The sequence below is a fragment of the Coffea arabica genome, chromosome 8e, assembly GCF_036785885.1.
Source record: "Coffea arabica cultivar ET-39 chromosome 8e, Coffea Arabica ET-39 HiFi, whole genome shotgun sequence".
Lineage (NCBI taxonomy): Eukaryota > Viridiplantae > Streptophyta > Magnoliopsida > Gentianales > Rubiaceae > Coffea > Coffea arabica.
Genome location: NC_092324.1, coordinates 24676754 through 24748842, shown reverse-complemented (window position 1 = coordinate 24748842; position 72089 = coordinate 24676754). Strand labels below are relative to the sequence as shown.

The window sequence follows — 72089 nt, the reverse complement described above, 5'->3', positions numbered from 1 at the left end:
GTTGGATTTGCCTTTTGATGGAAATGAAGGGCTTTTGGGTTGTTGACCCTAGGTCTTCATGTTATCTTTTTGTTTCCAAGAAAATCATGTTCTTGCACCCTTGCATTAGTATTTATTTGGCAAGGCATACGACGTGTAGTCGAGCCTCACTTGTGCATTCCGTTTGCTCGATTTGGATATGAAACCTTCAATTGGTTTATTTTGATTATTTTAGGGTTTCTTGGCGATTAAGGCCAATCTGAAGTAAAAACTTTTGAAGTTGAGCTGGTGAGTGTACCACTCCCCTCCATTGCTGTTTAACTTGATTTCTGCTCTGCAATCTGTTTATTTGTTCGAGACGAGGGTGTACTTTATCACACTCGTTCTCTAGTCTGTTCATATGCCAATTTACTATGCAAAATTTGAATCTGTTATCTGTGTCTGCATCTGTTCGGATTTCTATGACCTATGAGCTCAATCCTGTGGCTAAGTTATTCGAGTCGGGCCGGCAAGGGCCTGGACGATTAGATAACGAACCACGGTAGTCTGTTCGGGGATTTTGGGTATTGAGACCTTGATTCCGGTATGCTCGAGTATTACCATTTTGTTCGTTTGAGGTGAGCGGGCCCGGTAAAGGGGTGTTTGGTGGACGGAATTCGGTGATAAGAGGGGTCTACGGACGCATTGGTTCTATATACGTTGACGGAGAGTCAACCGGTTTGGATCAAGTATTGCGCTGGAAATGTGGCTCCTGAGAGCCACCCGTATCCTTCTGATTTGAATCATTGGTTCCTTTGCTTTACATCTGACATGTGTATCTGATTTGTTAAATGCGAAATGCCATGATTTTAATGCTATCTGTTTGGTACCTCATTGAGCGCAAGCTCACCCCTTTCCGTTCCTTTTATTTTCCTTACAGGAAAATAAACCCTTTTGGTCTGGATTTGACATATGGCTGCCAAATTGAGCTAGTTGAACATATCTTTTGTATAGCTCATGTATTAAAACCATAAGTGTACTTTTGGGGCGTTTTCTCTTTTGATTTGGCAAACCGTGTATATGTATTAACTTTTGAAAACTTTTGTATGTCCTTTTGGATTGTAATCGCTAAAGTTCAGATGTGAATGTTTGCGTGCTCTTTCGGTTGGGTTTTGACGGATCGGTTACTATTCATGACCGACTCCGGATTTCATTTTTTATTTTGGGTTATTTTACCATTTTGACCTGTTTACGCTCGTTTGTAAGTTCCGGATCGCAATAGATAGTTCTAATCTGATCCGTAGTCCTGGCGAGAGCTGGGCAGGCAGTCCGCTAACCCCTTTGGTTCGCCTTAGGGGAAAGTGGGGCTGTTACAATTGGTATCAGAGCCTACTTCGCGTGGTCTCTGCGCGGAGTGAGACTGGGCCAAGTGGTGTATGGTCCTGATTTCCTGAATATGTCTAAGTGCTCGTTTGAGCGTAAGTTATGAACCAGACATGCCATAAGTGTAAAGATCTTTATCATGGGATTCGAGGAAGATAGATATGTATGTCGGGTAGGAATCTGTAATATAGATGATTTACTCTTGGGACTGGCCAGCTCGAGAGGTGAATTGTCTTATTTCGGATTCTTGTGCCTGAGTACTCCAGAGTTGAAACGGTGTTAAGTACGTGAGATTTGCATAGTGGGAACATGACTAGGCTTTGTTTGGCTGGAATGAGTCCATGAGGTTATTGGATATCTAGTTTGCATGGTAAGTGACGTGAGGGATCGGACGGGGTTAGTTTAATTGGGTCTGGGACTGGAATGAAGAATCTCGTTTCTTCTGACTCTGAAGACGAAGAAGGTACAGGCCATTGGTTACTTTAAATTTTGAAGAGAAAATTTCGAGGGCGAAATTTCTTTAAGGGGGAGAGAGTGTGAGAACCCGTATTGCCCTAATATTTTCCTAGGGTTTTTCCCCTTTAATTGCATGTTTTCTGCATTTTCTGGCCTAGGAATATTTTCTTGGTGGATTTTATGAGCAATTATAGTTTTAAGATGATTTTTCTCGTATTGGTGAATTTTTAGAAAAATTAAGCATATATATTGGACGTGGGACCCACGAGTGCGATAAGTTCGGAAAAATTCGGCCAATAAGGTTAAGTTTCGGATACTGTGTAAAATTGATCGGGTGTTAAGAGATAAGTAGAGTGGGTGAATGATTGATGTGAGAGGTAAAAGAAAAGATAGGATTGCATTTAAGGAGGTGACATGTGTCGTCGTCTCATTCGTTGGACTTTAAGAATTACTATTCACTTTCTTGACTTTTTTTGACCAAAGGAATAAATATCAAAAAAATGCACAAAATTCACCATTTTTCTTCTCCTTGTGGCCGGTTCTCTTTGAGCAAAGAAGAAAGGAAATTTTCCCAACTTTCAAGCTTCCATATCACTCAATCTTCCACAAACAAGAGTTGAGGTTTGATTTCATTCCATAAAATCCTTTCTTTTGGTGATAGTGAGTGCTCTAGTGAAGTTTGTTTGAAGCTCTAAGGTGGCCATCATCCCTCTCTCTCTTGTTACTTGGTAAGTGATGCTTGAACCCCCCTATTACACCTAATGATGGTTATTTTATGCTTAGAAGTGGCTAAAGTGTTGGATTATATGATTTATTTCTTGGTTTGGCTTGATTTGGTGGAGTTTTTAATTTTATGATGAATTTTCTGGTTTAATATGAAATGGATGTTGTAGCCATCTTTGATGATGGGCAATGGACTCTAATGACTCTAGTAGGTGTGAATTGTTGGTAAATGCAATCAATTTTGGCTTTGGAATGAAATGTGAAAAGTTAGGGTTCTTGAACCCCTATTCTGTCCGAAATTTTAGGTCATAGCTAGCGGCCGAATTGGACTTTGCTCAAAACATGAAAGTTGTAGGTATTGGTGAGTATGAAGTGCCTGCAAAATTTCAGGGCATTTGGAGTAGTATAGAGAGAGTTATGCCGTTTTTACTGTTGCTGTTTTTGGTGAACAGAATGTGCGGAACTGCGATAGTAATTGCCTATTTTGACTGGATTTGGTTTGGATTTTGAAGTTGGTGTCTTCTGATGAAATGTTACTGGATGTCTTACCTATCATATACCTTTGGAATTTCGGAATTTGGACTTGTATAGACTGAGTTATAGTAATTACAGTTTTGTGTGATTCGCAAACCTGTTTTGGGAATTCTGGTATAGTATTTTGCATATTTGACCTAGTTGTGTTAGGAACTGGATTGAGTGACCTTCTACATTGTTGTAGCTCTGTTTCTTGGCTTCGAAACGGTGGGTCTTATACCCCCATCCGATAATCGTAGTGAATTTGACGCCATTACCGCAAAATAAGGGCAAAACAGTTTTTCTATTTGGGGCCAAGACTAATGCTATTTCTAATTTCTGGTTTGCTATCATGCTTATTTATGCACATGAGACCCTATTGGGGTTGTGTTCAGCATTGTTTTATGACTCGTCGTCGAGTCTCTCTTAGGGCTTGCTTTCATTTTGGTTGTTTCCTAGCTAACTTTTGTACTTGTACCACTTTGAGCCCTGTACGGCTTTTGGGAAATGAGATGACCTTTGGTGTGAAATGTTGGGGCTGATTTGAGGAAATAATGAAGCCTTAATGGCTGGAAAAGTAAGAAATTTAGGGGAAGTGCTGCCCGATTTTCTAGGCCGTTTGGTTCTTTAAGTTGGATTTGCCTTTTGATGGAAATGAAGGGCTTTTGGGTTGTTGACCCTAGGTCTTCATGTTATCTTTTTGTTTCCAAGAAAATCATGTTCTTGCACCCTTGCATTAGTATTTATTTGGCAAGGCATACGACGTGTAGTCGAGCCTCACTTGTGCATTCCGTTTGCTCGATTTGGATATGAAACCTTCAATTGGTTTATTTTGATTATTTTAGGGTTTCTTGGCGATTAAGGCCAATCTGAAGTAAAAACTTTTGAAGTTGAGCGGGTGAGTGTACCACTCCCCTCCATTGCTGTTTAACTTGATTTCTGCTCTGCAATCTGTTTATTTGTTCGAGACGAGGGTGTACTTTATCACACTCGTTCTCTAGTCTGTTCATATGCCAATTTACTATGCAAAATTTGAATCTGTTATCTGTGTCTGCATCTGTTCGGATTTCTATGACCTATGAGCTCAATCCTGTGGCTAAGTTATTCGAGTCGGGCCGGCAAGGGCCTGGACGATTAGATAACGAACCACGGTAGTCTGTTCGGGGATTTTGGGTATTGAGACCCTTGATTCCGGTATACTCGAGTATTACCATTTTGTTCGTTTGAGGTGAGCGGGCCCGGTAAAGGGGTGTTTGGTGGACGGAATTCGGTGATAAGAGGGGTCTACGGACGCATTGGTTCTATATACGTTGACGGAGAGTCAACCGGTTTGGATCAAGTATTGCGCTGGAAATGTGGCTCCTGAGAGCCACCCGTATCCTTCTGATTTGAATCATTGGTTCCTTTGCTTTACATCTGACATGTGTATCTGATTTGTTAAATGCGAAATGCCATGATTTTAATGCTATCTGTTTGGTACCTCATTGAGCGCAAGCTCACCCCTTTCCGTTCCTTTTGTTTTCCTTACAGGAAAATAAACCCTTTTGGTCTGGATTTGACATATGGCTGCCAAATTGAGCTAGTTGAACATATCTTTTGTATAGCTCATGTATTAAAACCCTAAGTGTACTTTTGGGGCGTTTTCTCTTTTGATTTGGCAAACCGTGTATATGTATTAACTTTTGAAAACTTTTGTATGTCCTTTTGGATTGTAATCGCTAAAGTTCAGATGTGAATGTTTCCGTGCTCTTTCGGTTGGGTTTTGACGGATCGGTTACTATTCATGACCGACTCCGGATTTCATTTTTTATTTTGGGTTATTTTACCATTTTGACCTGTTTACGCTCGTTTGTAAGTTCCAGATCGCAATAGATAGTTCTAATCTGATCCGTAGTCCTGGCGAGAGCTGGGCAGGCAGTCCGCTAACCCCTTTGGTTCGCCTTAGGGGAAAGTGGGGCTGTTACAATACTGACTTTCGAGGACTATTTGGATCTAGTTAGCACAAGTTGGAATGTCGAGGATGACATTCTTTCAAGGGGGGGAGTTTGTGAAGCCTCGAAAGACAAAGAAAAGAAAAAATATCTGGTGAATAGTGTTTTGGGGGAATCCGGCCAGTTCTTGGCCGGATTGGAAGGGCCATTTGAAAAAAAAAAATTGGAAAACCCACTGCCTTGAATCAGGCCAGCAATGCGGCCGGAAATCCGACCAGATCTTGGCCGGATAATGACGTGGCACCTTCGGTAGCGAAGTTTGACCAGCTGTTTTCCTTCATTCTTATCTTGTTTCTTAGCTGATATTTCTCTCATTTCTTCACCTTCTTGGCCGGCACTTTGAGGAGCAAAATAAGAGAGAAAGTTCTTCAATTTCTTGCTCAATCTTGAGTTTTAACCGTTAGTTTTGTAATCTACTCCATACAAGTGCCCACTAAGGAGGTTTAAAGCTATTGGTGGAGTTGTTTTGGAGGAGCAAGCACTAAGCTACCAATTTTCTTGAGGTTTGAAGGTATTTTGCCAAGAACTTCCTATCTACTTCAATTGATTGTTAATTGGGGGATTAGAGATGTTATATATGCTATTTTGTGGATGATGTCATAATTTTAAGTAGAGTTTGACAAATTTCTGATTTATTAGTGAATTTTCTGATTTTATAAGGTGAATTATGGTTGGTTATGGAATGATAGCTTGATATGGTGTCAAATGGAGTCTTTGTGTGTTAGTTGTGGTTGTTTGTGGAAAATTTCAGATTTGTCCGAAAAATTTCAGTTTTAGGGTTTCAAATTTGGGGTTTTCTTATGGTTGGTTATTGAGCTCTTAATTAGTTAAGATTTAAGGGGTATTGTGACCTAATTAGGTGTGTTGTATGGCCTATGAATTGTACATGTAATTATGATTGAATTGAGATGTTATTGGTGATGTATTGTAGGATAGGAAAATAAGGAAATTAAGGGGAAATGCTGTTCAATCTTTGAGGGCATTTGATTGCTTTGAGTTTGAGTTAACTCTTGATATTTGTGATCTAGGACTTGGACTTGATCAAGGAAATTGTCTATGATGGATGAGGCTCATGAGCTGTGGTTGGTGAGTGATCCCCAAACTATTTCCAAAGTTACTTATGAACTGTTTCTTGCACCGTTTACTCGATTGCATAGCATGAGTGCTTGCATGTGTACCATGAAATGTTTTGGCTCAAATGAGTACTTGGGAATTCGTGTGCTTAGAACCAACGTCTCCACCACTGGTTACTTGGAGCATTGATGGCTCCCTATTACTATTTGACTATTCATTGATCTGTTTGAGCGTTGGAGTTCTAAGTACGAGGATTTCACTGGCTCACAAGAGCAATAAACTTTCATTTGATCACTGAGTCATGCCATCATCTAAATGCATTACTGTGAAATGTACTTGATTCTTGATTTTACTGGTCACTCGCTAAGCTTGTAGCTTGCCCCAAAATATTTTTTTCCCCTCCACAGGGCTCGAGGCAAAGGAAGTGCTTGTAATACTTATTCATGTGACTGGATGAAATATCTCCTGTACAGTTTGAATTTAGTTTTATCATGTGTAATATTTGGGGATTGATATTGTAAGTGTAATTTGTTTGGAACTGAGAACTTTTGTTTTATTCGGGGAATTGTACCACTGTTTGAGATTTGAATGTATGTAAGTATACGTTCTAAGCTTGGGAAATGTTATTTTGTTTATTATTGAGGATTTCACTGGCTCACAAGAGCAATAAACTTTCATTTGATCACTGAGTCATGCCATCATCTAAATGCTTTACTGTGAAATGTACTTGATTCTTGATTTTACTGGTCACTCGCTGAGCTTGTAGCTTGCCCCAAAATATTTTTTTCCCCTCCACAGGGCTCGAGGCAAAGGAAGTGCTTGTAATACTTATTCATGTGACTTGTGAAACTGATGTAGATATGTTGTATATGATGTGTAGAAAGTTTCTACCAAAAATCATTTGAATTGGTTTGATAAAAATTGAATTTTGGCAAGAACAAATCTGGAAAATTCGTGTAGCAGTGGTCCACTGGCAGTGTTCTTTGAACGAACATATCTCTCTGTCTGGATGTCGGAATTGAGTGCTGTTAGTGGAATTCAGAACTAGACATCCATAGTTTTCTAACGGTGTATAATCTACCTTCTAATTCGAACTGAGTCATCTGTAGTGATTGATCAAAGTCGGCTGTCCTGTATGACTGTTCAACCGAGAGAAGAGTAGAAGCTGCAACTGGTGGCTCTATTTTCTCTCATTTACAAACTGAATTTCAAAATGACTTATTCTGATAAAATATAGATTTTTTAATCTAGTTTCAAACACCACCAACCATTCTCAATTTTGAGTTGTATTGAGTGAGATATAGTCCAATTTCCAAACTGCGACAAAACTGAAAAACCCTCTTTTTGGCTGGCCGACTGGTTTGGTTGTTAGTGAGGTGTTTTATTTTGAAGTTTTGATGTCAACCAACTACCAATTGTTTATGAAATATTTCTTGGACCTTGGTTTCACAAATGAACCAAAATGGGACTGAATTTATAGGGTAAAGTGTTTGAAAAGGAAAAGAAAGCAAGAAGGCAGATTTGCTTTGGGAAATTTCTTGAACTTTGGTAGTTTGTTAACTACCTTCCCGTACGAGTTTTTATGTGAAATTTGATAGAGGATTAACCCTCATATGAAAGTTAAATTTTACCAAATTTGGTATTATTCTAAGATCATTTCGATACCCAAATGATGTCCCAAAGTTTACTTTCAAATCTGGAAAATTCACTGTTTCATAGTGGAAATTTACCAACTTTGAGCTGCTATATTTTGGCACTCAAAACTCCGAATTTAGTTTCGTTTGTTGCGTTTGAAACTTTGTTTAGAAATCTTATTGTAGTACAAATTTCAGAGGCTAGTTCACTTTCTGTGAATTTTGCCAAATTTCCAAAATTTGCCGAAAACATGACTGAAACTGCCTTGTTTACTAGATCAGCCACTTTGAGCTGAAAAATGATTGCCTTCCGTTTAGTATCTTTGAAAGGTGTCTTCTGGGAACTTTTAGTACTTTGAACCAAGATTCCAATGATATAAATTTTTTCAATTTTAGACCTACTGAGTGCAAATTCTGATTTTTCTAAATTTGACGTGCAAAGCTCAAATTTTTCGACACGATGGGAAATGAGTTGTAGAAACTCTTCACTACCCTTCGATATTGATTGACTGTTTTACACTTGATTTCAAAGAGAAAAAATTAGTTTTTCTTGTGTTATTAAACCCTACTTTTGAGGCTCAATTTACGAGTAATTAAGGCTCTCTTTCATGATATTTTCTTAGTATTGTACAAGTGTACAATCCTCCTTGTTAAAGAGGGGTTTATAAGTAAAATTGTGTGATAGTAAATTATTATTTGCTCAGGCGCTCAAGGGGACCTTCAAGAGGATCTCGAAGCGGACGCCTAACGACTTACTTGCTCACAAAACACTATAAGACTTTACTCTTCAAGTTAGGTTGGAGGTGGGTCAAGATTAGAAAATCTAAATAGCCATCTAATGAGTTTAAGGGTTAGAAACCTAGCTTTCCCTACTCTTTTGCTTGTCGAACATTTCAAAAGAAAAGTTGAACCATTTGAACAATTTTGGGCTCCACTTTGAACTTGAAAATTAGACATCTTTGTATTCCGTCTGGTTTGACTTATTACCCTAGCTTGTACAAGAACTTTCACCTTGAATCTAGCGAGGAGGCTGAGAATTTAGGAAGTAGCTCAGGCTTTTGGATGCAATTTGGAGTTTATAATCATTTGAATGATGTGGCTTGGTATAATGGATTCTTCTAGTTTTGCCCCTAACTAGGCTTATGGTTTTTCTTTTGATCCTGCCTAGTATAGTAGGGGTGGTGCTCGCCGAGAGGCCTTTTGTATTTTGCCTGCAAGTACTATATTTGTGGCACTTAGTTGCCTATGACCTGTATTTGATACTATTAACTCGTTGTATGCACATTGACATGTGACATGACTTCTAGCTTATGCAACTAACTATGCTTTGATTTAAAGTGTTCTTGTAATGTGCACTTGTTTTTCGATTCACATGCTTATACTTTCTACTTCTGTTATGCGTTTAGAAGCTTGTTAAATGAATCGGCGAGGACGTGGACGGGGGTGTGGGCGTGGGCTTCGGCAACCCCGTACTCCCGAGAGAGGTGAGGGGTCCGCGACTAGACCAAACCAAAACTTTAGAAACGAAGAGGGTGACCAAGTGGCAACGGCTATTAACCGCATGACCGATATTCTCGAGCGCTTTGCTGAGCGCCAGGGACCTGAACCAGCCAACCAACCTAGGAACCAAGAGAGAGATGGGGATAGAGCTCTCGAGCGATTCTTGAAGTTCGCTCCCCCTAAGTTCCATAGAGGGTCTGATCCCGAGGTAGCGGAAAATTGGTTTGAAAGGATGGTTGATATTTTTGCTGCTTTAGATTATACCGAGGAAAGGCAAATGAATTTTGCCGTTTTCCAATTTGAGGGGGCGGCACGCTCGTGGTGGAATGTTGTTAGTGCAAAATGGAAAAGAGAACAAACCCCTTGGACTTGGGTAAACTTTGGGAGGGAGTTTAATGTCAAGTTCCTCCCGCCAATTATACAAGAAAAGAGGGAGGATGACTTTATTAAGTTGAAACAAGGATTATTAAGTGTGGCCGAATATGAGGACCGGTTCACCCCTGAGCTTGTAGTTACCGAACGGAAAAGGATAAGGAGGTTTATTCAGGGGTTAAATGTAGAAATCCAAGAATCCCTAGCAGCAGCCCAGATTACCACTTTTACCTGATGCCTTGGATAAGGCACAGAGGGTAGAAAATGATAAATCTCAATATAAGGCTTTTCATGCTAGAAAGAGGGGTGTGAGAACCCGTATTTTTCCCATTTTCTAGGTTTTATTATTTTCTGTGGCTTGTTTTCTGCATTTTCGTGATTAGAAAAATTGCTAGATGAATTTAAGGAGCAGATATAATTTTTGGATGATTTTTCTAGTATCGGATAGTTTTTGAGAAATTAAGAGCATATACCGGACGTGGGACCCACTAGTGCAAAAAGTTTGGAAAAATTCGGCCAACTAGGTTAAGTTTTGGATACTGGATTTAATTTACCGGGTGTTAAGAGATAATTAGAGGAAGCTATTTGGATTGATGTGAGAGGGAACAAAGTGATAGACTTGCATTAAATAAGTGACAAGTGTCACTTGGCTATTGGTTGGACCATTTGACTACTATTGCATGTCTTACCAATTGACTTAAATATCTTAAAAATTCACCAAAAATCCCTCATTCTTCTCTTCCTCTTGGCCGAATCTCTTAAGCAAGGAAAGAAAGAAAACCTCTTCAATTTCTTGATTCCATCTTGCTCCAAATCACTAAACCAACCATTTAAACTTGTCTTTGTTCCATAAAACATCTTCAAGTAGTGTTTGTGAGTTGTTGTGTGAAGTTATTTGGAAAGTTAAGGTGACCAATTGCTCTCTCTCTCTTGTTTTTAAGGTGAGTTGTGAAGAACCACCCTCCTTCCTTAATTGATGCTTAAATCATGATTGGTGGTGGTATAAGATGCACTTTTATGGATTATTTCTTGATTTGTGGTTGAAGTGATGAAGTTTTATTATTTTTGGGGATTTTTCTGTTTTAATATAAGCATGATTGTGTGGCTATATATGATGATTGGAAATGGTATATAATGATTCTGGAAGGTGGAAAAAGTGGACAATTGCAATCAATTTCTGTTTTGGAAGAAATTTCAGAAAATTAGGTTTTGTGAAGGAACATTCTGCCCGAATTTTTAGCTCCTAGTTAGAGGCCGAATTGGCCTTGGATTAAAACATGAAAGTTGTAGGAAATAGCATTTTAGAAGTGCCAACAAAATTTCAGGTCAATCAGAATAGTGTAGAATGAGAAAAGTCGAAATTACTATTGTTGTTCTGGTTTTACCCGAATGTAAGAACTGCGCCTGTAATTGGTTGTTTTGGCTGGAATTTCTTCCGAATTGGTTGTTAAGGTCTTCTGATGAAATTTATCCCTGTTTCTTATCTTTCAGCTGGTTTTGGAATTTCTGGATTTGGACTTGGAGAGCCTGAGTTATGATGTTTCCACTACAATGCATTTTGGTGAATCTGTTTTACGTTTTTGATGTAGTATCTTGCATTGTTGACCTGTTTGCACTCAAAACTGGGTTGAGTGACCTTCTGTGATGTTGTAGCCCTATCTTTTAACTTCGAGTCGGTGGGTGGTACACCTTTATCCGATAGTCGTAGTGAAATTGGTGCCATTACCGCAAAACGAGGACAAAAACTGTTTTTTTCAGGGCCAAAGCTAATTGCATTTCCGAATTTCTGGTTTCCTTTAATGTTTGTATATGCTTATGGAATCCTATTGGGGTCATGTTTGGCCTTGGTTTATAACTCGTTATCGAGTCTCATTGTATTTGTTTGCATGTTTTAGGGTGTGACCGTGGTGCACAACGTTCTTTTGACAGAAGTGCATGAAACCACATTTGCGAGCTTGGTGAGTGTACTACTCTCTTGTGTGTTACTATATGGCTTTGAATGTAAATTGTTTGAAGTGAATTGAATGTGACTTGATTGAAGTGAAAGTGTACTTTATCACTCTCACTTATATGCCTTATATCATTGTTGTCATGTTATTGGAATGTTACATGAAATGTTACATGAAATGAAAGTACTTGACTTGGTGTTGATTGGACGAGTATCCAACGACTACAAATGTTATCATTGAGCTCAACCCCATTGGTAATTGATTGAATCGAGCCGGCGAGGGTTTGGTCGTGCCAATTAATGAACCTTGGGTAAAGTTATATGGAATCTTGTAGTATGCGAGACTCTCGATTCCGGTATACTCGAGTAATACCAAAATGCAAGTGTTTGGATTTCGGGCCCGGTAGGGGGATGTTAGGTGGAAGGAGTGGAAGTAAAGTGGAGTCTACGGTTGGTTACTTTTGAACATTGACGGAGAGTCAATGACGTCCGATCAAGAAATGCAAACGAGGAAAGGGCTCTTGAGAGCCATCCGTATCCTTTTATCACCATATTTGACGTGTACCTTTGCTTATTTTTACTATATTGAATGAAAACTTGATGCTAATATGCACTTGGTTGCGTAAGTGATAGTATCTCACTGGGCAATTAGCTCACACCGTTCCTTTTGTTTTCCTTACAGGAATATGACTCTTTTTGGAATGAATCTTGATAGATGGTTGCCGAATGAACTAGATGTATATTTTTTTTTGTATTGTATATGAAGTGAAACCCTAAATGTATCTTTAGGGCCGTTTTCACTTTCAATTTGGCAACCCGTGTATATATTCACTTTTGAAAACTTTTGTATGTCACTTTGAATTGTATTTGCTAAAGTTCAAGATGTGAATGTTTGTTCGATTTTTGGTTGCGTTCTGACGGGTCGGTTACTATTCATGGCCGACTCCGAATTTCATTTTTTTTATTTTGGGTTATTTTGCCCTTTCGCCTTGTTTACGCGCGTTATAAGTTCCGGAACGCAATAGATTGCTCTAAACTGCACCGTTAGTCCTGGCGAGAGCTGGGCAGGCAGTCCGCTAACCCCTTTGGTTCGCCCTAGAGGAAGGTGGGGCTGTCACAAGAGGTAACCCAAGCGATACCCCTAAACAGTCCGAGAGGTCTACCCAACTCCTTAAAATGGGGAAAGGGGCTGGAAGAGTGAAGATGCCTGAAAAACCCGGAGAAACTCCATCAAGCGAAGCCCCACCAGAAAGAAATCAGAGTATGCAAAATCAACAAAAGGGGAAATCTCAAACTAGTCAAGTCGTAACTCCTCACGTAACTTGTGGATACTGTGGCAAGATTAACCACACCGAAGCCGAGTGTTGGAGAAAGCAAGGAAAATGTCTGAGGTGCGGTAGTACCATGCATAAGTTTTTGAATTGCCCTAGAGCTTCTAAGGGAGAAGGAAATTCTCAACAACCTGCTAAGTCCACTGCAAATCATTCGAGTGCCAGAAGGAGTGATTAATGCTGATGGTTGTAAGAGGAATCCAAGTAGTGGAAACTCTACGAGTACGGGTGAATCTGACTCCACTCGACAAATAGGGATCGTAGTTTTACCCTAGCATGTACTGGCACTTTTAGAGGTTATAATCTTTTGTATAGGGGATGATATCCTTTTGTTGTATATTGCGACTTAGCACATTTTGATCTTGTTGTTTCCCCTTTTCTTTTGAAATGGTTTTGAGGAACTTATTATAATTTAGTGTAACCATTATGATCTTTTTGGCATATGAAATTCTACCTTGCTTCTAATTGATTTTACGGTTTATATGTATATGTAATCTATTGCTCCACGCCTCTAGACCTGTAATAAGATCATGAATGGCACCTGAGAATAGTTAAGTTCTATAAGTGTGAGTTTTGAAAGAGAGAATTAAAAGTGATAAAAATTGGTCGCGGGAGGAGAAAGTATTTGGGGTTATTCATAAATCAGAGTATGAATTTCGAGAATAAAATTCTTTTTAAGGAGGAAAGGATGTGAGGACACGAATTTTTACTTATTTTAATAGCTTAATTAATTATTTAATTGGCCGTTTGCTCCGAATATTTTATTCCAACCTTTTTAGACCCAATTGCATGGAACTATGACTTGCTTATATTTTTAAAATGACTTGTTACAAAATTTAAATGTTTGAAAGCTCGTTTAGAGTGAATAGTGGATGCATGTTTGGAGACAATAATCGATTCGAGGATACAATAAGTTTGAAAAAATTGGAGACTTGTACATTAGTCTTGAAAAAGGTATTTTTATGTTTAAGTGTTCAATTATTAGTTACTGATACTATCGTTATAAGAATTTCTTGAAAATTCCACTTTATCGCGCACAAATTGGAAGTACGCGTTTTCGCGCGCGTGATTAATTGAGAAACTTTAGACCCTTATTTTTAGACCATTAAGAATGAATAATAATAGTATGAATAGAAGTGCATTAAAGGTTTAGTGCACAAGTGAAATAAACTTTAAAGGAATCGAGGACGAAACGCGTGCGTGTGCGTGCGGGGAGAGAGTTGACTTTTCAAGTATTCTTAGCCACACATTTTAGCTTCTCAAAGAAGCTTCATTTTTCATCAAACACTCTCTCTCTTGCTCTAAGCTGGCTGGCCATCCAAGGGAGAAAAGAACCAGATTTCTTCATCAAGTTCTTCTTCATTTCATCACTAAATTTTCACCAAATCACCTCAAAATTTACATACACTTTGCTAACCACTTGGAGATCACCTCAAGCTAGGAAAAGAGCTTCATCTCACAGTTTTTGTTTAGCTCCAAGGGACCAAAATTTTCTGCCTTGCTTATCCAAAGAGGTAATGAATGATCAACCTCTAAAATCTTAGTTTATGGAAGTTATCTTGCACTTGTGAGCTTATAAATTCATATGGGCAGCTTTATATTGTTGGAATTTTGTATGTGGGCTCTATGAAATCCCACTACAGCTTGATGGACTGATTTGATGAGATTTGATGTTGTTTATGTTGGATTAGTGTTTAATCTAGTGGAAATGAGTGGTATTGTTAAAGAAAGTGAAGAGGAAAATTTTACCAGTTCTGCCCTTGCCATTGCCGTGACTCTTAGTGCATTTTTTTTTGTGGTTCAAATGACTGGATTTTGATGTAAATATGTAATATAGGTTGTGTAGAAAGTTTCATCAAAAAATTACTTGATTTGGTTCGGCAAATGTTGAGATTTCGAAATTCTACCAAAACTGGAATTTTGTCCCGTATTGCTGTGGCAGTGATTTTGTTTCGGCCATAACTTTTTACTCCGACATCAACATTGAGTACCGTTTGTGGCACTAGAAACTAGCAATTCCCAGTTTTCCAATGGTATAAAATACATTCCCTGATTCTACCTAAGTGATCCGTACCAACCTTGTAAAGTTGCCTGTTCTGTTTCACGTCTGTACTGGAAGCCCTATTTTGAACTGCGACTTGATGCTCAAATATGAGCTAGTTGTGGACAGAATTTTAAAATGATTCCTTCAAAGAAATTGTAGCCTTATGAATCTAGTTTTCAATGCCACTAACCACACTCAATTCTGAGTTGAATTGAGTGAGATGTTGTGACGCCCCGAAAAAAAATGAGTTTGAGAACCCGGAAATTTTCTAATTTTCTAGGGTTTATTTTTTTTAACCGCCCGCATTTTCTACATTTTCTTGATTAGAAAAATTCCCCAGATAAAGTTTATGAGCAAATAAGTTTTCAAATTATTTTTCTAGTATCGGTTAGTTTTTGAGAAATTAAAAGCGTATTTTGGACGTGGGACCCGCTAGTGCGGTAAATGCAATATATTTTTGACAACTTGTTGGAATTTTGTATTAAGTGATATTATTTTACAAGGTGTTAAGATATTTGTAATTGGAGAGACAAAAAGATAAGTTTTAAACCTAAGGGTGACAAGTGTCACCATAAGATTAAGTCTTGGACTTTGACTTACTATTCAACCTTTTACCATTTACCATAATAACTTCAAAAATTGACCAAAATATCTTCATTTCTAAGCTTCATATGGCCGGCCACCTTCAAGCAATAAGGGAAGAAAATCTCTCCAATTTCTTTGCTCCAAGCTTGCTTAATCTTCACTTTTAACCGTTTAATTTTAGTTTTACTCCATAAAAACTCTTCTCTTGGTAGGATTAAGGTTCTTGGTGAAGTGATTTGGAAGATTTAAGTGCAAGGTTGCTCCATCTCTTTGGTTACTAAGGTGAGTTGAGAAGAATCACTCTCCTCCCTCTAATGATGTGTAATTCATGATTGGTGGTTGTATAAGATGCAAATTTATGGATTAAATCTTGATTTTGGTTGAATTGGTGAAGTTTTATAATTATTGGGGATTTTTCTGTTTTAATATGAGTATGATTATGTGGTTATGTATGATGATTGGAAATGATGTTTAATGATTCTAGAAGGTGGAAAAAGTGGAAGATTGCAATCAATTTCTGTTTTGGAAGAAATCTGGAAAATTAGGGTTCTTGGTTCTTCATTCTGTCCGAAATTTTTGGTCCTAGATAGAGGCCGAATTGGCCTTGACTTAAAACATGAAAGTTGTAGGGAATGACATTTTAAAGGTACCTACAAAATTTTAGGTCAATCGGAGTAGCGTAGCTTGAGATAAGCCGAAATTACTATTGCTGTTCTGGGTTCATCAGAATGTTAGAACTGCGTCTGAAATGGGTTGTTTTGACTGGAATTGTTTTGGATTTGGATGTTGGTGTCTTCTGATGAAATGTAGCTTGATGTCCTATATATCATATTCCTTTGGAATTTCTTCATTCGGACTTGTGTAGACTGAGTTGGACTAATTACAGCATAGTGTGATTTGTGAACCTGCAATTACGGTTCTGGTTTGTTATTTGGCATATTTGACTTAGTTGTGCTGGGATTTGGACTGAGTGACCTTATACATTGTTGTAGCCCTATCTCTTAGCTTCGAAATGGTGGGTCTTACACCCTAATCCGATAATCGTAGTGCAAGTTGTACCATTACCGCAAAATGACGTCAAAACTGTTTTTCTGGTTTTGAGCTTAACTTTCAATTCCGGACTTTTCCCTAGTTTGACTTGTACTAGTACTACTTGGAGCTTGCTGAATGGCTATTGGATGAACTTGTTGTTGTGTGTACCTTTGGGTTTGAATGAGAAAAATAATGAAGCCATGATGGCTGGAAAAGTTAACAAATTCAGGGGAAGTGCTGTCCGAACTTTGAAGGAACTCGTTTGCATTGAGTTTGTGATTTAAGACTTGGATTTGAGCAAGGCAATGATATTTGATGGATGATTTCTGAGCCATGGAGGTGAGTGACCCTAAACTATTTCCAAAGTACTTGTGAAATGTTTCTTACATTATTTACTTTTGAACTGTTTCCAAAGCTACTTTTGAACTGTTTTCTTGCATATCATGCGTGTTTATATGAAAGTGTTCCTTGTTTGATATATTTCCTTGACTTCATGACTTGTATTATTGATTGATACCGTGTTACGTGCATTGAATGATTTCCAAAACGAGCTTTCTAGGCGAGTGTGTATTTTATCGCACTCGACCTAAATCAATGTGAAATTTTCATGATAAATGATTAAATGCTACTTGCGCATGAATGTAAGCCTTTTGGGCTGAACTGGCCATTGCCCCTTGTTACCGGTCGTCTCGAGCCAGAAACGGACTCGGTCGGGCGATTAGGGACCTGGGTGAACGTTTGGTATACTCGAGTATTACCTTTGTAGGTTGGTGGAAAATGATGCAATTTCAAATGAAAAAAAAAGGAAATGACAGGAGAACGAACGTATCTTTTCACGAATGTTACTATCGCTTTCCATTGTACATGTTTCTTGAATTATTGATACTCCATATTTAATGTTTTGTAAATGTTGAAATTGTTTCTGGACTTATCATTTGATTTGAATTGAACATCATTGAAATGAACCATTGTTAAACAGATTTGATTACTGATTTTACTGGTTACTCGCTGAGCTTCTAGCTCACCCCAAAAATGTTTTATTCCCCTCCACAGGGCTCAAGGCGAAGGAAGGGCTTGTAGTGCTTAATCATGGATTATCTCATGTATGGACTGAATTTGGATTTCCTTTTGTGTAATCGTTCATATTGGGATTGTATTGAACGTTTAGAATTGATTGGATGTGTAATAGTCAAGTTTTGGACTTCCTTCTGTATACTAATTGTGATCAAGGATCAGAGTGGCGCTGCGGAAGCGTGGACGCTTCGCTTTTGATATGTAATTGGAGATTTATATTGTAATATTTGAGGTTTATTCTTGTAATTCATTTGAGGAATGTGGTGAACGACTGAGTCCCGGTGAGAGTTGGGCAGGCGGCCCGCCGAACCCTCTGATTCGCCTTAGGGGGAGGTGGGGTCGTGACAGATGTGGCCGAATTTCAGAACTGTCTTTGTGAAAGAAAACCCTAATTCTAGACTGATTTTTAGCTAATCTTGATTTGGGACTTGTTGTTTCGAAATTCTTGGTGTTAATCACCTACCAAACACATCTTGGATGTTTCTTAGACTTTGTCTACACAAATAGACCATGTTTGAGAAGATTTCATTGGCCAAATGTTTAGAAAAGGAAAATTTACGTACGAGGCAGATTTGCCTTGGAAATTCTTGGAATTTTAATGGCTTTGTTAACTGACCTTCCGTACGAATTTTTGCATGAAATTTGACAGAGGAATAGCCCTTATATGGTAGGGTAATACTACCAACTTTGGTGCCATTCCAAGTCATTCTCGATGCCCAACAGATGTCCCAAAGTCTGCTTTTCAAATCTGGAAAACTTTTCCTTTCCTCTTGGCCGAATGGTCAAATCTTATTTGGGGAGTTATATTTCGAAAATTGTGATTTCCATTACCTTTAAATTGCTTAGTGGATGTTTATGGACTCTTGGTTTCGAAAATGGAGTGATTTAGAACTGATTTCATTGCACAAAACGTTTGCAAGCAAAAGAAAAGTGAGAAGGCAGATTAGCCTTGAAATATTTCTTGAACTTTGGTTGTTTTAATGACTACCTTTCTGTGGGAATTTTTGAATGAAACTTGGTAGAAATGTTGTTCACACATGGAGGATTTAGTGGACCAATTTTGGTGTATTTCTAATGCCAAATCGATGGTCAAATGATATTTCAAAGATAGTCTTTAAATCTGGAAAATGACTGAACAGTTTGCGAAATGTGACCAACTTTGGACTGATGTCTCTCGATACTCAAAACTCCGATTCCTATTCCGCCTATTGTGTTTTGAACTTTGATTGTAACTCTAATTGATTTCCAAATTTTAGAGGCTAGTTCGCATTGTGTGAATTTTTCCGAATTTCCAAACATTGCTGAAAATCAACCCAAAACTGTCTTAATGGTCCAAAACAGCCACTTTGAGCCACATTTCGAATGTCATCCATTTGGAATCATGGAAAAGTGTCTTCTAGGAACTTTTAGTACTTTGGATGTAGTTTCCAACGGTACCAAGTTTTCCAATTTTGCACTTACCGAGAGTGAGATACAATTTTTCAAAGACCGCTTGATAAATCTGAAATTTCCAAACTTAAGGGAAATTGAGGGTTTCAAACTCTCCATTTTCATTCCATATCACTCGACCGTTCCGCACTTGACTTTAAAGATGCAAATCAGATTTCTCTTGTACTTTTAAAACCCCACTTTTGAGTCTCGATTTACGAGTAATTAAGGCTCGTATTTGTGAAATTTTCTTAGATTGTACTCTAGTACAATCTTCTTCAATAAATGGGGTTTCTAAGTAGTATTTCGTTATTAATTGCTCAGGCACACAAGAGGACCTTCAAGAGGATCCTACGGTGGATGCTTAAACCCTCAAGAGGGCATTACTTCTTTGTTTACTTGGTGAGTGTCAAGTGCATGAATATTTGGAAATTATGTGAATTGCTCAATATAAAATGGATGGGTTATAACTGCTGAGTCGAGTGTGTACTTTATCGAATGCGTTCTCAATAAAATGATTTGTAATTGAATTGCCTGAATTGAATTGCATTATATGCTATGGCTGTATATGTCGTTGGAGTGAATTTCCTCGATTCATAATTGAACTGTATGACTGCCGATTGGAGTGCGCTCATCGGCCTATAACGGTATTTGTCGATTGGACTGAATGTCATCAACCCTTAGAATTATAATCTTATAATCGGGTCTCTGAGCGATAGCATGTACCATACCGATTCAGGTGGGAGATACCTCTCATGTCGGCTCAAAATGTGAGGACCTGTAAATTTTTCATATTTTATATTATTTTATTTTATTCTTTCACATGCATTTTCTTCATTATACCTATTATATTAATTTTTTCAGAGATTTTATAAGTAAGTATAGTTTTAAATTAATTTTTCTAGTGTAAGTTAGTTTATGTGACATTAGTAATGTATCTTGGACGTGGGACCCGCTAGTGCGGTTAGTGCGATAAAATTTTGACCCCTAGTTGAAGTTTTGTGTTAAGGGATATTATTTTACAAGGTGCTAGGAGATTATTAGAGGTTAGCTAGATATATTAACCATTGGGAGAAAGAAGATAAGTTTGAGACATCTAAGGTGCCACGTGTCGTGAATTCATTGGAAGTTGGACTTGACCAACTCTTGTTTAACTTTACCAAAATCAAAATTGACCCAAATCTTCTTCATTCTTGCCCTCTCTTGGCCGAAAATTTGGAGAGCAAAAGAGAGAAAGATAGCTTCATCTTCCACTTCAATTTCTTGCCTAAACTTTGAGATTTCACCGATGGTCTTGCAAAATACTCCATAGAAGTTGTTCTCTAAGGAAGCTTGAGGGTTCCTATGGAATGATTTGGGAAGAGAAAGGTGTGGATAGCCTCTTTGGCTAAGGTTTAAGGTATTTATGCTAAGAATCTTTCTCGATTTCAGATAATTTCAAATTAGTGTCTTATGGAGGCAACTTTGGTAGTTTTATGCAAAATTTCATGGTTGGAAGTGATATTATGGAAATTTTCAGTTTATCATGAATTTTCTGTCCAAATATGAAGCTTGAAGGTTAGTTAGGATTTCCTAGCTTTGACATGTGCAAAATCTAGTGTTTATGTGTTATTTCACTTTGCTTAAAGAAATTTCAGCTTTGATGCATAAATTTCAGGTTTAGGGTTTCTAATTTGGACATGATTACAGTTACTTTTGGATCTACAAATTGGTTGTATATTAAGGGTGTTTGATAGCTTATGATTTGTGGGTATACTTGTGGTTGAAATTGAGAAGTGATTGGTGTTAATGTTTGGATGGAAAAGTAAAGAAAAACAAAGGGAGGTGCTGTCAAAATTTCCGCAAGAACTCCTGAGCAGTCTCAGAAAATCTGTTATAACTTGATGTAGAAATGTCAGAATTGAGTTCCATTTGTTGCGTTTGAAACTAGATTCATAGAACTACAAACCGTGAAAATTTCAGACCCTGGTTCGTTCTGTACATTCGAGACCGGACCGGCCACATCCTGACTGAGTGCGAGGCACTGGTGGATGATGTGATACAGGACTTGGCCGAGGAGGGTCAAGCACCTGTAGCTCCTGATGTTCCTGATGCTCCTGAGGAGGATCTGGAGGAGGACCCGGAGGAGGAGCCGAGTGCATCCTCAGAGTCTATTGGGTCGGCGTCTAGCCAAACGACTTGTTAGGATCGGGGATTGAGGAGATTTTTGTGGGGTAGTTAGGAACATAGTTGGACGACACGTTTTCTTTTGTTTTTGACTTTGACGTGTCACGGTGGATGTAAATAGGGTTTCTTTTGTTCTATGTTCCTTGGCTAGTATAGCCTTTGACTTATCTAAGCTGGCATGTATATGTGACTTGTTTGCTATGTATATAAAGTAATTGTTTATTATGTGTTTTATTGCCTCTATTTATCTTTTTGCAACGTGCGATACGAGCCATACCTTACTTTGTTTATATGTCTATAGTTGGTTAAATCCAAAACATGGAGGATAGAAGAAGTCAAGCCAGAGGACGCGGTCCTAGTCGGGGCCGTGGGGGTAGACAAGCACAGGAGCCGGTGCAAGAACCGAGAGAGGAGAGAGAGGCAACGATTGAGCCACAACCTGAACCCCAGGCTGTAGGGGGAGATCAAGTGGCAACCGCAATCCAACAAATGACTAATATTTTGGCCCGTCTAGTGGAACAACAGGGTCAAACCCCTGTAAATCAACCTAGGGACCCTGATATAGGGCAAGATAGGGCCTTAGAGAGATTCCAGAAGTTCTCCCCACCTAAGTTCTTAGGAGGACCAGACCCGGAAGGAGCCGAGAAATGGCTAGAGGCCATGATCAACATCTTTGCCGCTTTAAACTATACGGAGGATAGGCAAGTACAATTCGTTGTTTTCCAGTTTGAAGATCCAGTCAGGGCTTGGTGGAATGTAATTAGGGCCAAATGGGAAAGAGAGGGAACTGCATGGACCTGGTCAAACTTTGTGCGGGAATTTAACGAGAAATACCTTCCACCTATCGTCCAGGAGAAGAGAGAGGACGATTTTATTAAACTTCGGCAGGGAACTTCTAGTGTAGCTGAGTATGAGACTCAGTTTACGAAATTATCAAAATTTGCTCCTGAACTGATAGCTACGGAGCAAAGAAGAGTACGAAGATTCGTGCAAGGGCACAATGTGGAGATACAGGAGGCCTTGGCGGCAGCCCAAATTAATACGTTTACGGAGGTGTTGGAAAAGGCCCAACGGATAGAGACTGCCAGGGCACAAGTGAGAAATTTCCACGTAAAACGGAAAGGGGTACCTCGTGGAGCCCAAGGGTCAGTGCGAAGTGGTCGGAACACGCCACCCGCTAAATCCGGACGTGGGGCTGGAGATGGACGGTTTTCGAGTACATCTAGGGGAGGTGCTCCGAGAGGAGATGCCCAGAGGGGAGGCCAAAGTGGTAGGGGACAAGGTAGAGGCATTTCGCAGGGAGGCCAAACCTCCACTCCCCGAGTAACGTACGGACATTGTGGGAAACCGAACCATACAGAGGATGAATGTTGGAGAAAGGCTCGGAAGTGCCAAAGGTGTGGAAGTACGGAGCACCAAATAGTCAACTGCCCATTGATCAGTGATACTCAGTCGACTGCCAGGTCAAACCCAAAGCCGACCAATGTCGGAGGGACCAGGTCGAGGGTACCGACCAGAGTGTATTCGCTGGACCAACAATCTGTGCCTGAACCAACGGAGGTAGTGGAAGGTACGATTCCTGTTTTTCACCGGTTAGCCAAAATTTTGATAGACCCCGGTGCCACTCATTCTTTTATTAACCCTACATTTATGCTTGGAATTGACATGAAAGTTGAAAGTCTACCTTATGACTTAGAAGTAAGAACACCTACGGGTAATCAAATTTTACTTGCAAATGAGGTGTACAGAAATTGTGATATTTGGGTTGGCGAACGGAAATTAGTAGTCGACCTCATTAGTCTAGCCATTAAAGGGTACGATGTCATTCTAGGTATAGATTGGCTAGGTCATTACCATGCTCGGGTAGATTGTAGAATGAAAGTGGTAGAGTTTTGCATACCAGGTGAGACAACTTTGAAGTTAGACGTGAGGGGTATGTTAGCCTCATCTGCGCTCATTTCGGGAATAAGGGCTAGGAAATTGCTTAGTCGTGGGGCGCACGGTTATCTAGCTTTTATAGTTAACACTCCGGGAGAAAAGATTAAGTTGGACGACATGCCAATAATTAGTGAATATCTGGACGTATTTTCGGAGGAGTTGGGGTCATTGCCACCTGAAAGGGAGATTGAATTTAAGGTTGATCTAGTACCCGGAACTACTCCCATCTCTAAAACCTCTTATCGAATGGCACCTGCTGAGTTTAAGGAGTTAAAGGTGCAATTGCAGGACTTGCTAGGACGGGGGTTCATACATGAGAGCGAGTCACCATGGGGAGCTCCAGTGCTATTTGTTAAAAAGAAAGACGGAAGTTTAAGGTTATGCATTGATTATCGAGGACTGAATGCAATAACTGTTAAGAATAAATATCCTTTGCCCCACATCGATGAATTGTTTGATCAGTTACAAAGGGCGGTGGTGTTTTCTAAATTGGATCTGCGACAAGGGTACTATCAATTGAGAATTAGAAAGGAGGATGTGTCAAAAACGGCGTTTAACACTCGATATGGGCATTTTGAGTTTGCGGTAATGCCTTTTGGCTTAACCAATGCCCCAGCAGCGTTCATGGATTTAATGCATCGAGTGTTTAAACCTTACTTGGATAGGTTTGTAGTGGTGTTTATTGATGATATCCTAGTATATTCGAAGTCAAGGGAAGGGCATGAACAACACTTGCGAATAGTGCTGCAAACCCTAAGAGAGCACCAATTGTTCGCTAAGTTCAGCAAGTGTGAATTTTGGTTGGAAAAAGTGGCGTTCCTAGGTCATATAATTTCAAAAGATGGGCTTGCTGTAGACCCGGCGAAAGTGGAAGCTGTAGCCAAATGGAAGCGACCAGAGAATCCCATAGAGGTGCAAAGTTTTCTGGGTTTAGCAGGGTACTACCGCCGATTTATAAAGAATTTCTCGAGAATTACGGGACCCTTAACTAACTCGACAAAGAAACAAGGAAAGTACATCTGGGATGTTAAGTGTGAGGGTAGTTTCCAAGAGCTTAAGAAGCAATTGACTATGGCTCCAGTTTTAGCTTTGCCCAATGGGAACGATAGTTACACGATTTATACCGATGCTTCAAAAAAGGGGCTAGGGTGCGTGTTGATTCAACATAGGAATGTGATTGCCTATGCGTCTCGAAAGTTAAAACCTCATGAGCAGAACTATCCAACCCATGACTTGGAGCTTGCAGCTGTTGTGTTTGCCTTGAAAAAATGGCGACATTATCTATACGGTGTGACTTTCGAGGTATATACGGATCACAAGAGCCTTAAGTATCTGTTTTATCAGAAGGAGCTAAATCTAAGACAACGTCGGTGGGTGGAGTTCTTAGAAGATTATGATTGCACGATTAACTATCATCCCGGAAAGGCCAACGTTGTAGCAGATGCTTTAAGTCGAAAGGCTCAACTAGCAAGTTCCATGGTGAGAGAGTGGAGCTTGTTAGAAGATGTATGTGAATGGAAACCTCGTTTGGAACCAAAGAAGGTGATTTTTGGAAATATTGAGGTGAAGTCGACACTATTAGATCGGATCAAAGAGGGCCAAGTGAAGGACTCAATGGTGCAAAAGTGGGTAGAAAAAGTGAAGAAAGGGGAGTTGCCTAACTTTAACCTAGGGCCTGATGGAATCTTAAAGTTCCGAAATCGTGTCGTTGTACCTAGGGATGAGGAGTTAAAGAGGGAGATTTTGGAGGAATCTCACTGCTCTAGGTATACGGTGCACCCAAGGAATAATAAGATGTACCAAGATCTCAAAAGTCTGTATTGGTGGGAGAATATGAAGACGGAGATTGCCCAAATTGTACAAAGGTGTCTTATGTGCCAACAAGTGAAAGCTGAGCATCAAAAACCGTCAGGCCTGTTACAGCCTTTAGAGATCCTTGAATGGAAATGGGAGCACGTAACAATGAATTTTGTATCAGGGTTGCCACGAACACAAAAGGGGCATGATGCGATTTGGGTAATAGTGGATCGATTAACTAAGACCGCACATTTCCTGCCAGTAAATATGAAATATTCTTTGGAGAAACTTGCCAAACTTTATATGGATGAAGTGGTAAGACTACACGGGGTACCAGTAAGCATTGTATCCGATAGAGACCCTAGGTTTGTATCCCGATTTTGGCAGAAATTGCAAGAGGCTCTAGGAACTAAGTTGAATTATAGTACAGCATATCACCCGTAAACTGATGGACAATCTGAGAGAACCATTCAAACTCTTGAGGATATGCTGAGAGCCTGTATTGTAGACTTTGGAGGAAGTTGGAGCCGATACTTAACCTTGGTTGAATTTGCTTATAACAATAGTTATCATTCCTCTATTCAAATGGCCCCATATGAAGCCTTGTATGGACGAAAGTGTCGATCTCCAATCCATTGGGATGAAGTGGGAGAGAGAAAGATTATAGATCCGGCTACAATACCATGGGTTGAGGAAGCCTACGAACGGGTAAAGATGATCCGCCAAAGACTTCAAACAGCCCAAAGCCAATAGAAAAGTTATGTCGATCATCGGAGGAAGGATTTGGAGTTCGAGATAGGAGATAAGGTGTTTCTTCGAATTACCCCGTTGAAAGGAAAGATTAGAGCAGGAAAAGGGAAAAAGTTGCAACCACGATACATAGGACCTTTCAATATACTCCAGCGAATAGGAAATGTGGCTTATCGACTTGAGTTACCAGCTAGTTTGTCTCAGATCCATGACGTTTTCCATGTTTCTTTACTTAAGAAATACCATCCGGATCCGACTCACATTTTGCCACCAGAAGATGTTGAACTCTACGAGTCCTTAACCTATGAAGAACGACCCATTCAAATATTGGATCGGAAGGTGAAGGACCTGAGGAACAAGCAGATTCCATTAGTAAAGGTTCTATGGAAGCATCATGAAGTGGAAGAAGCAACCTGGGAACTAGAAAAGGACATGCAAGAGAAATATCCCGACCTGTTCATGACGAAAGGTGAGAATTTCAAGGTCGAAATTCTTTTATGGGGGAGAGAGTGTGAGGACTTGCAAATTCCTTATATTTTTCTCAAAAATACCCTTTTATTTGGAAATTATTCATTTATTATAGCCCTACTACCCAATCATTCCACAATAAGTGCAAATGAACTTAGAAATTAGGGTTTCACTTTTCGTTTTCAAGTTGGAGCAAGTTAGGGTTTTCACGTGTATCCGTAGTGTAATTATCCGGTACGGAGCGAGGATCAAATTTGGTACTTAAGAGTGACTTTTGGGTGAGAAATAATATGTGATTAGAAGCAATGATAAAAAGTTAGTGAATAGGAAGTAAAAACCCTAGTACGTGTGATTTAAGGAAAAACGGTGCGAACCGACGTGTACCGTGCACTACCGATTGAACACACCACTTGATCACCACTTTCTTACCATACAAGCTCATTAAAATTTGAGCAAAATATCCCCTCATTTCCAGCTTGCTTTGGACGAAAATGTTGACCAAAATTGCAAGGAGAAGAAACAAAAAAATATGTGGAAATTGGAGTGACACTTGTTGGCCAACTAAGGGCCTTGACCAAGACCAATTGTCTTGCCTTCTTATCACCTTGGAGCTGCCTTTCTTCTTCATTTTTCTGCTGCTTTGGCTGAGAGAGAGGGAGAGAAAAACCAAGGGAGAGCTGCACCATTCCATCTTGAGTTTGAGTGTATTAAGTGAGGAAACAAGAAACTAAACCGATTAAAACCTTCCTTGAGTGTTTAGTTAGTGGTGTGTTGGTGAAATTTTGGAAGGAAAAGTTAGGGTTTCTCTTCGTAGTCACTTTAGCAAGGTAATAATGCTGATTTCCCCATTTCTTACTCTTGATCTTGTTTAATTTGGCATAGCACCTTAAATTTGTGGTGGATGATAGTTATTATAATGATTTGGGTAGATATAGGGTATGTTTTCTTGAGTTATATGAGTTAGGGTTTGAAGGAATTTCTGCCTATACTTGCTCTATGGATAGTATATGTTGTATCTAAGTTTATATAAGAGGTTGTGGTGGTGATTGAGGCAAGAAATGAAGAAAGTTTCCTTTGAAAATGAAAATTTTCAGATTTCTGGAATTGTATGCTTCAGTTCTGTCCGGTTTTAGTGCACTATGTTAGAGGCCGAATTAGGATTGGCATAAAACATGAAAGTTGTACAGAATGATGTTTTATGGTTTTCTACAAAATTTCATCCCAATCGGAGCAATGTACCCTGTGAAAAGACCAAAATACCCTCGCTGCCCTGGGATGTTTCCAGTGATCCGTTTTAGACAGTTCATCTAGTTGACCGTGTCTATTCACTATGATCCGTGCTGATTTAGCCATTTTCCAAAACATGAAAGTTTTATTACTCTATCTTAACTTTTTGACGCCTCAAAGAACACCTTAAATGGACTTTGGTAACCTAAGATATGGCCATTTAAAGGTAGTACGGTTAACTAGCCGATTAGTTGGAATTTGGTTCTGAGAATTGGGAATTTGACTAGGTTACACTGGAATTTGGACTAAGTGGTCTTCATCAAAGTTGTAGGCCTTTGTCTTAGCTTCGAAACGGTATAAGTTTTACCTCAATCCGATAAGCGTAACCTCGGATGTGTCCATTCCGCAAAAACCCGTCAAATCTGTCTCTTGTTAAATTTCATTTCCGCACTTGTTATTAGTTTGATTTTTGTCCTTGTATTGTCTTGAGCCTATTGAATGGCTATTGAAATTAGATTGTGGTGTGTGTACCTTTGGGTTTGAATGAGGAAAATAATGAAGCCATAAATGGCTGGAAATAGGAAAATACAAAGGGCATGCTGCCCAAATTTACGCTCGAGGACAAGAGAAATACACTTGCGACTTGGGTAAAGTTGATAAATGAATATCACTTGAACCATCTAGAACTTTTGCTACTTTGGTTATCGAGGGTTATACGTTAGAACCTAGCCGAACTTGTACCCTTAGGAAAAGCGGTAATAATCACTATAAATCCGTTTTCCTTGCACTTTCGACTCAAAAGTTATTTCCAAGTATACATCTAACAAAATTTTCAATTTGAAAAGCGAGCAACCGTTTCACGACTATTCTCCAAGTGAATTTCAATTTCTTGATTCTTATTGAACGAAACGTCTAAGTTTCGAACCTTAGTTGATTTTCAAAGTTCTTAAATCAAGTTTTATCGCAGATTTGGACTCCAAACCCATAGTACCACCCAGACAAGAACACTAAAAGCACTACTTTGGTGAGTGCTTCCAAATATCTGATTGAACTTGATATTTGTGATTTCTCTTTGACAAATGTGATTACATGATATATAAGTGATTTGACAGGGCAAAGGTGTACTTTATCGCACTTGCCCTAATGAGACTTGTACTTGTTCATCAATTTCAATTGACTTGCTTTACATGTGTATGAATTATATCTTGCCTGGAATTCCAGAAACCCTGTGGCTAGTTAATCGAGTCGAGCCGGCAATGGCCTAGTCGATTAGATAACAAATCCTGGGTAACTAGTAATGTCGAGTGGAGTGTTATCTCCTCGGCTAATCGGTATACTCGAGTATTACCACCCGTGTTTCGTGTGGCGTGCGGGCCCGGATAAGGGGGTTGATCGGTGGACGGAGACTGGCGTGAAGTGGGGTTTTCTTTCTGGACTAGTTATTACTTGAAAGTTGACGGAGTGTCAACTACCAATCGATCAAGCTGGGATGGAGCCGAGATATCAGCCACTGTATCCTTATATGTGAATATGATCCATATATTCTTGATTACCTGAAGTACTATCTCTTTGATTGGACTTGTTTGCTCGCTATTTCACTATTTCACTGTTATTACTTTGTTTGATGGCCAATTTGATATTTGGAACTTCACTGAGCTTTGGCTTACTCCGTTAGTTTTGTTTTCCTTACAGGGGTACGAGCGAGGCGTGAGATGTGTAAAGACTAGCGTAGTCTAGTTGTTTTGAATTTAACTTGTACTCACACTATTACTCGAATAGAATGTTTTGTATCTGGATTGTATACACTTTGAACCAGTTTGGGTATTTTGAGATTTTGTATCTTGATTGTGCATCAATATAAATTATAAACTTGAATTGCGATGTTATTTATTATCTATGGATGTATGCACGTGATACGAGTGAGTGAGTCCTGGCGAGAGCTGGGCAGGCGGTCCGCCAAACCCTTTGGTACGCCTCAGGGGGAGGTGGGGTCGTCACAGCTAAAGCTCAATGAGGTTCCAAATGAACATATAAGCACATAGCCAATTAAAGGCGTAATATAAACAAGTAACCACCGTATTGTACTATAACAATTAAATCACAATTCAATTCAAGGATAGGGGTGGCTTCCAAAAGCCAAATCCACTTGAGCTTAATCATAACAAGAATCCATTGACTCTCCATCAACGTTTGCGTTTAAAGAATATAATGTCCATAGAACACCACTTACTCCAATTTCCATCCACCAGTAAACCCCCTTACCGGGCCCGAACACCACAAACAGTAATTAGGTAATACTTGAGTATACCAGATTTCAGATTCAGTAAACAGTAAACAGTCCTCAGGGTTTATCAGCCTTCTCGACCAAGCCCTTGCTTGCTCGATACAACTGACTCACCTATGAGGTTGGGTACCCAAATAGTCACAGTAGTTGATGGGATATCACCCAAACAACTCACATAAGTCAAATATAGAGAAATCACATCTTATAATAGCAGTATACATAGCCTCAGTGAAATCGAAGGAGGTCAAGTGTGATAAAGTACACGCTCGCCTCAAATTTGTCAAAACAATTGTTTAGTTCAACCAGTCACAGATCAAGTATTCAGATATTTCACATAAACAGTTAACAGGCAATGGAACACTCACCTATCAAGAAATGTAGACCAAGTTGTATGAATTTTTGATATTTATAACTTAAGTTATGATTTTTCTAAAGGAAGGGCATAAGTTAGGGGGTTTTGTGCATACTAGGGTTTTTGGTGTATTTCTGGTGCATTTTGGCCGTGCGATCACTTGGTGAGGTATGTGTACTAAATTTTGTGGTAAAGAGTGAGTTTTAGATAAGAAAAAATGTGCGATTAGAAGTGATAATAACAAGTGAGTGAACCATAAGTAAAAACACAAGTACGTGCGAGTTAAGGAAAATAGGCTTGAACCGACGTGCACCGTTTGCTATCGAGTGAGTACACCACTTGAACATTACTTTATTACCTTAATCTTCTTGTTTTTAATTGAGCTAATTAGCCCTTAATTAATCCATAAGTCAGCCACCATTATTGACTAAGGAAAATGAAGAAAAGAAAACAAAAACAAAGAAAGATCTTGAGCGACAAGTGTCGGCAATCCAACGGTTGTTTGACTAAGACAAGTTTCTTTCTTCTTATCTTTCATCTTGGCCAATTTTGCTTCATTTCTTACTAGCATGGCCGAAATTTTGGAGAGGGAAAGAGAGAAAACAAACTTCAACTCCAACCTTAGATTTTGCCTTGTTCCTGTGACGGCCCCACCTCCCCCTAAGGCGAACCAAAGGGTTCGGCGGGTCGCCTGCCCAGCTCTCGCCAGGACTAACGGTGCAGTTAGAGCGATCTATTTCGATCCGAAACTTACAAACGCGCGTAAACAAGTCAAACTGGCAAAATAACCCAAAATAAAAAAAATGAAATCCGGAGTCGGCCATGAATAGTAACCGACCCGTCAGAACCCAACCAAAAATCAAGCAAACCTTCACATCTTGAAATTTAGCATTTACAAGCCAAAATGGCATATGAAAATTACTCAAAATTAATACATGTACGGTTGCCAAAATAAAAGTGAAAACGGCCCCAATGGCACATTTAGGGTTTCAATTCATAAACTATACAAAAGAGATATTCATCTAGTTCATTCGGCAACCAATTATCAAAAGTCATTCCAAAAGCAGTCAGATTCCTGTAAGGAAAACAAAAGGATCGGGGTGAGCTAATTGCCCAGTGAGAATACTATCAATCAAGCAACCAAGTACATTTAAGCATCAAGCTTTTCATTCATTACATTAAAAGTAAGCAAAGACACACATCACATGTGGTGATAAAAGGATACAGGTGGCTCTCAAGAGCCCTTTTCCCTCGTTTGCATTTCTTGATCAGATCATCTTCTCATTGACTCTCCGTCAATGTTTAAAAGTAACCAACCGTAGACTTCACTTCACTCCCACTCCTTCCACCTAACATCCCCCTACCGGGCCCGAACTCCAAACACTTGCACTGTGGTATTACTCGAGTAAACCGGAATCGAGAGTCTCTCATACTACAAGATTCCATAAAACATTTCCCCAAGGCATATCAATTGGCACGACCAAGCCCTCGCCGGTGTCGCGCCCCACTTTTTGAGTAGTGAAAGTAGTGTGTGGGATATGTATGTGAACGTGTGTGAAAATGAAAATAAAAGGCCGTGGGATTGTGAAATGCGACGGTTTGGCCAAACAAAGTTCAAAAGGGGTTTTTGAATGGAAAATGGAGTCGCCACTTCGTATAGAGTTAGGGTGTACCAAGTCACCCAAAAAGTGATTTTTTAGAAAGAAAAGTAAACAAACCCTTTTTAAAGAACTTTTAGGTCTACGTAACCAAAGAAAGGGATCGGGGGTCACGTTTGATAAGGGAGAAGGCAAAGGCAAAGCCTAAGGCACTCCCTTACCCTAGCCAAAGCTAGTTGCGTGACTTAGCCCTTCTTTTCCTAATTTTTCTACCCAAAGTATGTGTTGCATGTTGGATATGACTAATGGATATGAAAAAAATGCAATCCTAAATCTAAAATGTCTCTTATGAGGCTTTTCGGTCCCAATCACATGAGTTGTGATGGCCAATAAGGAAAACTCTCATAGAGGTCACGGGTAATGCAAATGAAGACCCAAATATGAGTGCAAGTGTGAAAAATGTAAGAGGAATGCAAAATAAGATAGAAATACAAATGTAAGTGCAAGTGTGCAAATGTAAGAAAAGTGCAATGTGTGCAAATGTAAGAAAAGTGCAATGTGTGCAAATGTAAGAAAAGTGCATGTGTGCCAATTGAGAAAATGAAGGTCTTTCATGTGCAAGTGGATGAAAATATGGTATAAATAGTAGTAAATGCATATAAGTGCAATTGGGTGCAATTTGTGAGGTAGAAAATAAATGAGTGATAGGGAAAGAAGAGAAATGTGAACATGGCATGTGGAGTGAGAAAAATATAAGTAGTGAGAAAATGTGGATAAAGAAAGTGAGGAAGTGATATGATAAAAATAAGAGTGTATGAACCTAGAGGAATGCATCAAGTCGGGTACGGGAATGACTTCTAACTTCATGATTTTTATTTTCCCTTTGATTAGAAGGAAGAACTAGCGTGCTAAGGCTATTTTATAGCCACACTCGCTCGTTTCCCTTACCGAAAGGGGACTCTCAAGCAAATGTACCCTATAACTATCATGAAGATGCAAAAACCTAAAATGAGAGGGAAAGGATTGGAGGATCATGCCAAATGCTAGAAAACTAAGAAAAAATGTATGAAATGTAGTGAAACATGCGAGTATGTACTAACGAAAGGGGACAGCCTATTGGGTCTAGCATTGGACTAGCCCTTTTCTAGCGCTCTCTCACAAGCATTGGACTTGTAAGAGCTCAAGGGGAAAGACCATGACCAGCGTTGGACTAGCCACGGTGACGTCACACATCCATTATAAACCAAATAAATCATGTAAAGGCTAATAAAGCAAATAAACACATAAATCACATATTGCATGTAACACATAAGCATGGTATCTAGATGCAAGACCCTAAGAAAGCAAGTAACACGTAGCACGTAAGCATGCAAATCACACAAGGCAATTAAGGCCCTAACTATTACAAACCAAGAGGTGTACACATACCCCATAAATAAATAAAAGAATGACTTTAATAAAAGCAAAAGTAATTGAAATAAATGAAAGGAATTAAGGAAAAGCAAGGAAAATAAAGTAGACATGCAATTCTCACTTAGCACGTCGGATCACATAGGGGAGAGACAAAAAAGATAAAAGAAGTTATACCTCCCTTGGAATGGTGTCCAAATAAAAGAAAAATGGCTTCAAAACAATAAAAAGGTCAAGGTACCCCACTTTAATTGAGAAAAATTAAAAGAAATGCGCAAATACAAAGCTCACTTGATCGTAAAGCCCCTAAAGTCATGACTTAAGTGCAATTGAAAGAAAGCATAGTAGTTAATTGAAACAAACAAGCAATGAAGTTGTAAAATCAAAACTACCAAGGACCAAATTGAGGAGATTATTCAATTGATTGGGTCATAGTGAAATGAAGGGAGACTTGGGGGCCAAAGTGTAATTTTGAGAACATTTCCATGCAAAGCTTACGAAGAAACCTTCTGCAACTTTGCTGGTTTCTTTCTACTGCAATTTTTACCGTAGCTTCCTTTCCATTTCATTACCTTAAGCAACCAACATTTTGATAACCCAAGCAACTAATACAACACGATCACCAAGCATTCATCTCACTCTTCACCATGAAATCTTTGTGTTTAAAAACCAGAAATTCATTCAAAAAATCATGCAAGCATCAAATAACAAAGCTGTGCAATTTTCCAGCTACGATTTCTCTTCTGCAATTTGCTTAAGAAGCCGAAGCATGCTTGTGAAACAAAGCAAATATGTCCACAGATTTCTTCCACCAAATCCCCCAATGCCATGACCTCCAATTCATGTTGTTAACCTCAAACACAATCATCTATACCCCCAAAAGATTTGCTCAAAACAATCGAGCATAAAATGCAGCAACCACGAAGACAACATTCTGCAACTGAAACCATTTAGCGACCCACGTAGCTCAGGAAAATTCGAGACAGAGTTTTGTCATGCAAACGAAAGAAAGCTATGAAACTAGCAAACTTAAACTCATTCATGGATTCTTTTCTGCAACGTTTCGGCTTCTATATGAGCAGGAAGACAGTCATGAACATGGACTCAAAAGGAACATGTAAGCTTGTCTACTAAATCCGCAAGACTCAAACCATTAACATGTCAACTCTAATGCAACGTTTACTGAAGATTCAACAACGGGAAATCAACAAAACTCACGACAACAAAATGAGGGAATGGGGAAAACACTTCTGCAATAGCAAAGTAAACCAGTCCATTCTTTCTGTAATTTTCTACTGCAAGTTCGCAGCTCCAACTCACACGAATGATATGTACAAAAATGTATGAAACTCATTGCTCATTAATCTAACTCACACACATCTTCACTCATCAATCAACTGAGAAGATTCGGGCCAAGAAAGCGAGGAAACACAAGAAATGCAGCAAAAAATCTTAACAGCTTTCCGCGCAAAGAGCTCCGAGACAATATAAGCAATTCACAGAGAGGTTTTCTTTCTTATTGCTGGGTTCTACAACCCCCTTTTTTGTCACAATTCATTATTTGTCAACCAAAATCACATAAGCATACGAATTACCATTTTAATATAGCTGAAGTACGAGATTAATAGCAAACCAGGTTCATTCAAAAGGCCTTCCATTCATTTTTAAATAATTAGCAAACAATGTAGATCCAGGGCATCACACTCCAAGCAAACAACAAAACTGGATGTTTGCTCCATTTAACACTGAAACTCAATATCAAACATTACGCAAACAGCAAGAAACGGAGAAGCAGCAATCAAGGAAGCATCAAAACAGACTTGTCCGACGCTTTACACCATTTTTCTGGGTTTGTTCATTCAAGCACAACAGAATCAGCCATGAACATTAAACAAAAGCCCAGCTAAACGCAAACCCCTTCTCCTCCAAAACCCAGCCAGATTCACAGATACTGTGACGACCCCACTTCTCCCAAGGGCGAACCCAAGGGTATCGGCGGGCCGCCTGCCTAGCTCACGCCAGGACTCAAAACTTAAAGCTAATAAAACTATATTAAACCACAAGAACACGATTCATAATATATACAACCACAAAGTTTCTATTTACATCTTCAAAAGCATCAAGTCAAACCTCTCTAATATACTATAACAACAACCAGTAGAAGGTAGACCCTAAGGAGGGTCCTTATACAAACCACCAAAACAAAAACAAACATCCTAACTGTCCAACTATTACAAACGAGACCTAACTATACTAATGGCAGAGTCCCAAAGTTCCCCGCGTCGTCCCCTGCTAAGGAAAACAAAGGAAACGGGGTAAGCTAGAAGCTTAGTAAGTAAACAGAGGCGAAAGCATAAATTTCACGTAACAACAGTCACACAGTAGGAGTAAAGCAAAAGCAGAAAAATAACATCACATAATAAGGATACAGGTGGCTCCAAAGCCAATTCATTTGCCATGCGTGATCTCCTGCCGACACTCCGTCGACCACAAATAATAGTCCGTAGAACCCCGCTTGTACACCCACCGAGCACCTTATCACCCTCACTGGCCAGTCACCTCACAAACTTGCTCGACCGAACGAAATTGAACTTGCGGCGCAAGCTCGGTTCACAAACTTGGTCACCTTCTCGGTGAACCGGATTCACAAAATTGGTTCATAACATGAACCTACAAACTTGGTGACCTCAGACTAAGTTGGACTGACTTCGACCAAGCCCTAACCGGCTCGAATAGTCCATACAGGTCTTAGATCGGGCCCACGAACTCACAAACTTTGCAAACTTCACAAACTTTACTCGAAAGTCGCCCCGAGCCACAAGCTCAAGGGTTTTGGTTCCAAAAGGTTCATATACATTTGCCAAGTACAATTATACATTCAAATTAGGGTTTAGGTCGAGTGCGATAAAGTACACCCTCGCCTAAGTATCCTTTTCACACATCTCAAACACATAGCAAAGAAAACACACCAAACTGGCCTGAATACTTACTCAGAATCTGAAATAGCAAAAACACGAAGTCGGATCGAAATGAACAGCTAGTAGTGGGCCCCACCAGTTCCGCCCAGCTCACCACCGTCTGAAATAGAAGATTGTGTCACATAATATTGCAAACGGCTACTATCATGCCTAAAACAAGCAAAACGGCAAAAACGATACGCGCGCACGTCAATATGACGGACGGAAACGGAAACGGCCGTTAGCGGAAACGGCAGATTTAACACTCGTTTCTAGTTTACTCATAAGTTGAGCTACGAATATCGGATTAAGGCGTATGAGATGCCATATCGAAGCTTAAAGGATGAACAACAACTGTTATGAAGACATCCAGAACTGAAACTGGAGGCTTCAGTCCCAAATGAACCAAACACAATCACTTACGAAATCTGGCCAATACACAAATGGTCAGTTTTGAGTGCAAACTGTTTTCCATGCTACACATGGTCAAAAGAGCTGAAAATTGGCAGTTAGATGGTTCATTCCAAATGGAACAACTTTCATGAAGGTCGGCAATCCAAATTCGGAACGGAAATTGGTCATCAGGACCAAAACAGATCTGACCAGAAAATGGTCATTTTCACGGGCAGGCCTTGTTTGCTCGGCTATATCTCAGGTTTTATAAATCCGATTCATGAATTTCCAAGGGCGTTAGAAAGCTCTGATATAGGGCTATAAGTTTGGTGTTTTGGTTGTAAGCCCAAACAGCTTGTAACCTAGTCAAATGTGAAGCCAAAGTTCCAGTCGTAAACTGTCCGGATATAAAAACAGTTCTGACATGCATTCTTATTTCGCTCATAACTAGAGCTACGGGACTCGGATTTTGACGCACTTTATAGAGTTTCAAATCTGTGGCCAAGATCTACATTTCTTATGAAGAAGTCGACACCCAGATCGTACTCTATTAAAATCGAAAAAAAACACGGTCAGAAACTTTCCAAAAACGTAACAGAATTTGACGGTCACAACAGGTCTGAGTATTTCGTTTATAACTCAGGATATACTAATCCGTTTAACCTGAAAATTTACAGGGATATCCAGGACTTAAGGGGCTACAATGTTGAAGAAGGAAACTTTGTCCAATTTTGAATGTAACAAGGTCAAAAATGCAAGACACTATACCAGAATTGAAAAACAGGATCACAAACCGTATTCTAGTACAAACATCATAACTCAGCCTACACAAGTCCAAATCCAGAAATTCCAAAGGCATATGATAGATAAGACATCAAGATACATTTCATCAGAAGACACCAACATCCAAATCCAAAGAAATACCAGTCAAAACAACCCATTTCAAACACAATTCGCACATTCTGATTAACCCAGAACAGCAACAGTAAAATCAACATATCTCACTCTACACTAATCCAAATGACCTGAAATTTTACAGGCACCTCAAACACATCAATACCTAAAACTTTCATGTTTTAAGCAAAGACCAATTCGGCCTCTAACCACATGATCCAAAACCGGACAGAAAAGGGGGTTATGAAACCCTAACTTTTCCCATTTCAAACCAAACCCAAAATTGGTTGCATTTATCAATAATTCACACCTACTAGAGTCATAACCCCTCATTATCAACCATCATAAACAACCACAACACCATGATCACATTAAACCAGAAAATTCCTCAAAAAAATAAAAACTTCACCAATTCATCACAAACCAAGAAATAAATCACATAATCCATCACTTTAGCTCCCATTAGGCACAAATTAAACATCATTAAGTATAGGAGGAAGTTTAAGCATCACTTACCTAGTAAACAAGAGAGGGGAAGTTGTAGGACACCTTAGCTCTCCAAGAAAACTTCACCAAATCACTCACTAACACCAAAGAGAAGGTTTTTATGGAGTGGAAACTAACTTAAGCACTTGTTTTGGTTTATTTGAGCTAAGTAGTAGCTAAACTTTGAAGAGTTTTTTTCTTTCTTCTTGCTAGAGAGGGCCGGCCATAAGGAGGTAAGAAAGAGTGAATTTTGTGGTAATTTTTAAGATATTTAACTAATTGGGTCAAAAGTCAAAAACATGAATAGTGTTCCATAAGTCAAATCCAATAAAAGGTTGACACTTGTCACTCCTTAAATGCAATCTTATCTTTTCTTTTTCCTCTCACATCAATCACTTCACATCCTCTACTTATCTCTTAGCACCCGATAAATTTTACACAGTATCCAGAATTTAACCTAATTGGCCGAATTTTTCCGAACTTACCGCACTAGTGGGTCCCACATCCGATATACGTTCTTATTTTCTCAAAACCTAACTGATACTTGAAAACTCATCTAAAACCTATATTTACTCAGAAAAATTATCTGGGGAAATTCCAATAAAGAAAAAATGTAGAAAAGGCGGGCGATAAAACCCCGAAACCACCCCACCGATTAACGAATAACCCTCATCTCAGCTTACGAACGGACTGGGGCCTCACAGATAGGACTCGCATGGAGGACGCAATCAAGTGTAAAAGCCAAGACTTTCAGCATTCTAACATAACCCAGCAACTTATAAACAAATCCAGAGTAAAAAAAACGTTACCTTTAGTCCTTGACCGAAGCTTGATGTACTCCAAAAGATGAAGTCTTTGTTTCTCCGTCTCTCCCGCAGCCGCTCCTCCTGATCCTTTTCCCTTGCTCCAACGAACCAAAACCCTTTCTTCCTTCCTTGCTGCCCGGATTCTTCCTGGAGCCCTCAGCCGTTAGCTCCCTCTCTCTCTGTTATTCCTCTCCGTTTTCTTCACCGGCCGCCAACTCCAGCTCTCTAGTTTCTTTTCGCTCGTTTCTTCTCCAGCCCTCGTAATCAGCCCAAAACCCGCTCGCGGGTTTCGTTCTTTTTTCCTTTCGGTGGTTTTCTCTCAAACTTTTCTGGTTTCTAGTTCCTCTTCCCCGCAACCCCATAGCCTCTCTCAGATTTTTCTCGTTCGGCTCTCTCTCAGTTCTCTCTCTCCTTTTGCTTAGCCGCCTCTTCTTTTTCATCTGTTTGCTCTCCTGGTTATGGTTTCCGCCGCCAACCTTCCCTCCTGCTCTCTTGTCGTATCCCTTTGCCTTTTATATGGGAACCTCAGGTCCCTAAAACCCTCAAGACTCATCTTGATGGCCCTAAATGATTCCAGCACCCGGCCCCCCTCCTAGGCATTGATCATGGTTTTGAATTGGAGCCCTTAAATGGCCTGTACTTACCTCATCTTAACGGTGCCAGAAAACGCAGTAATGAAAATAGGCCAAATGCCAGAAACCGCAGAAACTATCTTTTTTTCTTTTTCCATTCATTTTTCTTCTTTTTTTTCTAACAAATAAAGCAATAAAAATAAGATTCAAACAAATGAAATGCCCTGAAAATTTAATGTTGACTGATGGTTTTTTCCCTTCTTTTCCCTTTCTTTTTCTGAAATTTAGTATGAAGACAAAAAATAAATAAATAAAAATAAGAAAATAAAAATAAATTAGAACAAAATAAAATAAAATAAAATAAAAACCATAGAATTGAAACAAATAAAGTTATTAAATTAATTAAACAAATAAGGTTAAAAATTTGGTGTCTGCAGTTTGCCCCTCTTTGTCTGAGTTTTGGAAAAACTTGAGACAAAGAAGTAGACACCAAATACTTACCTGTGATTGGTCGAACGACTGCCGTCTATTCGAATGATTGTCTCTATTGACACGAGGGTTGACTTCTTGAGACTGACTCGGATGAGCAATTTGAAATGGACTGACCTAAACAGGAATTTAAAATCATGGGATTGACTCATGTTTAACGGCAACGAAAATGAAATGCGCGCTAGTGGGACTAACCCATGTTTAGCGGCAAAGAAAACAAAATGCACACTAGTGGGACGAACCCATGTTTAGTGGCAATGGAGCATGAAATGCACGTTAGCGGGACTGACCCATGTTTAACGGCAATGAAAATGAAACGCGCGCTAGTGGGACTGACCCATGTTTAGCGGCAAAGAAAACAAAATGCACACTAGTGGGACTAACCCATGTTTAGTGGCAATGGAACATGAAATGCACGTTAGTGGGACTGACCCAAATAAAATTTAAAATCATGGGACTGACCCGAATAAAATTTGAAATTATGGGATGCACACGTGTTCAGTGATGATGAAAATAAAATGCACGCTAGTGGGACTAACCCATGTTTAGCGGCAAAATAAATGAAATGCTCACTAGTGGGACTGACCCACGGCTAGTGGCTGTGCAAAATGAAAGGCTCACTAGTGGGACTGACCCACGGCTAGTGGTAATGAAAAATAAAATGCACACTAGTGGGACTGACCCACGGCTAGTGGCGATGCAAAAGAAATGTGCACTAGTGGGACTGACCCAACGGCTAGTGGCAGAATAAAAGAAACGCGCACTAGTGGGACTGACCCAACGGCTAGTGGCGATGCAAAAGAAATGCGCACTAGTGGGACTGACCCAACGGCTAGTGGCAGAATAAAAGAAACGCGCACTAGTGGGACTGACCCAACGGCTAGTGGCGATGCAAAAGAAATGCGCACTAGTGGGACTGACCCAACGGCTAGTGGCAGAATAAAAGAAACGCGCACTAGTGGGACTGACCCAACGGCTAGTGGCAGAATAAAAGAAATGCGCACTAGTGGGACTGACCCAACGGCTAGTGGCGATGCAAAATAAAGTGCTCACTAGTGGGACTGACCCAACTGCTAGTGGCGGTGCAAATGAAATGCTCATTAGTGGGACTGACCCAACGGCTAGTGGCGGTGCAAATGAAAGTGCTCACTAGTGGGACTGACCCACGGCTAGTGGCAGTGCAAATGAAAAGCTGGTATGTATGAAGAAACTGTATAAGACTTGCTTGGAAAATTATCCGGAGAGTTGCCCCAGTGTGATGCATTGGCCAGTGGGATTAAACCCGAGCCTGCCTTTGACAAATTGGTCAGTGGGATTACACCCAAGCCTGCCTTTCACAAATTGGTCAGTGGGATAGCACCCGAGCCTGCCTCGAGAATTAAAACGCACACGTTAGTGAGATAGACTCGATGCTAACGGTGGCAGAATAAAAACACACACGTTAGTGAGATAGACTCGATGCTAACGGTGGTAGAATAAGAACACACACGTTAGTGAGATAGACTCGATGCTAACGGTGGCGGAATAAAAAACACACACGTTAGTGAGATAAACTCAATGCTAACGGTGATAGAATAAGAACGCACACGTTAGTGAGATAGACTCGATGCTAACGGTGGAGAAATCAGTGAATTTAAATGTGGTTGTCAAGAATGGGAAATGGAAGAGTGTGCGGCGGGCGCTGAAATTTCATCAACAAGAAATTGAAATTTGTCAAGGAATAAGAAATTAAATTCAAGTTTGATTTTTGAGAATCTTTCCAAAAATAATTTGTCCAAATTTCCACCAATTATTGCGCAACCGATCAATTGATTTGCATTACGGCATGGTTGCTCCTCCTTGAGGCCTTGATTCGTAAGATTTTGACTTACGCTTCTTCATCGATTTCAGCCATGAGTACCTGCACAGGGGGCTTGCCAGTACAACATGCACTTTATTTTAAAATATTGCAACTACTACTCATGGAAAGAGCAGTGTGATTGATTTGAAAGTCTTGCTTGACTCTTTGACGAAATCCTCAAATGGACTGTAAAAAATTTGCCCCAGTGTGGGCTCATTTGATTGCAAAAATTGGCTTGGATGCCTCTCCATTTATTTGAACAAAGAGAAATTGCACTTTCTAAAATTTAGAAAATAATCATATATACAATGTGAAGAAATTTAAACGTCGAGTTTGAACTCATGCAGAAATTTCATGATGAATCCTTCAAAGTAACACCAAATTCAAGAAGATTTCTTCCTCACTTTTAGCATCTGTGCTTAGAGTAGCGAGTCACCACTTCTTGTTTGGCTCATCTTTCAGGACCAACCAAGTGGGCGTTATTTCTGATTTGGAAGTGGCTAAAGGAAATGGGAGGTCAAGGTTTGTCTTGTTTTTGTGCCCATTCGATGTCACATCTTAGTGAAAGCAAAGAGTTTGTCACCCTTATTTCTTAAGAAAATGTAATCAACATATAAGCTTTATAGGCTTGCAACAATATGGATGGAAACGATAGCTAAACATGTGAAAACGGGTCACAGCCTTATTGTGACGACCCCACTTCCCCCTAAGGCGAACCAGAGGGTTGGCGGGTCGCCTACCTAGCTCTCGCCAGGACTCACGCAAGCAAACCGACCAAATATCCACGTATAACTTAACCCAAAACACAATCCGCCATCCGATCATTCCAACTTTTAAGCGGCTTGAATACTAAAACACATTAACTTCAAAGATAACAGCAACCGAAGTTAGCCAATCGGCGGCTCCTAAACACCTCACGCGTTACATTCAAGAAGTAAGGTCTTACAGTTTCCAAAACATGAAATTTCATACAGCCCGAGTATATATACACATACAAGCCAAATATTATAATCAGGGTTTACACTTTTCCAGCTTCAATCCCAAAACAAAACTATATCGTTTAATTCAAATACATTACAAGCCACAAAACGAAGTAGATACGTTCTTAAGAAGATATAAGCAGCTCAGATTTCTCAAACCTCAGGACCTGTCAAGGAAAACAAATAAACGTGGGGTGAGCTAAAGCTCAGTGGTGCCCCAAAATCATGCAATCACTTGAAACAATTAACACTTATTGATTCGACTGAAGTAAATAAACAGGGAAGCAATAATATTCGAGTATACCTTAGACTGGTCGAGGGATTCACCCAACGACTTTACGTCCAGCACTTGATTGTTATAGACTGATCGAGGGATTCACCCAACGACTTTACGTCCAGCACTTGCTTATTATAGACTGATCGAGGGATTCACCCAACGACTTTACGTCCAGCACTTGATTATTATAGACTGATCGAGGGATTCACCCAACGACTTTACGTCTAGCACTTGATTATTTTAGACTGATCGAGGGATTCACCCAACGACTTTACGTCCAGCACTTGATTATTATAGACTGATCGAGGGATTCACCCAACGACTTTACGTCCAGCACTTGATTATTATAGACTGATCGAGGGATTCACCCAACGACTTTACGTCCAGCACTTGATTACCAGGACAGGATAAGAGGCCTTCCCACCCTTATGGTGTGGTACATTCCCCTGCCTAGTAATTTAGCACTTAGCAAACGCAAGCAAGATATTCACGAAAAACACTTCAAGCAAGTCACCACTCGAAAGGCTAGTGTGATAAAGTTCACACTGCTCACTTCGATGGATCAGCAATCATTTTTGGCAATTATCACACCACGAGTCGATAAAGCACTTTAACCAAATAGTCATAAAACAGGCAGGGACACTCACCAAAAGTGAAGCTCAAAAGTCAAGCTGGGAATCGAAGTCCACGTCCTCGCTACACCCTAGAAACCCAAGTTTTAAAACTATAAGTTTTACTAAACAAACTCTTGTTTTGTATATAAAAGGTTATCCTGTATAAAACTAATTTAATTTCTCGAAACAACTCAATCATTCCCTTGGAATTAAGGCTAGTAAAGAAATAAAATATCTCGTATGGTTTCTTTAAAGGTATTTCCCTTCTAGAGGGCAAACTAGAACCAAATTAATTCAAACAAGTTTTCTTGTCGAACAAGTTCCCTTTGTCTTTTATTTGAAATTATTCAAATGTAATGATTTTAGCAAATTTCCTTTAAAACATCTAGTCAAGGATAGTTTTAGGAAAGCTTAAAAATTTAGAAGGTTAAATACGATTACTCCCTAAAGATAATAAAATAGCTTAAGCAAAATAAAGGAATTAACTAGTCGGCAAGGTTTTAAAAGTCCAAATAACTAAGTTTTAATAATATACTAAACTCAATTCTATCACTTGATATTAAGGCGGAATATTTCCACCAAATTTGATTTTGAAAGTATTCAAGATCAAGAATAATCAAAACGGTCTTCACAAATTCAGCTCATTTGCACAATGGATTCCCAAGTCACCAAGATAGAAACATTACAAACCAAATATCAATTTCACTAGGGCTTCGTCAATCATTAGCCCTAGGTCTCAACAACTCCAGTACAATTAAAATTCAACAAAGTAAGTCCAAGGTACTAAAGCAATCCTAATCATACCCCATGGACCTTCCAAATACACTTCAACCAACCTCTTGAACAACTTCACCAAAAATTAAATTATTGCAAAACTACTCCAATGGTCAAGAGCTTCATCAATCATTAGCTCTTTACAACCAATACACACTTTCAAATACCAATTCATTCAAAACAAGAACAAAACTACAACCAACTTGAGATCCAAATGATTCCAAGAATCTAAAATATCCATTAAACTTTCCACTTTTACTTGCTAGAATCACTATACATATAGATTATAATCTGTCCAAACCAAGCTAAAGTAAATAATACACAAATCCAGCAAATAAACTCACCAAAAGTCCCAACCAGTTCGGTCATGCTGGAAAATATTTTCCTTCAAAAATTGTTTTAGTTCATGTTCCACAAATCAAACAATTATGAAAATTATACTGTTGTAGAATAGATTTTTAATACTATCACATCCCAGAAGACACTTTTCAGAGATTCAAATCACAAATAGGCCAAATATTCGATCCAAGTCAAGAATTCAGTTTCCTGAGGAAACAGGACATTCAAACAGGACAGCCTACTTTGAGGAATCACGGACAGCAGTACACATGGAGGAAAAATATGAAATTTCTACAAAACAAAGGCCCATGACTCTAGTTTCAAATGCCACTGACGGCACCTCAATCGGATTTTCCTACACCAAGATATAAGCATTTTACTGAGACTGGTCAGAGAAATCCGAAAATCTGGAAACTCATTTTTCACTTGTGAAAAACTCCTTTTTCTCTTTTAAAACCATAAGACTCTTATTCAAACCATCGTACATTTAAGTATGACATTCATACCAGCATATACCAAAGCAAATAACGCTTAATTCCAATAAATTATTCCACCAAAAAGTCCCCATAAATCTGTCATCAGCTAAGATAAAATTTTCCAGCAATTGATAGTTTATTTATATAGCTTTTGTTCCTAGTTTTCTTCAATTCTTACCTCAGCTCAACATGCAAAAGGTGATTAGCAAGCCTCAAGCAAATCTTAAACATCCAATACGAAAATCTGAATTGAAATTCGAAAACAAAACTAATTAAATGCTCACTTCCTTCTCTCGACCAAGCTGGAGTATTTTACAGCAGAAAATTTCCCTCGGTTTCAATCCACAATTCAACTTCTCCTCAGATTTTCTTCCATTAAGCTTCACTTAATACTTAAAGCTAACAATCTATATGCAATTCATAACAAAATTTTCCATTTGACAGCAATTACAAATGCAAACAAACATGAAGTCTCTCGGCTATTCCAGAAAATTTCCAGCAGCTAAGTTAGACGCAAATCTGGATTTTCTTCAGCTAAAACCTTGTATTAGGTACTCAAAACCAACATGCATGACTAATCAATGTATTAATTATCAGTCCCAGTTCAAATTAGGTTCGGTCATCAACAACATTCAACCACAAAACCAGAATTTTTGTTCACTGCTCTCGGATGAGTTTGCATGAAGCAGAGTCGTGTATTATTTTTCCCTTCTAGCATAATACGGCTAATTAACTTCATGCATGGTTTAAACTTCTTGTTTTCAGTTAGTTAAACACATTTCTAAGCTCAGATTATCACAGATTAGCTAATTAAAGTTACAAAAATCCAGCTCACACATTCAGCAGCTTCAATTCATTCCAAACCAGATTTCTTAAGTCACAATTCTTCATCTAACCTCACCAGTCCACATGCATGCTTATAGACAGCTTCATCATCCCATATACATCTCATATAAGTTCAGAAATTACCTTAGCTTGAAGTCTAACACACACGACTAGCGGCTGCAGAACTCTTCCTTCTTGGTCAGACCAGAATTTCAGTCCGTCCACTCCTCCTTTCTCTTGTCCAAGCTTGCGATTGAAATGGAGGATGTTTAGCTCACAGCCCTCTTCACTACCTCACGGTTGGATTGGGTATGGAGCAGCAGGTTCCATTTTTTTTTTCTAGCTCACGGATGGAAGGAAAGAAAGGTTGAGAGCTCGGCTCTTTTCTCTTGGACACTCCGCCCGCAGCTCACGGCAGGAGGGAAATGGAAATGTGATGTTGTAGTGTGGTGGTAGATTGCAAATGATAACGTGGAGGGTGTGGTTACTGGAATGTATATATTGAGATGTTGAGAGTGGGGTTGAGTCGGCAGAAATTGAGAAGTGTTTGGAATTGCATTTGTTCAAGAATCATTTCTTGGTTACATGGTGAATTTTGAATTGGAGAAGGGTTATTTTGGTCCTTTCACATTTCATCCGAAGTTCCGCTTACGTCCTCGATCCTAATCAAATTGATAGGTTGCAATTTATTCATTTATTTTAGTATTAATTCCTCCTATCACCTGACTGGATGTGAATTAATTGCTGGATTCTACTCATTTTTAGTATTTTGCATTTATTTCAGGGAGTAGAACGGAAATAGGACAACATGTGGAAATTGAGCAGGAAAAGAATTCAGAGGGGAGAGCTTGTCCCAGGGGCACTTTTGGAACAGAAGGCACCAAGTCCATTTTGGTAATTTTCGCAAAGGAATGCCGACTGCAGGGTTGGTTTCTGCTTCGGAGGGCCGGCCGCAAATAAAGGAGAAAAAATGGAGAGAAGTGGAGGACGGGGGATTTTATATTTTTCCCTTTAGTTCTTTTTCATCTTGTAGTTGGCCGGAATTGTTGACTTTTTCTTTGGAGTACTTGTTAGCTAGTTTTCTTCTTACGTAGGAAGATTGTGAGGAGCATTAGCCTGGCACTTTATTCTGGCTGTAGTTTCTTTCACTTGCGCTTGGCTCCACGCATGTCAGGAGCAGAAAGTCTGACTTTTCCTCCGTGTACCGCTGGAGTGATTTTGCTACACGAATGCTTGGAACACTAAATAGATTCACTTGCTGCGGGAGACTTTCAATTGCATTCTTACTGTTCGACGTATTGCAACTCCCAAAATTTCAACGGACAATGGCCGCTGTTTCCTTTCCAATTTCCCGCGGATTTGGTTCATCAATTATGAGCTAATTTCCCACTTCTAGCCAAGGAGCAACGAAGGCTCTGATTCACCTAAAATTTGTGAGATCGATTTAATTTAATCTTTCCCTTTTCTTTATTGGTATCCGCATATTCCCTGAATGCTAGGCTTATGGTTATTTAATTAATTGGTTGTCTTGGATCCGGATAATTAATTGATTTGGTAATCTATTGTCAATTGGGGTATTAAATCCGTAATTGTTTAATTACCTCAAAATAGTGACAACTGGCACGATTAGATTCGTGTTAGGGGGATACGCGGGCTAATCTAAAATAACCCTGGTAGTGCGTTATTTGATTAGAATAGGGCCCCTCTAATACGTAAGGCAATTGGGGAATTAAATTCTACGGGCGTACCTAGGATTATTTCTCAATTAAGAGCAGTGATTAACGGGCGTACCTTAATCATCGACACAGTAAGGAGGGGTTGACTGTCATCGCTTGTTTGGCAGTTATAACCTATTTATTAGTAAATAATTGGGATTGCCTTTGCTTATCGATGATCAATTAGATGAACCATTGCTGAAGTTATTCCTTGGCTAGATCCTTAATTATCATTCATTTGATTTTAGTAATTTGTTAATTAATTTTTAGTAGTTTCTTAGATTTTATTTGAACTTCTTTTATTGTCACCTCCTGATATAAAACACCCCCTTTGTCACTGTGAATTTGGAAAGGAACAATTACTCCCAGTCCCTGTGGATTCGACCCTGCTTACTGCTATCTACAGAAATTACTTTTAGTTTGAGCAGGTTTTATTATTGCACAGGCTTCGACAACCTGTCAATTTTTGGCGCCGTTGCCGGGGACTGGCGTTATTATTTGTTTCTTTTTAAATTCAATTTTGTCCTAATTTTCTGGTCTTCTTCTAGTGTATGCCTCGATCTTCTCGTACAGGTGATTTGATTTTTGACCACGAGATAGAGAAGACCGCGCGTAGAACGAGAAAGGAAACCAGACAACTCAGAGAAGAGCACTCCAGGGCTACATCTCAAAGACCCGAGTCAGAAGTTGAACCAACAGATTCGTTTGGTGACACTTCAAGTGACTCTGACCAGGAGGAAGGAACCATGGCTAATGCACAAACATTAAGGGAGTTGGCTGCTCCTGATTTAACTCAGCAGCCTTTGTGCATTACTTTCCCCGCTTTAAATGACAACATTCCATTTGAACTAAAATCTGGTCTGATTCAGCTTTTACCCTCTTTTCATGGTTTACCAGGTGAAGAGCCGTATAAGCATCTGCAGGAGTTTGATGTTGTTTGCAACAGTATGAAACCCCCGGGAATCACAGAAGAGCAGATAAAAATGAGGGCATTCCCCTTCTCCTTGAAAGATTCTGCGAAGGACTGGCTGTACTACCTGTCACCAGGTAGCATCACCACGTGGGGCCAATTGATGAAAAAATTTTTGGATAAATATTTTCCTGCATCCAGGGCTGCAAGTCTAAGGAAAGAAATTTGTGGGATCAAACAGCATCCAGGGGAGTCACTTTACTAGTATTGGGAACGGTATAAGAACTTGTTGCGCAGGTGCCCCCAACACCAAATAAGTGAGCAGTTGATCATACAATATTTTTATGAGGGACTCATTTTTAGAGACAGGAGCATCATTGATGCTGCAAGTGGAGGGGCACTGGTGAACAAAACCCCTCAGGAAGCACGGGAGTTAATAGAGGGGATGGCAGAGAACTCACAGCAATTCAGTACAAGAGAGGATGTTCCAATACGTAGGGTGAATGAGATAGAGACACCCTCTGTGCAGCAGCAGCTAAATGAGTTGACTGCTTTTGTTAGGCAACAGGCTGTGAGAAATGCATCACAAGCCAGGGTATGCGGGATTTGCACTGGTATAGGCCACTCTGCAGACATGTGCCCAATGATTCAGGAAGAAACTGCAGAACAGGTGAACATGGCTGACCACGCGCCCGCGCCAAGGAAGCAGTACGACCCTTACTCAAGCACCTACAACCCCGGGTGGAGAGATCATCCCAACCTCAGTTATGGAGGGAATAGGCAACCCAACTTTACACCGAACAGGCAGTCTAGCTTTGTGCCAAATAAGCCACCAGGGTACCAGCAGCAATACCAACCCCGACCACCTCAGCCCCCTCAATCCGGTTCATCTATGGAGGAGATGATGAAACAAATGATGACAACCATGGCGCAAAATCAGCAAAGGACAGAGGCAACTATTATGCAAAATCAGCAAAGGACGGAGGCAACCATTATGCAACATCAGCAAAGGACGGACTCCGAAATGCAGGACATAAGGAATCAGATAAGTCAACTGGCCACAACAATCAACCGCTTGGATGCCCAAAATCAAGGTAAATTGCCATCTCAACCTGAGTTGAACCCGAAGAATGTGAGCGCCATGACCTTGAGGAGTGGCAAGGAAGTTCAAGGGCCTGAGCCTGTGATCCCCAAGGACAAGGATGAAGAGAAGATCGAAAGTGAGCTCGAAAGGGAGGACAGCAATGGTGCAGATCCACAGGTACTTCCTGACCCAACAATTACAGTTAGGACTAACCCGCCTCCTTTTCCTAGCAGGTTGGAAAAATCAAAGAAGCAGGATAAGGAGAGGGAAATCTTGGAGGTTTTTCGCAAGGTTGAGATAAATATCCCCCTCTTAGACGCCATCAAACAAGTACCAAAATATGCCAAGTTCCTAAGGGACTTGTGTGTCAACCGAAGGCGATTGAGAGGGGATGAACGGGTTATTGTTGGGGAGAATGTGTCAGCGGTCCTGCAGAGAAAGCTCCCACCAAAGTGCGGGGACCCAGGTATGTTTACTATTCCCTGTAGGATAGGTAATACTGTGATCAGAAGGGCCATGTTGGATCTGGGAGCATCAATTAATGTCATGCCTAAGTCTATCTATGCTTCTCTAAAATTAGGTCCATTAAAAGAAACTGGAATTATCATTCAATTAGCTGACCGAACTAATGCATATCCTGATGGGTTGGTTGAAGATGTATTGGTAAAAGTTAATGATTTGGTGTTTCCAGCTGATTTTTATGTACTGGATATGGATGATGATCACTCCCCTGATCCCTCACCTTTGTTATTGGGTAGACCTTTTATGAGCACTGCACAGACGAAAATTGATGTTAATAAGGGTACCTTGCCCATGGAGTTTGATGGGGAAATTGTGCATTTTAATATTTTTGATACTATGAAATACCCCTCGAACTCCAACTTTAGCTCAGTTTTCTCTGTGAGTGCTATTGATCCTGTAGTGCAGGAAGTGTTTGAAACTGATGGCAGGGATGAGTTGGAGGTGGCTTTAACCAAGCACCTCGAGTTGGAGACAACTCCTCAGGTGGAGTGGAGTGAGGATTTAAAATGCACAATAGGTGCATTACACTCATTGCAGACCACCAGGAAAAGGTATGAAGTCTTACCTATTTTTACTCCCGAGCCTCATCAGAGGGTATTGCCATCTGTGGTGCAGGCACCTGTACTGGAGTTGAAACCTCTACCAGAGCACCTGAGATATGCATATTTGGGTGATAATGAGACACTCCCGGTGATTATCTCGTCGGCACTGTCAAAAATCCAGGAAGAGAAATTGATCCGGGTCCTTCGGGAGCATAAAGAGGCGATAGGCTGGACAATCGCAGACATTAAGGGGATAAGCCCGGCCATCTGTATGCACCGGATTAGGCTAGAAGACGATGCCAAACCTGTTAGGCAGGCTCAAAGAAGGCTCAACCCCCTCATGATGGAAGTTGTAAAGAAAGAGATTCTAAAACTGCTAGATGTGGGGATCATCTTTGCAATATCTGATAGCCCTTGGGTGAGTCCGGTTCAGGTAGTCCCGAAGAAGGCAGGAGTAACGGTAGAAGCCAACCAAACGGGTGAGCTCGTGCCAGTGCGCAAACCCACTGGATGGAGGCAGTGTATAGACTACCGTAGGCTGAACGCCGTCACTAAAAAGGACCACTTCCCTCTCCCTTTCATTGACCAAATGGTTGAACGTTTAGCTGGTAGAGCTTATTATTGCTTTTTGGATGGATTTTCAGGATACTTTCAGATAGCAATTGCCCCGGAGGATCAAGAGAAGACAACTTTCACGTGCCCGTTCGGGACCTTTGCCTACAGACGAATGCCATTTGGGTTGTGCAATGCACCTGCGACTTTCCAAAGGTGTATGGTGAGTATTTTTTCTGAATACGTGGAGAAAATTATTGAAGTTTTCATGGATGATTTCAGTGTGTATGGTGATAGTTTTGATACGTGTTTAGATAACCTGAAATTGATCCTGATAAGGTGTATAGAGACTAATCTTGTGCTAAATTGGGAAAAATGTCATTTTATGGTTGAGCACGGAATAGTCCTAGGTCATATTGTATCGTCTAAGGGCATAGAAGTTGACAAGGCTAAAATAGACATTATTTCTGCATTACCTTACCCCGCGAGTGTGCGGGAGGTGCGTTCTTTTCTTGGACATGCAGGTTTTTATCGAAGGTTCATCAAGGATTTTTCAAAAATTGGAGCCCCGTTGTTCCAACTTCTACAAAAGGATGTGACCTTCGAATTCAATGACAAATGTGAGAAGGCCTTTAACAAGCTGAAGGAATTGCTGACTTCACCCCCAATCATCCAACCCCCCGATTGGAATTTGCCATTTGAGATCATGTGCGATGCCAGTGATCATGCTATTGGGGCTGTATTGGGGCAAAGAGTAGGGAAGGCAGCTCATGTCATCTATTACGCATCCCGGGCCTTGAATGGAGCCCAGTTGAATTATTCCACCACTGAGAAGGAGCTTCTTGCAGTTATTTTTGCTTTGGAAAAATTTAGGTCATATTTGCTAGGTGCTAAAGTAATTGTATTTTCTGACCATGCAGCATTAAGGTACCTAATGACCAAGAAAGATGCAAAGCCGAGACTCATCAGGTGGATATTGCTACTACAGGAATTTGACCTGGAGATAAGGGACAAGAAAGGCTCAGAAAATCTAGTAGCAGACCATTTAAGTCGCATACCAATTGGGGAGGATAAGGAACCATTGAAAGATGCATTCCCTGAAGAGCATTTATTTTCCTTAAATTCTCAATTGCCTTGGTATGCTGATTTAGTCAATTATCTAGTAACGGGTGATTTTCCTGCAGGTTGGCCAAAATCGAAGAAGGATAAATTGAAGAGTGACGCCAAGTACTTCATCTGGGACGACCCGTACCTATGGAAAAGGTGTGCAGACCAAATAATGAGGAGATGTGTAAGTGAAGTGGAATTTCAATCAATTTTAGCTTTTTGTCATGCTTTTGCCTGTGGAGGTCATTTTGGACCTAAGAGAACTGCTCATAAGGTTTTGGAAAGTGGATTTTATTGGCCTTCATTATTTAAGGATGCCTATGTGTTTTGTAAGTCATGTGATCGCTGTCAAAGGGTAGGTAATATAGCCCGTAGAGATCAAATGCCCCAGGTCCCGTTGATTTTTGTTGAAATTTTTGATGTCTGGGGTATAGATTTCATGGGGCCTTTTCCTACTTCATTTGGTTTTTTATATATTTTGCTGGCAGTTGATTATGTGTCTAAATGGGTGGAGGCTAAGGCCACTCGAACTAATGATTCGAGAGTAGTTGCAGATTTTATCAGGTCTAATATCTTTGTGCGGTTTGGAATGCCTAGAGCTATTGTCAGTGATAGGGGAACGCACTTTTGCAACAGAACCATAGCTGCGTTGTTTCGCAAGTATGGTGTACTCCACAGGGTCTCAACGTCATACCACCCTCAGACCAATGGTCAGGCGGAGGTGACAAATCGGGAGATTAAGTCCATTTTAGAGAAAATGGTGCGCCCTGATAGGAAAGACTGGAGCCAAAGGTTGGAAGATGCACTTTGGGCCTATAGGACGGCGTACAAGACTCCTATAGGGATGTCACCGTACCGGTTGGTATTTGGGAAGCCGTGTCATCTTCCAGTGGAATTCGAGCATAAGGCTTTTTGGGCGATAAAGCAATGCAATATGAATTTAGAGGAGGCCGGTGCTCAACGGAAGTTGGATTTGCAAGAATTGGAGGAGATCCGGAACGAAGCATACGAAAACGCCTTGATTTATAAAGAGAAAAGCCGGGCATTTCATGACCAACAAATTTCAAGAAAAACATTTGAAGTTGGTCAGAAGGTTCTCCTGTACCAATCCAGGCTCAAGTTATTCCCAGGTAAGCTACGTTCCCGTTGGATTGGACCTTTTATTGTGACTCATGTTTTTCCATATGGTGCAGTTGAAATCCAAAGTGCTAAGACAGACAACAAATTTGTGGTGAATGGACACCGTCTCAAATATTATTACGAAGGATTTTCAGGTAGAGAGGTGGAGACAACTAGGCTAGACGAGCCACCGTGTCCTAATCAGTGACACTTTACCATGTCTAGCCAAAGACATTAAAGATAGGCGCTCATTGGGAGGCAACCCAATTATTTCTTTTAATTGTTTGTTGGTTTCGTAGCATGGTTTAAATCTGCTTTCCCTGAATTTGATTGATTTTGGGTGTTAGTTTTCGTTTTTGCTGATTTGTAGGTGACCTTCAGTTATGACGCGCCCGCGTGATGACGGGCAGGAATCAGAAACTTCAAACTTCTGGGAGCTCTCCTGCCCTCATGACGTGCCCGCGTGGTGATGTGCAGGACGCTCACGATCAGGAATTTCTGAAACTTCTGGGAGCTCTCCTGCCCTCATGACGTGCCCGCGTGGTGATGTGCAGGACGCTCACGATCAGGAATTTCTGAAACTTCTGGGAGCTCTCCTGCCCTCTTGACGTGCCCGCGTCACGTTCGCGGGAAAGGTAAGGATTCAAAAAAAAAAATATATAGAAAAATTATTATCATTATTTCATTTATTCAAATAATAACAAAACAACAACGAGAAAAAAGAAAAAAAAACCAAGAGCAAGAAAATTTTTCCTCTTAACCGTAGCAATTTCATTTATTAATATAAAAAAATAAAAAAAAAAAAAACTTTCTTTTCCTTCTTTTCTTTTCTTTCCTTTCTTTTTCTTTCTTTCTCTTTTCTTTCTTCTCCGCTGTTCTGCTACTCCCCTGCTCTCTGCGCACGCTCGACCAGCCGAAGCCGCGCGCCATCGCCGCCCGCCGCGCCTCTGTCCGCGCGCCGCCGCCAGTCAGCAGATCTCTCTCTCCATCGCCGCCCATCTCGCCCGCGACCTCCGCCATCCACCACGAGATCTCCACCTCCACTTCCACCACAGCCGCGCGCCGCTGCCCGCCGCAGCGAGCTCCTCACGCGCCCCTCCGCGCGCCTCCGCGCGCCGCCGTTCCTCCTTGGCTGCGACCCGCAACCCACGAACGAGCCCGTAGCCTCTCTGCTCACGCCGCCGCTGCCCACCGCAGTCAGGCAGCCGTGCGCTGCACACGGACACCGCCAGTCACCACCAGCTTCACCTCCGCCTCTCTGTTTGCCGCCTGGAGTAGTCCTAGTGGAGGTATTTGACATTTGCCCAATTTCTCAGTATTTGCCGGTGCTATTTGGTTCCCCGCATGTTTGGGTGATTTTCCACCAGTGGTACTGGTTGGATTATATTTGCTTGGAATTGCTAATTCTTTTGGGTTGGGTGCAATTGTGCGTTTAATTGGCCATCTGGAGCCACTTGTTAAAATTTTGGGTTGAGCTGACATACTGTAGTCGATTGTTAACGTGGGAGGTCTATTTTGCTTGCATTGCTGGAGGAATTGTTGAGGTTTCTTTGGGGGGGTTTTTGCTTCAGTTACTTCTGATATTGCCGGGTAGCAATTGCTGGGCCCTTGGTTTGTTGGCATTTCTTTATTTATTGTTGGCACTGGCAAGTTGTTATATTTGCTGGGACTTTTGTTGATTAAGTTGATTGCTCCAAATCATGGTGAGACCAAAATCCTCCTCTAGGTCTAGGGCCTCTCAGTCTCAACCCCCTCCACAAGCCTCTATTCCTGTCAACTCCCCTACCAACCTACCCTCCTCTTCTAGTGTTCGAACCCGTTTGGGTAGGGGTAGGGGTGCTCAGGTAGATACACCTGCTCACTTTGGGGGGCACTTAACATTTACCAGACCCGCCGATCGGCAGAGATACGCTAAGGTCTGTGAGAGGCGTATTATACCCTGCAAATCTTGTCACAAAATCACTATGACTGCCCTGCGTATACGTGAGGAGGTCAATCAGATGTTTACCGCCATTGGGTGGTGCCCGTATCTTGATATCTCCTGCCCTGCTTTTGTTGAGCTGATTCGGGAGTTTTACTCCACCTTTGAGTTCGAGTTGCCTACGAGATACACCGTTGAAACACCAAATGTCATTCATTTCCGTCTAATGGGTACGGAGTTCAACTTTTCCATTACCCAGTTCAATCTGGCATTTGGATTTATCACGAGTGAGTATGCTGAAACTAGGGAGTATGCGGAGAGTGCCTGTGATTACATAGAGCCATTTCTCTCCCAATACCATGATGTGTGGGAGGAAATGTCAGTCGATCGATACCGCTACGACCCTTCTAGGTCTAGGAGCTCCTTTCTTAAGGATCCTAGTGCCCGCTATGTTCAGCGATTCTTAGCCTACAGCTACTCAGGGCGCAAGGACAGCTCCGGTATACTCTCTCGCCCTGAGTTTTTCTTCCTCTGGAGTATGAAGAACAATATCAAGGTCAACTTGGCGTGTTGGTTGGCTACACAGTTCAAGACTGTTTTGACCAAGAAGAACAAACCTCTGATTCTTGGGTCCTACATTACCCACTTGGCGACGCAGTTGGGAGTTCTTAGTCTGGAGGACCACGACTTACATTTGGCTTTCGAGATGGAGCTCCTGGACGTGAACTGCTTAGAGAAAATGGGAGTCGTCGAGCGCCTACCCAATGGTTTCCACCAGTTTACACCTCCAGGCCCTGTTCGAGCTCCGGGTGCACGGCCTTCAACGCAGGCGGGGCACTCTTCATTCCCTGGGTCGGCCGAGGACACCGCTGGGCCGTCATCTTCTGCGCGACCTCCACCATATGGGTCAACTGAATGGCAACAACTCCAGGAGCGGGTTCAGAATTTGGAGGCTCGAATGCTCAACGTCGACCTCAATGTAGCGGGCATAGCACAGAATTTGGCGCAATTTCTGCATCATACGGGCTTTCCTCCTCCAGCTCCACCTCGCCCACCTCTTTGACCGGATTTCAGGGAAGTGTTTCTGTCCTCTCACCCACTTTTGTTGGTTATTTGTCACATTGAGGACAATGTGTCCTATAGGTGGGGGGGGTCTAATGGGGTGCTAGTGTTTTTAGTTTTCTTTAGTTTTTAGTTTTATTTCTAGTTGCTCATTTTCTTTCTTTCTGCTTGGTGCTTATCTTTCCTGAAAAAAAAAAAAAACCAAACAGAAAAAGAAAAGAGAAAAAAAATTGATTGGATGTTGGCTCGTTGACTCTAATTCTACTTTTGCCAAGTTTTTAAAATAAGTATGTATCGGGTTGATGTGGTTGGATCCAAGATATCTCCTTGGTGAATATCGGATTGCTTGGCTCTTTTGATTTCTTTGTTAACTTTTCTAGGCGTTGGGAATGACTGTTGGCATTTTAAGGTGAACTGGTCCAATATTGACTCCAGTTCTCCATGGTTGGCAATAATGAGGCGAGCTGCCCCTATGCTTAGTTGCTAGTGTTGGTATTTCGTGTTTTTGGCTTTGTTTGGCTGTGAATAATCTGGACTGTACTCCGCTATTAGTCACTACTGAGTAACCGGGGATCTGCACCTAAAAGTGTCGATTCTCGCGTCAAAAGGTGGTATTTTATATGAGTGCGTGGTCGTATAGCGGTAGGAGCTAAGTAACCGGGCTCCTCCATCTAAAAATGTTGGAGTTCGCGTCAAAAGGCCCCGACGGCTAACGACTAAGTCTTTTTGTGTTAATTATTACTGCTTTCAATTGCAAAAAAAAAAAAAAAAAAAAAAAAGAGAAAAAAAAACGAAAAAAAAGAAGAGAGACTAAATAATAGGGAAGCTTGCCGGTTTATGGACTAGATATGGAGACTTGTGTGAATATTCGGACCATTAGCTGATAAATGTTGAGTGCCATTCCTCTTTCTTAGAGTAGTTAATTTGGAAATTGAAGAAATTCGCGGTTTAGAGGCTAACTGGGGGGATGTTTCTTGGATTTTAATCACTAGAGTTCGATATATGGTTCTCTTGGTATCTTGGCAATTTGTGGATAGAGCAATAGCCACTATCAAATTTTTGGTTTTCGTTTACTTTTCTCATGCTTGAGGACAAGCATGGTTTAGGTGTGGGGGGAATTAATAGGTTGCAATTTATTCATTTATTTTAGTATTAATTCCTCCTATCACCTGACTGGATGTGAATTAATTGTTGGATTCTACTCATTTTTAGTATTTTGCATTTATTTCAGGGAGTAGAACGGAAATAGGACAACATGTGGAAATTGAGCAGGAAAAGAATTCAGAGGGGAGAGCTTGTCCCAGGGGCACTTTTGGAACAGAAGGCACCAAGTCCATTTTGGTAATTTTCGCAAAGGAATGCCGACTGCAGGGTTGGTTTCTGCTTCGGAGGGCCGGCCGCAAATAAAGGAGAAAAAATGGAGAGAAGTGGAGGACGGGGGATTTTATATTTTTCCCTTTAGTTCTTTTTCATCTTGTAGTTGGCCGGAATTGTTGACTTTTTCTTTGGAGTACTTGTTAGCTAGTTTTCTTCTTACGTAGGAAGATTGTGAGGAGCATTAGCCTGGCACTTTATTCTGGCTGTAATTTCTTTCACTTGCGCTTGGCTCCACGCATGTCAGGAGCAGAAAGTCTGACTTTTCCTCCGTGTACCGCTGGAGTGATTTTGCTACACGAATGCTTGGAACACTAAATAGATTCACTTGCTGCGGGAGACTTTCAATTGCATTCTTACTGTTCGACGTATTGCAACTCCCAAAATTTCAACGGACAATGGCCGCTGTTTCCTTTCCAATTTCCCGCGGATTTGGTTCATCAATTATGAGCTAATTTCCCACTTCTAGCCAAGGAGCAACGAAGGCTCTGATTCACCTAAAATTTGTGAGATCGATTTAATTTAATCTTTCCCTTTTCTTTATTGGTATCCGCATATTCCCTGAATGCTAGGCTTATGGTTATTTAATTAATTGGTTGTCTTGGATCCGGATAATTAATTGATTTGGTAATCTATTGTCAATTGGGGTATTAAATCCGTAATTGTTTAATTACCTCAAAATAGTGACAACTGGCACGATTAGATTCGTGTTAGGGGGATACGCGGGCTAATCTAAAATAACCCTGGTAGTGCGTTATTTGATTAGAATAGGGCCCCTCTAATACGTAAGGCAATTGGGGAATTAAATTCTACGGGCGTACCTAGGATTATTTCTCAATTAAGAGCAGTGATTAACGGGCGTACCTTAATCATCGACACAGTAAGGAGGGGTTGACTGTCATCGCTTGTTTGGCAGTTATAACCTATTTATTAGTAAATAATTGGGATTGCCTTTGCTTATCGATGATCAATTAGGTGAACCATTGCTGAAGTTATTCCTTGGCTAGATCCTTAATTATCATTCATTTGATTTTAGTAATTTGTTAATTAATTTTTAGTAGTTTCTTAGATTTTATTTGAACTTCTTTTATTGTCACCTCCTGATATAAAACACCCCCTTTGTCACTGTGAATTTGGAAAGGAACAATTACTCCCAGTCCCTGTGGATTCGACCCTGCTTACTGCTATCTACAGAAATTACTTTTAGTTTGAGCAGGTTTTATTATTGCACAGGCTTCGACAACCTGTCACAAATTCCAAAGTTTACCCCAAGCGTGAATCGAATGCCTACTAGTACACTAATCTCGCAAAATTCAATTATCGATTTGCATCGTCCTAAATATGGTTATAAAAAGTTTTGACTTAAAATGATTCGCCTTGATTCTAATTTCCCCTTAATACCTATCGTTATTAATACTTAAAATTAACTTATTGAAACTCAAGGAATTAAATAAAAACAATGGCACACTCAACGTCAAGAATTATTAATTTAGCTTGGCAGAAATTCAAATAATCTAATCTTTTGCACAATTGAATTATTTGTAATCTATAATAAATTATTTTTGCACACTTATTTAAGATCAAATAATAATAAAGTTTATTAAAAATCTAAGATGCACATAAAATTTATTTCTACGCCCGTATTTAAAAACAAATAGATTTAATGCTAAAATCTATTAAAGAATTATAAATGCAAATAAATATGCACTAATATCTATATATATATTTTCAGGGTTCTCACACTTATGATCACGAATGATTGATGGACTCCTTAGAAGCATGACCTTTGTTTTGAGTTGTCATGAATGAATAAGTCAACGATGGACTTTTATGGGCTTGCAATGTGGCTTGAAGACGATAGTTAAAGAAATGATTTTCAAGGACATTGCACCAAAGATCGCGTTTTTCTCAAAATTGCCCTCGTTTTGGACTCCAAGATCTTGGACTTTGTTTGACTTTTATCATCACTCAACAGGGACTTTCAGCATCAAATCTTTTTGCACTTTTCTTTTGCATTCATTTCGCTCGTTTTCCCTTTTTTCCCTTTTCCTTTTTTTCAAAAGTGCCCTCGCGGGGTTTCACATGAAGAGCAGTGTCAACCTCACACCTAATCAATTCAGAAATACATTCAAAAAATTTCTTGGCATCAGTATATGAACATCACTTGCCGATCAGAACATTCCTTGACGGAGATATTGCAAAGAACAGAAGTCAGGACTTTCGGCTTTTGTAATGGGGTCTGGTGGGGGGTTTAGAAAAGTTAAGGCTTGAAAGCGGATTTAAAAAACGGTTTGAAGAATCCGAGATCGCATTGTTGCGCCCACCCAATTTTAGGGCTAAATCAGACTTTGCCCCAATTTATGCTCAATTGAGGCTTTTCCTCTTTCATTTTCTTTCTTCTTTTGATTTTTCGGCCTTCTGCCATTCTTTTGAACTTTTCACAAAATTTGCCCCTGTTTATTTTTGAACTGAGGTTCTCTTTTCTCTTTTCTTTTGATTTTGTGGCATTATCACTTTTCTACTTCTTGAAACTTTTCCTTTTCCAACTCAAACTTGCCCCAGTGTGGGGTTTGCGATTCTCAGGGGTTGCCAAATGAAGTATTTTATTCTGAAGGCTCAAAAGGGATAACTAGGGATAGAATGTTTGATTGGAAAAGAAGATGGCCTGACTTGTATTCCGTTCCTTACAATAACTCTGAGAGGAAACTTTCATTAATGCGAAATTTCTGGCATGTATCTGAATTAACTGACTGAGGAAGACCCTTGTTCATCCATATTTGTGAAACATAGGCGATCCACGCGGACAAAACTCTTCCTTTTCTTTCTTTTTTTTCAAAATTGGAACCCAAGTGGAATCAAATTTCCCCAATTTGCGATTCCCTCCTTATTCTAGCATTTTTGCTTTTCCCCTTTTTGGAAAATTCTCCAATCTCCCTCCCCAATGTGGGGTGCGGTCGTAAGTGCTTTTGAAAAGAACCACCAATTTTAGCTCAAATGAGGATGCAAGGGATAAATGGTGTTTAGGTTGTTGAAACGATGGCCAAAGCATCATTCTTATACCTCATGACAACCAAAGTAACGAAATGGTCATTGAGAGTCCATTCCCCCTTTTTGATATTTGAAAATTTTCCAATGTAGGGTAGTGATCATCAAGGCATTTATTTAAAACGAAATTATTCTTTAAAGGCTCAAATGGGAGAGCAAATGATAAAATCTGTATAGGTAGAGAAACGAATGCTCAAAGTATCATTCCAAATTTTCAAAACAAACAAGAATAATGCACATTTTTGCTTTCACTTAGATGTGAATTGCATCTAGTTAAACCAATGGGCATTTTTCTAAGCAAAGTTCGCTCCAATTTGCAATTTATCAATCAATGTGACTGATTTTATTTTGGGGTTAAGTAAAGGAGAAAAGGTATCTCATGGGTCTTTTGAGTGACCTCTTTTAATTTTTGAGCACTCTTATTGTATAGCTCGGATCACCAATCTAGTGTACACAAGGATTTTAGAAAGCATACACTTGCGAATTTTCAGGCTGGAGGTTGAAAAAACTCTCAATTCGGTCTTATTTCTTAAAATTCATCATGAAATCTCTTAATGAGCTCAATAAAGAATGAAATGTACACGAGTATCATACAAAACAAATAATTGTCTGAACAAAAGCTTCATTATTGCCAATGTTTGAAAAATTTAAAAGCAATTCTACGAAATTCCTTTGCACATATATACACATTTTCTCTCTTAATATCCCCTTTTTCTTTGAGCAATGAAATCCCTTAGATGTTTTGCACGAGCGCTTTCAGATAAATTTTCGAATTCACATTGTATGGCCTTATTGAAATATTTTTTATGAATGCAGGGGGGAGGGGGAAAACAAAAGAAAAATATCACGGGTTAGTAAGCAAGACCATAAAATCGGTATGCATGTCCTATGGGGAAACCCTTTTATGCCAAGGGTAGGCCTAGCATGAAAATGCAATCCTCTAGGGTAGGCACCATACAATACCTGATGAATCCGATCAATTGATTGAGTGAAAAATGATTTGAAAAATCTGGCCAAATTGGAGTGAGAAAAAACATTCGTCCTAAAAAATGAGGACAAAGTCCGAATGAATTGCTTATTTTGATCAACACATGAAATGTGAAAGAGAGCTTACTCTTGAAAGGATTGCAATGCCTCGACTAATTTATTCAGTGAATCTTAGACTTAAACCCTAAAAAGGAATAAGCGGATCAAGAGGATAGGATGAAAATGATGATTTATTCAAAATCGACCGAATTGCCCTAAAAATAGGTAAATTGCTCAAATGAATTGAAATTGATGGTTTATTCAAAATCGACTAGATTGCCCTAAAAATGAACAAATTGATAAAATGGACTGGATGAAATTGACGAATAAAATGATCCAATGGACTGAATGGAATTGACGGCTTATTGCGATGCATTAGTCTATGAGCCTTCTAAAATCAAATTTTGGCCTCAGTTTATTTATCGTCTCAATAGCGAGGAATTGTTTGTAAATTTCTTCAAATTAATGTCCTTTTTGCAAGGGATTTTTACCAATTTGATAAAATGGCCAAAAAGTGATTATTAGATGCTCATATTCCAAAGATCGCTCTAGGAAAATGATCGGATCCTACCTTACCTTGTGCACTACCCCTTTGGATGGTACAAAATGTAAACGTGCAAGTCTCCTTGGATTAAGTATCCGAGACACAAGGTGGCTTATTCCTAGCACGGGATCCCCTAAATGACATTCCCTTTCTAGGGTTTATGCATGATGCCAGTTTATTAAAGCGATAAAACATGATATTATGACCTAAAAGGACCTTTTATACGCCAAGGTAGGCTTAGAATGCTATGCAATTATTAATGTATGAATGCAATATACCAAAATCTTTAAACGTGCAATAGCCTATGTACAAGGGTAAGTTCTAAAAGAAGGTCATGCCAGACCTCTTATTTGCTAGGGTTTGTGGATGCAATGGAGACACAAAACCAAGAAAAGTTAGTTCAGCCAGATAAATACACATAACACATTGTAGCAACGAGATAAAGCAATCAGTACAAAGAAATAAAGCAATAAGAGGGAAAAAAAGGGTTGGACCCCTCCCCTCGTGAATAGTGTCCCTAATAAGGTAAGGCAGACTCTACCCTAGGCAAGCTATCATGGAAGCATGAGGTATTGGCTCACTAATGCATCTAGACTCGATAGGTTTTAGGTCCCCGAGCCTTCAGACTTGGAAACCAAGGATCATCAATCCCAAGGTTCTTTGTCGGTGGCTCGAGCGATTCCCCAAACATTGCTACGCACACATCGTGTCACGGCTACATGTCATGAGTGAATCTATCAAAAATCCTCAACCTTCGACTAAGAGCTAAAGGCTATGAACCCAAAGCTTAGAATGGAAGATTGAGTGACCCCTTGGATCATGCTACGCACACATCGTGTCGCGCTCACACGTCCAAGTGAGTCGCCTAAAATCCTAATAGGGTGGAGTGGCGTGACAAGCCACTAAAAGAAAAATAAAGGAGGGATAAATAATTAAAGCGTATGCACGTATGCTAGTGCTCGTTTGGAGGGGAGGGATTGAGAACCAACGCGAGGTTCTAGGGTAATGTCCCCCCACCCAAATGCAATGCAATGCGCGGAATCACATACATAAACCATTCATCCATCAAAACAATCGTACGCCAAATGGGTAAGTGAGTGAGTTGATACGCGCGAAATGCAAAAATCCTAAAAAAGGAAAAATGCAACCCTAATATCCAAAAGCTATGCATAAAAAGGGTAGAAAAAGGAAAAAAAATAGCTAAATCAAATGCTTGGACCCACTTAGGAAGTCCCCAGTGGAGTTGCCAACTGTCGCGCCCCACTTTTTGAGTAGTGAAAGTAGTGTGTGGGATATATATGTGAACGTGTGTGAAAATGAAAATAAAAGGCCGTGGGATTGTGAAATGCGACGGTTTGGCCAAACAAAGTTCAAAAGGGGTTTTTGAATGGAAAATGGAGTCGCCACTTCGTATAGAGTTAGGGTGTACCAAGTCACCCAAAAAGTGATTTTTTAGAAAGAAAAGTAAACAAACCCTTTTTAAAGAACTTTTAGGTCTACGTAACAAAAGAAAGGGATCGGGGGTCACGTTTGATAAGGGAGAAGGCAAAGGCAAAGCCTAAGGCACTCCCTTACCCTAGCCAAAGCTAGTTGCGTGACTTAGCCCTTCTTTTCCTAATTTTTCTACCCAAAGTATGTGTTGCATGTTGGATATGACTAATGGATATGAAAAAAATGCAATCCTAAATCTAAAATGTCTCTTATGAGGCTTTTCGGTCCCAATCTCATGAGTTGTGATGACCAATAAGGAAAACTCTCATAGAGGTCACGGGTAATGAAAATGAAGACCCAAATATGAGTGCAAGTGTGAAAAATGTAAGAGGAATGCAAAATAAGATAGAAATACAAATGTAAGTGCAAGTGTGCAAATGTAAGAAAAGTGCAATGTGTGCAAATGTAAGAAAGGTGCAATGTGTGCAAATGTAAGAAAAGTGCAATGTGTGCAAATGTAAGAAAAGTGCATGTGTGCCAATTGAGAAAATGAAGGTCTTTCATGTGCAAGTGGATGAAAATATGGTATAAATAGTAGTAAATGCATATAAGTGCAATTGGGTGCAATTTGTGAGGTAGAAAATAAATGAGTGATAGGGAAAGAAGAGAAATGTGAACATGGCATGTGGAGTGAGAAAAATATAAGTAGTGAGAAAATGTGGATAAAGAAAGTGAGGAAGTGATATGATAAAAATGAGAGTGTATGAACCTAAAGGAATGCATCAAGTCGGGTACGGGAATGACTTCTAACTTCATGATTTTTATTTTCCCTTTGATTAGAAGGAAGAACTAGCGTGCTAAGGCTATTTTGTAGCCACACGCGCTCGTTTCCCTTACCGAAAGGGGACTCTTAAGCAAATGTACCCTATAACTATCATGAAGATGCAAAAACCTAAAATGAGAGGGAAAGGATTGGAGGATCATGCCAAATGCTAGAAAACTAAGAAAAACTGTATGAAATGTAGTGAAACATGCGAGTATATACTAACGAAAGGGGACAGCCTATTGGGTCTAGCATTGGACTAGCCCTTTTCTAGCGCTCTCTCACAAGCATTGGACTTGTAAGAGCTCAAGGGGAAAGACCATGACCAGCGTTGGACTAGCCACGGTGACGTCACACATCCATTATAAACCAAATAAATCATGTAAAGGCTAATAAAGCAAATAAACACATAAATCACATATTGCACATAACACATAAGCATGGTATCTAGATGCAAGACCCTAAGAAAGCAAGTAACACGTAGCACGTAAGCATGCAAATCACACAAGGCAATTAAGGCCCTAACTATTACAAGCCAAGAGGTGTACACATACCCCATAAATAAATAAAAGAATGACTTTAATAAAAGCAAAAGTAATTGAAATAAATGAAAGGAATTAAGGAAAAGCAAGGAAAATAAAGTAGACATGCAATTCTCACTTAGTACGTCGGATCACCTAGGGGAGAGACAAAAAAGATAAAAGAAGTTATACCTCCCTTGGAATGGTGTCCAAATAAAAGAAAAATGGCTTCAAAACAATAAAAAGGTCAAGGTACCACTTTAATTGAGAAAAATTAAAAGAAATGCGCAAATACAAAGCTCACTTGATCGTAAAGCCCCTAAAGTCATGACTTAAGTGCAATTGAAAGAAAGCACAGTAGTTAATTGAAACAAACAAGCAATGAAGTTGTAAAATCAAAACTACCAAGGACCAAATTGAGGAGATTATTCAATTGATTGGGTCATAGTGAAATGAAGGGAGACTTGGGGGCCAAAGTGTAATTTTGAGAACATTTCCATGCAAAGCTTACGAAGAAACCTTTTGCAACTTTGCTGGTTTCTTTCTACTGCAATTTTTACCGTAGCTTCCTTTCCATTTCATTACCTTAAGCAACCAACATTTTGATAACCCAAGCAACTAATACAACACGATCACCAAGCATTCATCTCACTCTTCACCATGAAATCTTTGTGTTTAAAAACCAGAAATTCATTCAAAAAATCATGCAAGCATCAAATAACAAAGCTGTGCAATTTTCCAGCTACGATTTCTCTTCTGCAATTTGCTTAAGAAGCCGAAGCATGCTTGTGAAACAAAGCAAATATGTCCACAGATTTCTTCCACTAAATCCCCCAATGCCATGACCTCCAATTCATGTTGTTAACCTCAAACACAATCATCTATACCCCCACAAGATTTGCTCAAAACAATCGAGCATAAAATGCAGCAACCACGAAGACAACATTCTGCAACTGAAACCATTTAGCGACCCACGTAGCTCAGGAAAATTCGAGACAGAGTTTTGTCATGCAAACGAAAGAAAGCTATGAAACTAGCAAACTTAAACTCATTCATGGATTCTTTTCTGCAACGTTTCGGCTTCTATATGAGCAGGAAGACAGTCATGAACATGGACTCAAAAGGAACATGTAAGCTTGTCTACTAAATCCGCAAGACTCAATCCATTAACATGTCAACTCTAATGCAACGTTTACTGAAGATTCAACAACGGGAAATCAACAAAACTCACGATAACAAAATGAGGGAATGGGGAAAACACTTCTGCAATAGCAAAGTAAACCAGTCCATTCTTGCTGTAATTTTCTGCTGCAAGTTCGCAGCTCCAACTCACGCGAATGATATGTACAAAAATGTATGAAACTCATTGCTCATTAATCTAACTCGCGCACATCTTCACTCATCAATCAACTGAGAAGATTCGGGCCAAGAAAGCGAGGAAACACAAGAAATGCAGCAAAAAATCTTAACAGCTTTCCGCGCAAAGAGCTCCGAGACAATATAAGCAATTCACAGAGAGGTTTTCTTTCTTATTGCTGGGTTCTACAACCCCCTTTTTTGTCACAATTCATTATTTGTCAGCCAAAATCACATAAGCATACGAATTACCATTTTAATATAGCTGAAGTACGAGATTAATAGCAAACCAGGTTCATTCAAAAGGCCTTCCATCCATTTTTAAATCATTAGAAAACAATATAAGCAATTCACAGAGAGGTTTTCTTTCTTAATGCTGGGTTCTACAACCCCCTTTTTTGTCACAATTCATTATTTGTCAGCCAAAATCACATAAGCATACGAATTACCATTTTAATATAGCTGAAGTACGAGATTAATAGCAAACCAGGTTCATTCAAAAGGCCTTCCATCCATTTTTAAATCATTAGAAAACATGTAGATCCAGGGCATCACACTCCAAGCAAACAACAAAACTGGATGTTTGCTCCATTTAACACTGAAACTCAATATCAAATGTGACAGCCCCACCTCTCCCTAAGGCGAACCAGAGGGTTCGGCGGGCCGCCTGCCCAGCTCTCGCCGGGACTCAGTCGTTCACTACAATCCTCAAATAAATTACGAGATAAATCTCAAATATTACATCAAATTCTCCAATAATTACATATCAAAAGCGAAGCGAAATAATTCCCAACTATACATAAAATGATTCCAAATCCAAATTGTACAAAATATAGGCCATCCAGACACGTGCACAAGTACTACAAGTCTTCCTTCGCCACGAGCCCTGCGGAGGGAAATAAAATATTTTTGGGGTGAGCTAGAAGCTCAGCGAGTAACCAGAAAAATCAGAAATCAAATATATTTCGCAATGTTACATTTCGATCATTTTGATGATGTCATGATTCAGAGATCAAATGTACGTTTATTGCTCTCGTGAGCCAGTGAAATCATTGCACTTGAACACCCAACGCTCAAATAGATCATTTAACATTAACATTGAGAGGGAGCCCCTTTTTGAGCTCCAGATAAACATGAACATGAACCATAAACAGAGTGGAGACATTGGTGTCCAGCACAAGACTTTCCCAGAACTCATTGAAGCCAAATCATGTCATGAATCCACATGCAAGCACGCATGATATGCAATCGAATAAATAATGCAAGAAACATTTCACAAGTACTTTGGAAATAGTTTAGGGTCACTCACTTCCATGGCTCAGAAATCATCCATCAAATATCATTGCCTTGCTCAAATCCAAGTCTTAAATCACAAACTCAATGCAAACAAGTTCCTTCAAAGTTCGGACAGCACTTCCCCTGAATTTGTTAACTTTTCCAGCCATCATGGCTTCATTATTTCCTCAGCCAGTCCCAAAGGTACACACACAACAACAAGTTCATCCAATAGCCATTCAGCAAGCTCCAAGGAGTACTAGTACAAGTCAAGCTAGGGAAAAGTCCGGAAATGAAAGTTAAGCTCAAAACCAGAAAAACAGTTTTGATGTCATTTTACGGTAATGGCACCAAAGGCGCTACGATTGTCGGATGAAGGTTCAAGATACACCGTTTCGAAGCTAAAAGACAGGGCTACAACATTTCAGAAGGTCACTCAACCCAGTTTCGAGTGTAACCAGGTCAAAAATGCAAGATACCATACCAGAATCACAAAAACAGATTCACAGAACGCATTCTAGCGGAAACATCATAAATCAGGTTATCCAAGTCCAAATCCAGAAATTCCAAAACCAACTGAAAGCTAAGAAACAGGGATACATTTCATCAGAAGGCCTCAACAACCAATTCGGAAGCAATTCCAGCCAAAACAACCAATTACAGGCGCAATTCTTACATTCGGGTAAAACCAGAACAGCAAGGGTAATTTCGACTTTTCACAAGCTACACTGCTCCGATTGACCTGAAATTTTGTAGGCACCTCTAAAATGTCATTTCCTACAACTTTCATGTTTTAAGACAAGGCCAATTAGGCCTTTAACTAGGAGCTATAAATTCGGGCAGAATGTAACCATTAGAACCCTAACTTTCCAAAATTTCTTCCAAAACAGAAATTGATTGCAATTAACCACTTTTTCCACCTCATAGAGTCCTTAAACATCATTTTCAATCATCATATATAGCCACACAATCATGTTCATATTAAAACAGAAAAATCCCCAAAAATTATAAAACTTCATCAATTCAACCACAAATCAAGAAATAATCCATAAAATTGCATCTCATACTACCACTAATCATGATTTAAGCATCAATAAAGGGAGGAGAGTGGTTCTTCACAACTCACCTTAGCAATACAAGAGATAGAGCAATTAGTCACCTTAGCTTTCCAAACAACTTCACAACCAAGCTCAACTCCACCAAACTAAGAGGTTTTATGGAGTAATTGGAAGATTAATCGGTTTAATTGAAAGATTGGGCAAGATTGGAGACTAGAAAATTGAGAGCTTTTCTTTCTTTCTTTGAGCAAGAAAGTCGGCCAAGAGAGGTAAGAAATGAAGAGATTTTTGGCCAATTTTACTTAAATGGTAAAGTTATGAATAGTAGTCAAACTCAAGACTAAATCTTATGGTGACACTTGTCACATTTAGGTTTAAAACTTATCTTTTTGTCTCTCCAATATAAATATCTTAACACTTTGTAAAATAATATCACTTAATACAAATTTCCAACAAGTTGTCAAAAATATAATGCATTTACCGCACTTGCGGGTCCCACGTTCAAAATACGCTCTTAATTTCTCAAAAACTAACCGATACTAGAAAAATCATTTTAAAACTATCTTTGCTCATAAACTTTATCTGGGGAATTTTTCTAACAAAGAAAATGTAGAAAAGGCGGGCGATTGAATAAAATAAACCCTAGAAAATTAGAAAATTTCCGGGTTCTCACTCTTATACTTTTCGGGGCGTCACATCAAACATTACACAAACAGCAAGAAACGGAGAAGCAGCAATCAAGGAAGCATCAAAACAGACTTGTCCGACGCTTTACACCATTTTTCTGGGTTTGTTCATTCAAGCACAACAGAATCAGCCATGAACATTAAACAAAAGCACAGCTAAACGCAAACCCCTTCTCCTCCAAAACCCAGCCAGATTCACAGATAGGACTCGCATGGAGGACGCAATCAAGTGTAAAGGCCAAGACTTTCAGCATTCTAACATAACCCAACAACTTATAAACAAATCCAGAGTAAAAAAAACGTTACCTTTAGTCCTTGACCGAAGCTTGATGTACTCCAAAAGATGAAGTCTTTGTTTCTCCGTCTCTCCCGCAGCCGCTCCTCCTGATCCTTTTCCCTTGCTCCAACGAACCAAAACCCTTTCTTCCTTCCTTGCTGCCCGGATTCTTCCTGGAGCCCTCAGCCGTTAGCTCCCTCTCTCTCTGTTGTTCCTCTCCCTTTTCTTCACCAGCCGCCAACTCCAGCTCTCTAGTTTCTTTTCGCTCGTTTCTTCTCCAGCCCTCGTAATCAGCCCAAAACCCGCTCGCGGGTTTCCTTCTTTTTTCCTTTCGGTGGTTTTCTCTCGCACTTTTCTGGTTTCTAGTTCCTCTTCCCCGCAACCCCATAGCCTCTCTCAGATTTTTCTCGTTCGTCTCTCTCTTAGTTATCTCTCTCCTTTTGCTTAGCCGCCTCTTCTTTTTCATCTGTTTGCTCTCCTGGTTATGGTTTCCGCCGCCAACCTTCCCTCCTGCTCTCTTGCCGTATCCCTTTGCCTTTTATATGGGAACCTCAGGTCCCTAAAACCCTCAAGACTCATCTTGATGGTCCTAAATGATTCCAGCGCACGGCCCCCCTCCTAGCCATTGATCATGGTTTTGAATTGGAGCCCTTAGATGGCCTGTACTTACCTCATCTTAACGGAGCCAGAAAACGCAGTAATGAAAATAGGCCAAATGCCAGAAACCGCAGAAACTATCTTTTTTTCTTTTTCCATTCATTTTTCTTCTTTTTTTTCTAACAAATAAAGCAATAAAAATAAGATTCAAACAAATGAAATGCCCTGAAAATTTAATTTTGACTGATGGTTTTTTCCCTTCTTTTCCCTTTCTTTTTCTGAAATTTAGTATGAAGACAAAAAATAAATAAATAAAAATAAGAAAATAAAAATAAATTAGAACAAAATAAAATAAAATAAAATAAAAACCATAGAATTGAAACAAATAAAGTTATTAAATTAATTAAACAAATAAGGTTAAAAATTTGGTGTCTACAGCCGACTCGATTCAATCAACTACCAATGGGGTTGAGCTCAAAGATAACAATTGTAGTCGTTGGATACTCGTCCAAACGACACCAAGCCATGTACTTTCATTTCATGTAACATGTCGTATAACATTCCAATTGGGTATAAATAACATGGTAAACATTAAGTGAGAGTGATAAAGTACGCTCTCACTTCAATCAATTCACATTCAATTCACTTCAAGCAATTCACATTCAAAGCCATATAGTAACACACAAGTGAGTAGTACACTCACCAAGCTCGAAAGTGATATTTCATGCACTTCCGTCAAAGGAACGTCGTGAACCACCGTCACGCCCTAAAACACGCAAACAAGTACAATGAGACTCGATAACGAGTCATAAACCAATGCCAAATGCGACCCCAATAGGGTTCCATAAGCATATACAAGCATTAGAGAAAACCAGAAAATTCGGAAATGGATTTAGCTTTGCCCTGAAAAAAATAGTTTTTGACCTCTTTTTGCGGTAATGGCACCCAAGGCACTACGATTACCGGATGACGGTACAAGACCCACCATTTTGAAGCTAAGAGATAGGGTTACAATATTACAGAAGGTCACTCAACCCAGTTTCGAGTGTAACCAGGTCAAAAATGCAAAATACTACACCAGAATCACAAAAACATATTCACAGAACGTATTCTAGCGGAAACATCATAAATCAGGCTATCCAAGTCCAAATCCAGAAATTCCAAAACCATCTGAAAGCTAAGAAACAGGCCTACATTTCATCAGAAGGCCTCAACAACCAATTCGGAAGCATTCCTAACCAAAACAGTCAATTACAGGAGCAATTCTTACATTCGGATAAAACCAGGACAGCAAGGGTAAATTCGACCTTTCTCAAGATACACTACTCCGATTGACCTGAAATTTTGCAGGCACCTCTAAAATTTTATTCCCTACAACTTTCATGTTTTAAGTCAAGGCCAATTCGGCCTCTAACTAGGAACTACAAAACCGGGCAGAATGTTCCCAAGAAAACCCTAACTTTTTACAATTTCTTCCAAACCAGAAATTGGTTGCAATTATCCACTTTTTCCACCTTCTAGAGTCATTGTGACAGCCCCACCTTACCCTAAGCCGAACCAAAGGGTTCGGCGGACCGCCTGCCCAGCTCTCGCCAGGACTAACGGTTCGGTATAGAACGAACTAATACATCCCGAAACTTACCAACGCGGGTAAACAAATCAAAATGTTAAAATTACAAAAAAATAAAATCGAAGTCGGCTATGAATAGGAACCGACATGGCAAAACCCAACCAAACGTCAAGCAAATATTTACATCTCAAAATTTAGCATATACAACCCAGAG

At 39.9% G+C, this 72089-nt stretch overlaps 1 protein-coding gene across 1 annotated transcript; it reads left to right on the top strand.

The window, feature by feature from the left end:
* Positions 1-23267: 23267 nt before the first annotated feature.
* LOC113704658 (uncharacterized) lies at positions 23268-53517 on the top strand. The gene is made up of 7 exons (XM_072060975.1): positions 23268-23656; positions 24007-24088; positions 48022-48503; positions 48681-49630; positions 49784-49886; positions 50817-52383; positions 52894-53517. Exons 1-7 carry the CDS (start codon positions 23268-23270, stop codon positions 53515-53517), a joined length of 4197 nt encoding a protein of 1398 aa, XP_071917076.1.
* The last annotated feature ends 18572 nt before the right edge of the window (positions 53518-72089 follow it).

What these genes read in the sequence shown, in the direction of transcription:
- LOC113704658 (XM_072060975.1), top strand. Translation starts at nt 23,268, where the DNA reads ATGCCAATAATTAGTGAATATCTGGACGTATTTTCGGAGGAGTTGGGG. An exon ending in AAATTGGATCTGCGACAAGG is followed by an intron (nt 23,657 to 24,006) that starts GTACTATCAATT and finishes GGCTTGCTGTAG; the next exon opens with ACCCGGCGAAAGTGGAAGCT. An exon ending in GTTATTGTTGGGGAGAATGT is followed by an intron (nt 49,887 to 50,816) that starts GTCAGCGGTCCT and finishes GCACCGGATTAG; the next exon opens with GCTAGAAGACGATGCCAAAC.